This window comes from Medicago truncatula, chromosome 4 (assembly GCF_003473485.1).
Source record: "Medicago truncatula cultivar Jemalong A17 chromosome 4, MtrunA17r5.0-ANR, whole genome shotgun sequence".
In the NCBI taxonomy this organism is placed as follows: Eukaryota; Viridiplantae; Streptophyta; class Magnoliopsida; order Fabales; family Fabaceae; genus Medicago; species Medicago truncatula.
In genome coordinates, this window is record NC_053045.1 from 827,705 (window position 1) to 899,793 (window position 72,089).

Consider the following 72,089-nt stretch of genomic DNA (forward strand, 5'->3'; position numbering starts at 1 on the left):
GATAACTGATTAAGTGGGAAGTTGCTTCCGTTCCACATCAACGCTACCATGAGTTTAGTTCAGTCAAGGTAAGGGGGAAGATGTCACTCAAAGGGAGCTTGTGCACGTTGAGAACCTATCTCAATTGTTGCACGAAAATTAGGGGTTCTTTACTCTAATTCTAGTGTGTCTTAACTCACGTCTGAACCTAGAAATTTAGATTTAATGTTATTTTTTGGATGCTGGACTTCTGCATTTGTTTCTGGTGTTAAATTTTTCTTTGAACCATAAAGAAATGAACAAGCTATACGGATCTGAGCATTGAAAACATGAGAATGCAGAAAACAATTTATCAATAAGCAAAAGACTACAAAAATGATTTCTTGTTGCTACTTCTATTTCTATCTGTTGCACAACCATATCTATATGTATCCAACAAACCAACCAAGAACTATAAAAACTTAACAGAAAGAAAAAATATATATAACATAAAAGCTTAAAGTGATTTCAAGAGATAGGTTGGGAAAATTTGCTGGTGTTTGAAGACAAGTATGTAGTGTGATAGAAGACTAGAGCATTATTAGTTTAAGTTAAGTTAGAAGACTAGTGCATTTTAAAAACCAATGTGTTTATTATAGTATGTTTTGTTTAAAAATTATGCCAAAACCAATGTGTTGTGTAAATGGTTTTTGCAAGTTTTACTCTGAAACCATTTTGCTGTTGAAATGGTTTCAGAGTGTTGATTTGCTTTGAAACTGTTTTTAACAATCTCTTTAACATCCTCTAACATAAATTACTCACAAGAGAGCCACCTTATGCCATAAGCATGCCACTCTTAATACCACACAATAAAGGATTTCCTTCTGTCGGCTGCAATTCAAAGATATTCATTCATATCGTGTGTATTTTAGATACGTGTAGTATAAATTAGTAATACTCATAAAATTTAATTGTGTTTATTGTTGAAATGGAACCGGTAGTACATATGAAGTCTGAAAATGATCCTGTAAAGAGCAATGCTAAGTTGCGCACAATTAACCACACACTCTCTTGCACACTTTTAATAGGTAAAAATTGTCATGAATCTCTTTACTTTAGCAAATGTGTCCCACCAAATACAGAATGAAACCTAGGTGATTTAGTTGTATCCACATGATTTTTTTTAACCAATACCAAGTGTGTTATATAAGGAGAATATTTTCTCCTTATATAGGAAGGTAAAGATGCATTGTTAATGATGTATGGTCGATGAACATGTGGTTTCTTTAACAACAGCGTCATAGTTTAATACATAAATTGGTACCCGGTTCTGTTAGAGACATTGCAGAACCATATTCTTTTAATTGATTTCAAAACTACACTCAAGTTTTAATGGTTTTCTTTGCTCATGCAGGTGAAAAAAACTAAAGAGCTAGAGCCATCATTCAGTATTGGACTAACACAAATGGAAGAGGAGGAAAAGAATGTCACTGATGGTGATAAAAATAAGAAGCAAAAAACAAAAAAGGCCAAGGGCAAAGAAAAAAAAAACAGCACATAAAGATGAGTAAAAGAAAGAAACAAGAGAATGAAGAACAATTGGATGAGGAGTGGAAAGAAGAGGCTAAAAGCAAAGAAAAGAATGATTTTGATAGTGTTCTATGTAAAACCATACTTATGGTGTAATGGTTTTAGATGAATTTATTATCGGTACATGGTTCTAACAGTTATTTTAGGCTCAAGAATGTTGAATTTAATTAAAATTTGATCAAAATTAGGGGTATGGAATACTGAAACCATAAGTATGGTTTAATGGTTTTGATAGTATTATATGTAAAACCATACTTATGGTGTAATGGTTTTAGATGAAATTATTATCAGTACATGGTTCTAATGGTTTTGTAAATAAAAATAAATGTGATAAACAATTATTTTAGGCCCAAGAATGTTGAATTTAATTAAAATTTGATCAAAATTAGGGGTATGGAATACTAAAACCATAAGTATGGTTTAATGGTTTTGATAGTGTTCTATGTAAAACCATACTTATGGTGTAATGGTTTTAGATGAATTTATTATCGGTACATGGTTCTAACAGTTATTTTAGGCCCAAGAATGTTGAATTTAATTAAAATTTGATCAAAATTAGGGGTATGGAATACTGAAACCATAAGTATGGTTTAATGGTTTTGATAGTATTATATGTAAAACCATACTTATGGTGTAATGGTTTTAGATGAAATTATTATCGGTACAAGGTTCTAATGGTTTTGTAAATAAAAACAAATGGTTCTAACAGTTATTTTAGGCCCAAGAATGTTGAATTTAATTAAAATTTGATCAAAATTAGGGGTATGGAATACTGAAACCATAAGTATGGTTTAATGATTTTGATAGAATTATATGTAAAACCATACTTATGGTGTAATGGTTTTAGATGAAATTATTATCGGTACAAGGTTCTAACAGTTATTTTAGGCCCAAGAATCTTGAATTTAATTAAAATTTGATCAAAATTAGGGGTATGGAATACTGAAACCATAAGTATGGTTTAATGGTTTTGATAGTGTTATATGTAAAACCATACTTATGATGTAATGGTTTTAGATGAATTTATTATCGGTACATGGTTCTAACAGTTATTTTAGGCCCAAGAATGTTGAATTTAATTAAAATTTGATCAAAATTAGGGGTATGGAATACTGAAACCATAAGTATGGTTTAATGGTTTTGATAGTGTTATATGTAAAACCATACTTATGGTGTAATGGTTTTAGATGAAATTATTATCGGTACAAGGTTCTAATGGTTTTGTAAATAAAAACAAATGGTTCTAACAGTTATTTTAGGCCCAAGAATGTTGAATTTAATTAAAATTTGATCAAAATTAGGGGTATGGAATACTAAAACCATAAGTATGGTTTAATGATTTTGATAGTGTTCTATGTAAAACCATACTTATGGTGTAATGGTTTTAGATGAATTTATTATCGGTACATGGTTCTAACAGTTATTTTAGGCCCAAGAATGTTGAATTTAATTAAAATTTGATCAAAATTAGGGGTATGGAATACTGAAACCATAAGTATGGTTTAATGGTTTTGATAGTGTTATATGTAAAACCATACTTATGGTGTAATGGTTTTAGATGAAATTATTATCGGTACAAGGTTCTAATGGTTTTGTAAATAAAAACAAATGTGATAAACAGTTATTTTAGGCCCAAGAATGTTGAATTTAATTAAAATTTAATCAAAATTAGGGGTGTGGAATACCAAAACCATAAGTATGGTTTAATGGTTTTGATAGTGTCCTATGTGAAACCAAACTAATTGTCTAATGGTTTTGTAATAAAACAAATGTGATAAACATTTAAATCATTATTAAGGTTTTGATAGACTTGTATGCGAAAGAAAAATAATTGTCAAATGATAAAATAAAATAAAATAAAATCATTTAAATCATTAATATCTATCAAGGCAAAGGTGGAAGTGAAGACTCTTTAAGCCTGTGTATGCAAGAGCTCACAACCACATATAACTCCCAAGTCCCAACCATCCATATTATTCGGACGCAGATTATATCAGATTTCAAACTTACATTTTTCGAATAGGTAAAGAGAAAAACAAACAGCTCTAAGTAATCAAAATCAATTTTCGCCATCGTTGAACCACACACACGTAGTAATCAACTATAACTTCATTTCCACTATGCACAATGTCAATATTGAGTGTTAACATTTAACATGGAAAAAAAACTAAAATTTATTGTCAAAGTTATCTCTGAAAAATACTTGATAAGCCTATATGATTTATCATCCACCTAATAAAAGACTTGGCTAACATCTTAAGGAAAACCTCATAGTAGACAAATTTTCAACATAAAGATGCAGAGAGCATGTAGAAGAGGATACACAAACACATCATCAAATGTTCCATTGATCCAAAACATTATAATTCACAATAATTCAAATTTAGATTGGTGATCTTAAGAGATGGTCAAGGAATTTGAAGTGAAGTGCTGAAATATTCCAAACAGACTAATAGAGCATAGTTCTATAAACAAAAACCATAAAAGAATGCAAAATTGTCTTGCATACCAGTGCCTCCCCCTGTTTGACCTTGTTCCCTGCACAAAGCGTATCATTTTAGATAGTAAACAAAATAAAATCAAAAAGAGCATCAAAATTCAAACTTCACTACTTATTTAGTCACAAGGCAAATGCAAATCAAATACTCAAAAAGTTTAGGATGATAGAAGGATTACCCCAATGCAAATCACATACTCAAAAAGGATTTATAGCAGGATTTGAATGAAGGAACCCTAGGTTCAAATACAACTCATGCAAATGTCATCAGAAAAAAGGTCATTATGGTGAGCCATGCCCATATAGGCTGTGCTTGCACATTTAAGTAGGTGCTTATAGTGTAATAATAAATGTAGACTCAGACCCAAATTGTACATTTTTTCTTAGACAGATAATAAAACACACACTTATAAGGATTTTATTGCACAAAAACCAAAAAATTGTTTTTTATGCATAGCATCTGACAATCATGATCAGCAAAAGGAAACAAGCTACAACAACAAATATTTCCAAAAAAGGCTACACCCAGATCAACCTATATGATTTATCATCCACCTAATAAAAGACTTAGCTAAGATCTTAGGGAAAACCTCATAGTAGACAAATTTCAACATAAAGATGCAGAGAGCATGTAGAAGAGGATACACAAACACATCATTAAATGTTCCATTGATCCAAAATATTATAATTCACAATAATTCAAATTTAGATTGGTCAAGGAATTTGAAGTGAAGTGCTGAAATATTCCAAACATACTAACAGAGCATAGTTCTATAAACAGAAACCATAAAAGATTGCTGAAATTTGAATCAAAACCTAAATACAATTTACTGATTACCTGAAAATGCAAGGGTGAAATTCGTGGAAGCTAACCGGAGCAGCGAGAAAGGGTAAATGCCGGTGAAATCAGGCCGCGGCGAGAAAGGGTAAATGCCGGTGAAATCAGGCCGTGACCTAATTGAGTCGGAGCAATTGAGTCGGAGAAGTTGAGTCACGCCATCACCTAGCCGGAAAACCACGTCGAAGCAAGTTCGAACGCGAGCAAGAGAGCAACGCCGGAGGAATTGAGTCGGAGCAGTTGTGGTAAGAATCAAAAGCTACAAATTTTCATATAAATTTTGAGTGAGTCAGTTGAACTATAAATTTGTGCATAAAAATCAAAAGCTAGAAATTTGTGGTAAGAATCAATTCTGTAAGCAACCAAAACATCTAAGAATTAATTGAAAACCACCAGAATCAAGTTCATAATAGAAGATGAACGAAATAAATATATAATTGAAAGCTAACCGGAGTAGCGAGCAAGGGTGAATGCCAGTGAAATCAGGCCGTGACCTAGCCGGAAAACCACGTCGGAGCTAGCGTAAGCGCGAGCAAGAGAGAAATGTCGGAGCAATTGAGTCGGAGGAACGTCGGAGCAGTTGAGTAACGCCGTGATCTAGCCGGAAAACCACGTCGGAGCAAGTTCCAGCGCGAGCAAGAGAGCAACGTCGGAGGAATCAAGTCGGAGCAGTTGAGTCGCCGTGACCTTGCCGGAAAACGACATCGGAGCAAGGGTCAGGGCAAGCAAAGTCACGTCGGAGCAGTTGATTGCGAAAACGCGTGCGAGCAAGAATGATTTTCTGCAATCAAAGTGTGGGTGTGAGATGTGAGCTGTGAAACGTTAGATTAAGCATGATCTGATGGTTGACAAGTACTTATGCATGGTGCATAAGTTATGGATTATGCACCATAACTTTTGCCGTTAAAACGCCATCAAGTCCTTTTATGAGGCGACCAAAATAATATCAGATCTTGCACTTTCAAGTTTCAACCATATATATGCTTGGACCCCGATTTCTTGCCACTATTGGAGCTCGCAATCAAGCAATCTTAGCCATTAGATTGACATCGGATGACTCACATTCCAACCTCACCCAGTCTACTTTTAAATACATCTCAAAATATTAGGTCATCTGATCTGATAAGACAAAAACTTTAACCACGTAAATGCGTGGAATTCATTTTCATTATATGCTTTCTTAATCATATTACAATGAATGTAAACCTAACTCAAGGATATCCAATGTACATATCGGAAAGGAAAAAAAAAAGGACAACCAATGTAATTTGATCCATGTAGCAGACCCCGCTTAGTGGAATAAGGCTTGGTTGTTGTTGTAATGTAACTCCTACTACAATGTCCAACTTTTGAAGTTCTTGGTTGGAGAATTGATTCCAAGACTGGAGTTCCATTCTGTCCTGAAGCTTAGAAGAACTTGATTTTGATCATGATATTCAATTTCAAATGCTAGGGATGAAGTTAAATCATGTAACCAAGTCAGAAAAGTACTGGACTGCACAACTAATGAACAGACAAGCATGGGGCGCAAACCATCGTACTTTGACCTGGAAGTGCCAATTTTATTAGCACGGTACGAGAGTTTCTCCACAGCCTCCCAAAATTTTGTGAGTTTCCTGAAATCAAGCATAAGTATTGACCAATCATCAGTAAAATGATTTTGCTTAGTAATCGTTGTTGCACGTGATGTTATTGTTATCAAATCAAACCATTACACAAGGTGATTGAAATTTGTTTCCCGCCTTCTGAGCTGCCATGAGACCTCTTTTATCTTCTGCAAATTTAACAGAAAATACCCCAAAGACAATGCAAGAATGTTATACATCACAAGCTCAAAAATATACAAATCTCGTAAATACCATCAACTCGAATAAAACAAAAAATTGACCACCTTAAGCATTATGAGCAGTTCAGTAATTCATTAGTCGAGAGGAAAGCTATGTCAATGCTCCTCTTATTAATTTTTTGTTTCAATTCCACAAAGACAGTGATCCCTGACTCAAGTACAGATTCCTATGGATCCAGATTCTCTAACTTTGAGGCGCCAAAGTTACCCTAACTTTCAACTCATATAAACCATCAGGTCTATCTTATGCTTCACACGATACCATAAGTCATTTTTTTCCCTCAAAAAAATTGAGACAACAAAAACAAGACATGTTGCTTTTCCGACTCCTCTGCTATGCCACCGCCAAAGTTTGCACCAGACCACTATCACTAACTCTGAGCCCCATCGTCTTCCTCCACTACTGCCGACGTCTTGAATCGACTACCGCCACTGTCTTGACTCGACCACTTCAAATTTTAATTCACTGTGGCTGTAACTCTGACCACTAAAATACGGAATGCAACCAACCATTTAACATCATGTGCTTGGTGGTTACATCACAACAAAGTCGCACAAGTTTTAAAGTTTTAGATTTCTCGCTGAAAAATATTTTCTTGTACTATACAAGACAAAGGCACAAGTCAAAGTATATTGCATAATTCCCATAAAATACATGTGCAGTAAAGTCAGAAGCTTATATTTATCCTAGCCTATACAATACATACTTGAAGCTCAATAATTAATGAACTATCATTCTGGGAAACCAATGATGATAATATAGGAAAATTGTCTATTCAATATAAAATAAAGGACAAAATCATTTTACTATAAGATATCAGTAAAAGGATATAAAAGCTTCCCCATTTCAGAAGTTGATTACCAGTTTCAACACAAGGAATAGACATATAGGAACATTGTCTATTCACTATAAAATAAAGGACAAAAAAAAGTAAGACTCCATTATTATGTATACATGGTTGATTTGAAGCAGAGCAAAATGTTGAAGCAGGAATGCAAACAATAACAAAGGAAACTACCTCGAATTGATGACAAGAGTGGCCTCTTTGTTGTAAACAACCTCTTCTCTGTGGCATTCTGCTCTGAGAATGGAACAATTGAAGGCAGTTATGATGGGTAAAGCTGAGAAACTACCTGTGGGTTCCACAAATCTCGCGATCAATTTTTCAACATATAAGTAAAAGCTGGGATAAGGCATTTAAGGTTTGATTCGTTAGAACCAGTTGGATAAAAAATTGCATTCTCAACACGCAGCCAAACATCTTTGCAACCCATTCCAGTCTTTGTTTGACCATTGCAAACTTGTGTTGAATGCTACTCTAACTCAGTGTGGAACCAAACACACACATAGTTAGTTGTCAATCCACTTGTTCTTGTGAATGGAACATAATCAAAATTAAATTCAGTTTGAAAAGGAGACACTACTACAAATCTGAAATCACTGGTGCTTTAGCATGAAAAGAAAGAACACTGCTTTCAATTTCAGCCCCCTCATCAAAATGGAGGAATTTTACATTGCGCCACCTTAGTAACCTTAGCTTTCTTTTCCTCGTCTTTAACGGAAACATGAAGGCTTTCTATCCTGCAGCTTTCTCGAGTTCAAGGAGAGAAGCCTCAAGACTTGTGAGTTTCCTGCTCAGCAATTTTTCTTTTGATTTTATTACCTATTTGCATGCTTCAGCAAACAATGTTTCTCACTTCACTAACATTCTTAAGAACAAACAATATTCAGACACAAATTGGGTAAATTGACATGTCTCCTTTCCTTTCTTCAGATAACAAATAGATTAGATATGCTTTTTATCTTCATAATAAACCAAATTTCAATTTTAGCCTAGTTAATTGTGTGGTAATGTTTTATCATTACTTCAAAATGAGCAGTTCAATTTTCTATGGTTCAATTGTTTTAAGTAATGATCTAATAGAGAAGGCTGAATCATTATTGTCAACTGATGCTAAAATCGAAATTCCATCACCTTCATTATGGCATGGATATTGCAAGAATCAAAATAGAAGGGGAGCCGGAAGGTAGAGTTACTAGAGTTCCTGCAATCCCTTCATAGTTCATAGCAAAAAATAGTGGTCTAATGTTGACGAAAAACAAAAATCCTGCAAAATTACCCAAAAAAGAAGAAAATATGATACCCCTTCTCATTCACACTTACCGTCTGCTTAGAACCACACTGTGTTATCAGTCAAATTCGTAGTCATGACAAAGCAACCATATTCAAACATGATGAAAAAACACACTTAATGAAATATCTCTTACTAACAGGGTTGCTCCAGGTTAGAATCTATCATCTTAACCTGCTTCAACCCTTCCATGGAATGACAATCTCAGAACCTGTGTACCATTTTGTCAAGTGCTTCATGTCAAATCAAAACCAAATTCTAGTGTGTTCAGAAACCAGTTAGAGAAATCTTAAAGGCACAACGGCTACTGATAGTTTTCAAACATACACTTCATTGCCTTAAAAAATGTAAAGACAGGGTATTCATAACTACAAAGCTAAGCAAGGCAAACAGCAAAAGTAACAACAAAAGGGTATTCATAAGTTATGACACTTAAAATGTCAAAAGATTTTACATAGAAGTTGGCATTTCACCAGATATACAACAGCTCAAATTGATTGAGTTCTACCGACTTTTTTTTCTTTCTTTTTTGCGATTTTATTTTCTAATTTCTTTTTTTTTTTTCTCTCAACTTAATGAGTACTCTGTCCATTCTCAACACCTAACCCATACAAGACCCCTGCATATTTCTCCAAAGATCCACTAAAGAAATTCTCTTTCAATTTCCTGAATGCAGAAGATGTGAGTAAACTATCCGAACCCGCTTGATGACAAATCCCAACCCTCTTAACCTCCAACAACTCTGCAAGCTTATTCAACCCACCATGAAGACTATTACAAAACTTCATCAAATGTTTGATATCATACAGCATAGGGAAATACATGTTAATCAAATTAAAGAACCCAACTTGTGTATCCGGCAAATTTTGACAAGTCAACAACTTCAACAAATAACCAAAATCATATCCACTATGAAAAGTTATCCAATGAACATTATCATTCAAAACAATCCCAGATGACATCAAAAGCTCACCGAAACGCCTAGCATCGATACCATCTTCATTATTCTTCTTGAAATCAATTCCACTTTGTCTCAAAAGCTCAATTGAATCATTTGCAAAAACATCCTCGTTAACATTAAATTCTCTAAAATTGAATTGCCAGATACAAAACCTATCATCTTCGCCGCAAGTTGGAAGATTTCCATGCTCATCAGAAAAAGTAAGACCCAATTGAATAAGCTTTAACATATCAACATTATCTTTTAGGGTTTGGTAATGATAATCATAATTGCTCTTGAAATTCCCAACAGGTCGAAGAACAATACCAGGGAATTCCGTATCCATAGCAATGAAAGGATAATCATCAACAATTTCTCGAATCACAGCGAATTCTTCTTCAAGGTTATCGCTCCAAACTTCACGGATCTGAATCGAATCGTCGTTTTGAGGTAAAATTAGCGGCATCACAGAAATTTTACCATAAAAATAACGGAAAATTCACCGGATCTGAAACATACCCATTTCAATTAACATCAAAAACAAGCAAATGCACATAAAAAAATCGAAAATTGATGAAAAATATATGAAGATTGAATTAACTAAATTGTGAAAATTGGGAATTGGAATTTTACCTTGGAAAATGGGAATTGAAAATTGGGAATGGGAATTGAAGATTTGTTGAGAGAGAATGGGGAGAGAGATAGAAGGAAGAGATTTTTGGGGAATGAAATCTCTCCCGTTCTAGGGTTTTCTTTTTTGATAGTATCAATTTTTTTTTATTGGTTATAAAATGAAGAAATGTGCAAAAGAAGAGGATGAGGAAGATATTTTTATTGAAATTTGCGGTGAAATTTGTTTTTATGTTCTTGCTTAAATGCTTTTCATGTGTTAATTCACCCAAAAAAAAAATGCTTCATGTGCTACTACCTAATTTCATTTTATTATTTTCTTATTCATATTATTTTATTTTAATTTTTGTGTGTTTCATGTGAAGAACGTGTTGGGTGGGTATCCATTAAATGGAGTAAATTATTCATTAAACACGTTTTTTTTATAATACTGTAATTAAATTAAACACTTTTTTTTTTTTTTAGTTTTTAGCATTTATTTTAGAGTTTAATTGTAGTTCACTGACAGTGTAAAGATAGATTACACAGTCATCCAATAACAATCTGCCACATCATCTTCTCATTTAAAATTGGTTAATTTAATTAAACAAAAAATAGGAATCGTGCAACAACATCCTTCTCAGTTCTCACGTTGACAGTAACCTACAAGTCTACAACACCTTGCGCCACCGTAGTACCCCCCATCACCAACCGGTCGTTGTTTGTTATTCTTCTCTATTGATCTAATTACCTTTTTTAATAACATAGAATTAAGGAAACCAAGTGATCGAAGGTGAGGAAGACTGGAAGAGAGAAAACAGAAGAACCATCAGATGTATTGTGAGATTGACCTTCAAAATGAAGAAAAAAAACATTCTCTTCTAACACCTAGATATTAACATAAGCCATCACCTCTTGGTGGATTTCTACCAGAAAAAGAAACCTCTCGGCCGATGCGAGACTCCAATTCCAATACATGGGGTAATGTGAGATGAAATATAAAAGATGCTGAAGCCACGACGATGACGATGGAAGAGAAAGAAAATAGTTGAAATTCAGAATTAATTTTAGATTATACTTTAATTAAATTAACCAATTTTAAATGAGAAGATGATGTGGCAAATTGTTATTGGATGACTGTGTAAACTATCTTTACACTGTCAATGCACTACAATTAAACTCTTTATTTTAACCGTATCCTGGATTAGTTTTATAAATATTGATTTGATAGTGAATGATGTAATTTATGGATAAGCTTGATTTTTAATAAATAATTTATTCATCAATTTGAATGTGTAAATATTTGCAATGACTTTCATTTAAAAAAAAAATCAAAATTTAGATTAAATTTGTCTTTGTACATGTGAAAGTTGACTTAGCACTTGATGACTAAATTTGACATGTGCATCGGGCTCTGCCCTCTTCTTGTACAAAAAAAATGGCAAATGCCTCAAATTGTTTTCAAATGATAAAGTAAAAAGTAAGATCGTCTTCACGTGAATTGTCGTTTCAACTATAACTTACTAAACTTATTAAAACAGTAAATTCAAAGCAAATAAAATGGGGGAGTTTGCAAGTTTGATTTGATTGTACAAAACAGTTGAGTTTACTACAAAAAATTAAAAGGTTTTGATTGCAATTTTAGCGGTGGTTAGGATTTTTCGAATCTCCTCTCTTTCTCCTTGTTGGATTAAAAACAAATAATTATCAATTACGAGATAATGGTTCTATTTAAGTGATGAGTTCATGGGATTTTAACGTACCTCCAAATATCAAGTTGCTTTTGTTGATCACCCTAAGGTTATACACGCAATATATGGTTTAGGGTCATCAATCTTACATGGTCTCATATGTAACAGCCCGATTTTTGCTAGATTTATTTTTAATTACTTTTATTATATGTTTGTATGTGATCATTCATCATTGGATGCATTCTCATGGTTTCTGTGTTAAAAGGGTATTTTAGTCATTTTGAACTTAGGGGTATTTTGGTCATTTTGCGAGGACGGGTAAATTATAAGTTTTGGTGAGAATTACTTTTAGTGATTAGTGAGAACCGTTGTTTTACTAAGTTACTAGAGTAATAATTATGGTTTTACCGTTTAGTGACCACTAGTGATATTTTACCGTTATTAATGAATTACCGGTTAGAGTGTAGAAACATTTGAGATGTGAATAGAAATGGGTTAAGTCCATTAAGTTGAGGGTCAGACCCATTAAGGAGACTTGATATAAAAACCTACATTTATGAGAAATTTCCTCACACTTTCATTTCACTAATATATTTTGGAAAGAATAGAGAGCGAAAGTGGGAGCAAGAGGAGAAAAGGGTAGAGAGAAGAGGACTTGAAGAATCAAGGGTTGGGAGAAGAGCTATGAGCAAAATTGAAGCCTAAGCTAGAGAGATTAACCTAACTAAGGTAAGGGGGTTAGAATTCATCATAATCACTTATTGCAATTTTTAATTATTTGTATGAAAAATGCTTAATTGGGTGAATTGATTAATTGTTCATAAGTGATGAAATTCGTGCTCTAATTATGGTGACATGTTTAGATGTATGAAGTTATGGATAATTGAATTGTTGTTGTTGGTTTGTGAAAATGTGTATGTGTTGAAAATATGCTCAATTGGTGAATTATGCATTGTTGTTGATGAATTGTGATAAGTTTCATGATCAATTGTTGTTGTTGTTAAGTCATGTTGTTGATGATAATTCATGGCTTGGGTTGCATGATTCATGATTTTGTTATGGAGAAATGAGATGTTGGTGTTTTGATGAAAATGGTGAATTGGTCCAATTGTCAATTGTTTTCAAGTTTGATTGAGTATTTGTGAGTCTTTCTAGTCATATTGACCTATAAACAAACTTTGGAAACATATTTGGGCATTAAGGGATCAAAATTGGGGTTTTGGGCGAAAAAGGGGAGGAACCCGAGAGTTTTTGTGCAGAGCTGATGACTGGACCCTTAAGCGTGCAGATGGACGCTTACAGATGGACGCTTAAGCGTACAAGCCCAGTTTCAGCACCTTTTAATTTTTGTTCCGGGTCTTAGGGGGCCAATTCGAGCTTTGTAAAATGATTATTTCAACTTGTTTAACTACTGTTTGAACCCCTAATCATACTGTAACATGTTTTGCTCATTCAAATTTGAAATTCTTCATTTTGGGATGAAACTTGAAATTTTGGAAAATGTCGGATTTTGTTGAAATGAACTTTTGTGAACTAACTAAGGTTACAAGTTGAGCCTACAGTTCCTATAGACTTAGGCAAGGCCTATAATGTTAGTTAAATGTCTTAATCATGTTAAACTTGATTTTCGGGTGGGATTGTGGAAAATGTGGACTTGGGTTTTCTTATACGAACTTAAGCTATCCTTTGAACTAATTTCTAATAGTTTGTAAGTGACTTAAGTCCTTGATTACATGATTAACTTGCATGAACTTGAATTTCTTCATTTGAGTCTTAACTTTGGAATTTTGGAACTTAGACTTTTGTCGGAAACAAACTTTTGCAAACATTGGGGCTTATAAGTTAAACATACAGCTCATATAGACTTAGGTAAAACTTGTAAGAGTGGTCAAACATCTTAATCATGTAAAAAGTGATATTTCGGATGGGAATGCGAAAGGTTATGAAATTGGATTTTTCATACGAACTTAAGTTATTCTTGGATTAATGTTTAATAGTCCGGAGACGACTCAAGTTCATGAATACATGATTGATTAAGGTGGTTTGAGAACTTTCAACTTGTCTATGTCGTTTTGTCTTGAGATTTATCAATGTTCGCCAGTTGCCACTTGATACGGTTTGGTCGGAAATGTTTTCTTGAGTCAATTACCTTATGAATGGTTGTGATTATTCTTATATGACCAAGTGAAGTTGTATGAATGAATGATTGTATTGGATATGATGTTTATCATGAAATGTGTATGCTATCTTACTTAGAATGTAAGGAATACTTGAATGGTGAAACTATATGTGATAGTTGATGTTGAATGACATTGTTGATTATTGATAATCATGTTAATGTGTGATGGTGAATACTATGAGTTATTTGCGTATGAGCATGTTTTCTTGATAATGCAAATGTTGTGAAGATAATCAATATAATTGGATGTTGTCGTATATATTGAGGTGAAAATTGTGGAGGTGAAAATTATGAATTGTTGTCGCATTATCGAGTCCTTGTACGAGTCCTTTATTATCTTTTTTTGGTAATTCAATAGCCTTATTATTTTGTTCAGAATCACAAATATTCCATGTATTAGAGTTCCATATGTGACCTTATTCAACCTAAAATCCCTTTTTGTTAAAGTTTTGCTAAATTCTAGACTTTCTTCAATATCTCGTTTGATATATTAGTTAGAAACACAAACTAATAAGGTTAGAAAATTTGTTTTAGTATATTCAAGCTAAAACTCCTTTTTGCTAAAAATTCAAATTATTATTCCCAAAGAAAATGGTATCGCGGCATAAAATCCAAGCGATGCTCGAAAATAATGAAGTCACCACAAAATTTTATAAAAATAGCTTTTGCGATGACCAAGCCAGAATATGTTTTACCATAATGACCGACTTTTGTCGGTGTGATCAAACCCAAAGAGGAATTGTGTGTATTTATTCAATTTCTTGAAATATGGTGATGACCACATGAAAAATGGATCTAGAGTGGTCATTACTAACATTTATATAAGATGATCAAATTACAAAAGGATTTAAAACAATCATTAATTTTAAGTTTTAGAGATTTGAAAAAAGTTTTAGTGGCGACCAAACCAAATTGAATTTGGCGAGGATCACAACCTAATTATTTTTGTTTGCTTTGAATGAACAAGTCACAAATGGTAATCAAATAGAAAGCATATCCAAAATGATTACGATGAAAATAGTTTAGAGCACCCACAAAAAGATATCCATTTTTAGGTTTTTAAATGGGTTCCACATGTACACATCATTTATTTATAGTTTTTTAATAGTAGTATCTAATAAGTACTCAATCCCTCCAACCCAGATCTCACACAAAGTTCTTAAATGAGACACATTAATCAACTATCAATAACATTATATCACTACATTTCAATTTTTTAATATTAAAAGTTGTGCGGGTTCCGCTTAAAGTTGGGGGTCTTATAAGACCTTGAAAAAAATTCACCCCAATGGGATACCTAATAAGTACCGGGTCTTAAATATTTAAGACCCTTTCATTAGAGATGATCTAATCGAAGATTTTAGAAATTAAAGAGTGCTTGCAATAGTTGAATAAGACATGGATCTCAAGTAACTAAGATTTCATACTACTTTATTTCAGAAGTGTTTGCAATACTCAAATAAAAGTTGATTTTATTTTGTTAAAAGAAAGGAATCAGAGACCTATTGAGGGTGTGTTATCCTACATGAACAAAAAAGAAATACAAATCAGAAATACAAAATAAAGTAATAGACTCACTAAATTCCCATATGAGAAGAAAAACACACTTCTCTTATTTTCTATTTCTCTCATTTTTCAAGCATCCTCTGATCCAATTTTCCCCTATTAGTACTAAAAAAATTAAGTTATAGTGTGAGAATGACGACAAAAATGCAAGGCTGGAGATGGTACCAAGGCTGAAGATGAGTAATTGAAATAATGACAATTTTTTAGGTACAAGAGTTTTTTTTAGATTTTGTAAGGAAATTAAGAATGATGGGAACCATAATTTGAAATATTTTGAATTTTCCAGGAAAGAAATAAGCCACTTTCCGCAAGTGATTATTAGCATGATTAATTTAATTACTATGTATTACAACATGTAGTATGATTTCCCCTCTAAAAAAACATGTAGAATGATTTTTAGTATGATTAATTTCCTAAATTGTTTTAGTGTGTGCGAATCAAACCTATAGTTTAGTGTGTTCAAATATCTCCCAAATATAAATGACATTCTTAATTCATAATAAAATTTGGACATTGCTATATTTTACGAATTATAGGCCAAGGAAATGCAAGAATAAAGACACTCACAAACTTTCATTTGGAATTTGACACAACAAATGGGTGGCATAGTGGGTGAAAGAAACACCAATAACTGTTCTTCTTCTCTTTCGTATGGAGGATTGTTTGCAAAAAATCAACAATTCTCATAAAATTTATGTTAACTAGAGAAATTATCACCATTGAATCCGACTATGTCGAGACTCGAGACCAAGTGATAACCCTTATCCCACGCCAAACGAAGTGCCGAGAGAATACCCCAAAATTATGTCGTAAGGACCAAACAAGAACCTAAATTAGGACCAAAGCCGCCAAACCAAACCCCTATACTATCTAGAAATACCCCTCCACACGCAGCACGGTGATTCGAGGTATTAAAAGCTCTATCTATGTTACACTTAATCCAAGCTCCATCGGGAGTCTTCCACCTAAATTAGCGACTTTATTGAATTCAGACTACATATTGTTTACTTGGTTACACACAACCCTTGCTTCAAAGTCTTCGTTAATAAACACCAAATAATTTCTACTATGCAAAATACACCAAAGAGTGATGCCAAAGATAATATGATTCTTGTAATAACCTGCCACAATCATCTTTTAAAATCCATACATACCATAATTATGAGAGAAATCAAATTGCAAGTTTCACCAAATACTTACAAGTTGCACATAATCACTCAATATATGCAAAGTGTTTCGACATTTTCCAAGTACAAAGGACATTAATCATTTGAATCCATGTCACACCTAGTTCTTCTCTCATTCGTTTTCAAATCATCATCATTCAATAATATCCAATGATCTGATTCAAGTAAACGTTCGGTATAAAGCTATGAAGCACGGACAGTCCTCGGATTAGACGTGTCCTAATATCATATATGTGTCGTGTTAGACATACGACACGACACCAACACATTTTATTTTCTCAAATTATTAACAGTGTCGACGTGTCATGTCCGATGTCCGTGCTTCATAGGTATAAAGTGTCAAACTAAATCCAACCTTCAATTACCATTACATATGTGACTTGAGAAATTGGGATAGCTTTAGTTGCAACATCCTTCAAGATATCCAACCAAAATCGAATTCTATTTCCATTACCATTATTCCATTGCAGACCTGAAAAAAATCCTCCTAAACAACGATAATTCCACAACATGTAGCTAAACGTACAATTGATCTTTGGAATGTTCTTCACCCAAAATGCATATGGGTTCTTTAACAAAAACCAAAGTTAGTTTCCATGACTCCCATTAAATAGTACTCCTACCTACATATATATCACATAAATAATGAAACCAACATCCTTTAGCGTTTCAATAATAAACAAACTTCTTGGGCAACAATAATGTTATGCTATTCGCCTTAAATGAAACTGCATTGGTATGGTGGGAACTAATTAGGAGCAACATCACATGCTTACATTATTACCCGATCAAAATCAAAATTCAAATTTTCTAGAAAATAAAAGGGGATATTATTAGGAATATAGGTGGGTTGGATAGTAATTTCATTTTATTGTAATAATCAAGGCCCAATCCTTTTGAAGAGGCCCTTATAACAATAACAAAACCCTAAAACACAACCGATTCATCCATCCTTTTCGCATCACAAACTAACTCGTTGGACAGTCTCACTGAGCTCAACGCCGGCATCCACAAACAGTAAGAATCTCCATCTTTTTCTTCCTTTCAGCTTTTCAATACTTTTTCTGCTCCAAATTTTGATTTTTTTTTTTTTTTTTTTTTTTTTTTTTGTTTCTGTATGCAGGAAAAAAAGCTTGTTTTTTCAAATCTACAAGGAAAATGTCAGGGTAAGATATTTTTGTTGGATTTGAATTCTTTATATTGAAAATGTGAATTTTAATAAGATATTGTTTGTGTAATTATTGTTGTTATTTGTGTTATTAGATGTATGGTTAACATATTTTTGTTTAGTTAAACTTGATTGGTTAGAGAATCATAATTGGATTGTAGAAACCTACTGCAGAATATAGTCAATTTGATTGGAGTATTAGAGGTCTGTTTGGATTGACTTATTTGAGCTTATATACCTACATAATCATTTGTGAAACTGTTTGGGACAAGTCATGAAAAACTACTTATGACATGCTCATTAACTGTTTTCAGCTTATTTTCATAAGTTCTCCAAAATAGCTTATGAAAACGTTATACTAAACTATTTAAATTTATTTTAATAAAGATAAAAAATAACACGTAAGCGCTTATCAGGAGAAGCACTTATGCTATAAGCTACTAAATAAGCTGTTTAGGGCCTGTTTGGATTGGCTTCTTTTTGAGCTTATGCAAATAAATAAGCTTTTCTATATTATTCATAAGCCTGTCTAGTTAGTTTATGAAAAAACAGCTCATGAAGATACATTTTTTGTTAGTGAAAGCTTATGAATTAACATAAAATCTTATTTATTTGCATAAGCTAAAAAATTAGCCAATCCAAACGGGCCCTTATGTAGTTTAAACTGTTTTATTATTATGTTGCAATTTTCGACACTGTCGAAGAATTTGTGGATACACACACGGGGTTCATTCTGAAGTTGTGGAGACCCAAAAAACCTTGACATAATTGTTGCGATTGCGGTTGACCATAATTTTTTTTAGAATATTGATAATATATGAAAGTGATTCTTATCTGTGCATCTTGTGTGGTTTGTTTATTTGGTCTGTGCTTGTGTAGTTTGTTTGTCTGGTCTGTTAGACTCGAGTATCTGTGTCTTAGATCAATTCTTGCATGGATTTCTCTGTTCAGGACATTTTTGTTGAAGAAGGATATTAGTTGCATTTTAATTGTGCCATTTTTATATTGCGATTCTTGATATCGCCGGACAATGTGGATAAATGGGGTTGATGTGGTTGTTGCATGTTGTGGAGACCCCAAAACTTTGATATTATGGTTGAGGTTGTGGGATATAATTTAAAATCATGACGTGGCTGTGGGATATAATTTAAAATCACGACGTTTCTTATTTTTGTCAATGCATGACAGTGATTCTTTAGTAGTCTCTTTTGATAAACGTTTCTCATTCTTTTGTTTGTGTAATTTGTATGCTGTGTCTTGTGTCGTTCCGCATGTCTGTTGGTCTGGTAGACATAAGTATCTTTTGTCTAAGTAACAATTCTTCTATGGTTCGTCTTTTCATGACGTGGCTGTGGGATATAATTTAAAATCACGACTTTTCTTATTTTTGTCAATGCATGACAATGATTCTTTAGTAGTCTCTTTGGATAAACGTTTCTCATTCTTTTGTTTGTGTAATTTGTATGCTGTGTCTTGTGCCGTTCTGCATGTTTGTTGGTCTGGTAGACATAAGTATCTTTTGTCTAAGTAACAATTCTTCTATGGTTCGTCTTTTCATGATATTTTTGCTATGCAGTGAGGACGCTGTTGTTGCAGTTGAGCCTGTTGCCGCCGCCGCTGCTGGAATTCCAGGCGAGCCAATGGACATCATGACTGCCTTGCAACTTGTGCTTAGGAAGTCATTGGCATATGGTGGTCTTGCACGTGGCCTCCATGAAGGTGCAAAAGTAATTGAGAAGAACACAGGACAGCTTTGTGTTCTTGCAGAAGATTGTGACCAGCCTGACTATGTTAAACTTGTCAAGGCTCTTTGTGCTGAGCACAATGTTAGTCTTCTGACAGTTCCTAGTGCGAAGACACTTGGAGAATGGGCTGGTGTAAGTGTTATTGCCATTTTCTTTCTGAAATTTAATGGATATCACATTTATTTGTCAAATGTTGCGTATTGATTATTACTTGTTTATGCATCGTGATACTTATTAGGGTAGTTCTTTGTTTTTTTTTTTTTTTTTGAATGAAACTATTGAAAGCACAAGATGTGCCAATAATAAAAACACATTACAAAAGAGGAATGGGCAGGGAAAAAATTAACAAGCAAAATCAAAGAACAATGGTACAAGTGCCAACAAGAACCACCACTACACCACAAAATTAATTATCATATCTGTATTGTCGTTGATTGCGTAGTTCTGTTTCATTGTTTTGTTGTATTAATTATTGTTGGCCTTCTCCTTGCAGTTGTGTAAGATTGACTCCGAGGGAAAAGCTAGGAAGGTAACCGGCTGCTCCTGTGTGGTGGTCAAGGTATAAACTTTATCAAATTAATGTTTTTCTTTTCTTTTTTCGATTGGTGTTTTGCCTGGTTTTAACTGTTGGATGTGGTCGTGGCCAGGACTTTGGGGAGGAACATGAAGCCTACAATGTTGTTCTGCAGCACGTGAAAGCTCAATGAGTTGCAAGATCCATACATTGTGTTTTTCTTTCATTTTCATTCTGTGTTGTTTCCATGAGAATGAATTTTGCTTCTAGTTGGTGTTATCTTCCCAAGGATTTGAATTATTCAATATGATTTTGCTACTCGGCTGTTTTTGTTTCACTAATTTAGCTACTCACTTTTGTTTTGCTATTATATTGCAAAGAGTTTTTGTTTTCGGTTTTTGAAATATACAAGTCCTCTTCTCACAATAGTTATCTTTTTACATGTTTTAGTTTTAGTCTCCAAAACTAAAAAATTCAAAACAGTTTCCAAAACTGTAATTTTAAAAAATAGTTTAGCAAAAAAGTTTTTAATTTTCAAGTTTTTAAAAACTGAAAAGTGTTTGAGAAGTGTTTCAAACAGGCTCTATATCGTTGTTACTGTGCAAAGTTCCGTTGTATGTATTCACGTAAGTAAGGTGTGTTGGTTTTTATGCATGTTTTTGAGCATTTTTTTGAAGATGGTGAAAATACATGCATATTAATTATTGTTGTCAACATGTTTGGCTTTTTTAGCAACCCTTTTAGTATTCTTCACTTTCTCTTCATTTGGCCACTATCTGTTTTGGATACAACGCCTGGAATCTGTATACTATCCTTCTATCTTAAAGCAGTGCCTTGAATGATTAATGAAGTTGCTAGCTTTTAGCATTGAATTACACTTGACACTATTTTTTTTTTTTTGACGCAAGTTCTCTCTTTAATTTGTTGCTTTGGTTGTTCTTATCATATTTCTTAATTTCCCACTCTTTAATGGCTCCCTCGCTTATAAAAAAAATGGCTTTATTTGTGCTTTAATCTCACTGCCAGCAACGAACTACCATCAACCATGTTTGCTGTGAAGTCGTTGTATACCATAGTCGTTGGTTAATATTTGAATACGAAAGTTTAGCATCACGCATCATGGTGCAGAACTCGCCTAGTTTGGCATACAACGATCTTCTAAATATGTTTATATCATCATGTTTTTATTTTTTGAATGACAAATGTTAACAATTATCTTTGACCCAATGAAGAGATTGGGGAGTCCGTCCATGATTGATCCGATGAAGGGGGATTGGGGATCCTCTCATGATTCCTCCTGATAATGAGCACTTTCACTTCCACAACTACTATAGACTTTCGAGAAGGAGTCTCGTCTCAGTCAGACGACCTCTTTCTTTTTGGTGATTCACTTTGCCCAGACAAGTTTTGAGGTTAGCATTTATATTTCTTTCTGTCCTCGCGGGAGTTTTAATTTTTGGCGAACCTTCTTAGTTTTCCCTTTTTGATGAGCTCCTCAAGGGTGTCTTTTAGGTGGAAGAAATATGGGTTTAACAAGTCTTTGATTCGGATCATTATTGACATTTTTTAATGAATCAAACTACCAATTTTGACATTTTTGTATAAATTAGACAGGATGACCTTTTATAATAGGATGATATTTTCTAAATAAATAAAAAACAATGTATGGATCTTGCAACTCAGTAGAGCAAGGCAAAACCTTGAAAAACACATAGCCTTCCTAGCTTGCCCTCTGAATCAATCTAGCACAACAACTTTGATACAACTCCATACATCACAAATGAAATTAAGAAAAGGAGACAATGGTACTCCTAGTTAAGGTATTAACAAATCACCAACTACGGAAGTTACTCAAACAATCTATTATTATAAACTGATAACATGTAACATAAATTCAAACAAGTCATATGTGAAAGAGAAACTCACTTTCATAGAATCGAAACCAAACTTTCAAGTAATCCTTAGCTTCCGACCAGAATATATTATCATTAATTCCAATTTTCTCTACTCTATTGTATCTGCAGTTATAAATAAATGCTTCGTCAACTTTATTACTATTTGCCAATATCATATCACAATTCTCAGAAAATATACAATGGCAACAAATTCAAACCTCATTTGCTGAAAAGAAATTATGATAACTAATTTTAAATAATTGAACCCAAGACTCTTGAACACCAAAATCCTTCATTTGGCATAATGACAAAAGCAAATACAGTCCATCAAACCCACAAGTGATGGCCGATAGAACAACTCCTTAACAAAAACCTGAGGCAGCCACAATTTAGTGTATGTCTCAGTGGAAAGATCAAGTGAAAGAATCGCATATTGCTTTGAACCAAAGTGATCGCAAAGGGCCAACCAGTTAATAGTACCGCTCAATCAAGTGAGCTATCCACCCCGGTACAGGCATAAGAGATAATATTTAGGTTTGATTCTATTGTGCCTAAATACTATAAAGGCACAGCCAAAGGAGGCGACAACAAACACCGAGATGGAGACAAGAAGGAAAAAAAAAAAAAAAAAAAAAATCACGGAGTACACTCCCATAAACACAACTAAGGAGAGGATCCACCAAGAATGTGCTAAAGCCGAATTTTGAGAGGCAGGTATCACAAATCCACCTCCTATCAAAGAAGGGGTATGGACGAACATGTCAAAATCTTGCAGGCTTTATAATAGATTCTAACTTATACTTTTCTATCCTTTTTTTCCCTGCTCTGCACATTATGAATCACTTGGCACTGTAAGGCTATAGGCTTCTTAAATCAGATATGCATTAACAGGCATAGAACTCTACCAAAGACATCGCAATGTAACTATCATAAATATAAAAGGCCTGTAACTGCTATGAAATACGATATAGAGGGATGTACAATTACATTTTGTAAAAAAAATTCCGAAAACCTAATTGTTATAAATGAGGGATGTTTTCTAATCTAGCCTCTTATATATAGGAGATTTCAGATTATATAATCCGAAAACCTCAAAAATAGAGTTAAGAAAGAGATTAAGGTAGGAAAAGAACACAACCGACTCTTTATTATCAAATTTTTGTTTCAAGGCTTCAAAAAAATTAATCATTCTTTTCTGCTTCGATACATTTTGTTAGGATTGAAATGTTTTATCGTGGCCATCACAATTATATATTATTTTAAATGGTTAATTAAGTAAATGATCCTTCAGAATTTCATTTTTAGTCCCTATAAATAAATTACTTTTTAGTCCATGTAAAAAGTTTCCGTCAACATTTTTGATCCCTAAAATGTTAAAGAAAAATGTTACAGGGATTAAAAATGTTGTTGGGAAAAATTTAGAAGGACTAAAAAAACTTTGACATAATTTTTTTACTAGGTTTATGGAAAATTATGGATATTTATAGGTACCGTTAACTTAATTAATTTTAATGTAAATTAAGAAAAACCAAGCCCCATAGTGCTTATTTTATCGTAAATGATATCTGTTATAATTCCAAAAAATGCATAAACTATTTTTCGTAAATGACCCCATTATAATAGTGTTTTCGAATAAAAATACATACTATAAATGTTTATGGAAAATACATAAACATTGGGTGAAAAAGGGCAATAAAAAGTTATTATAATAGTTGATGTGGTCCCCTATGTTTCAAAAAATTGCGACTGTGGCCCCCCTAACTAAATAAACTACAAAACGCCTCTTAAGTATTGACTTTTTTGTAGTTTTGATCCTTCAAGTCAATTTTGACCAAGTTAAAGCTGATGTGGACGCCACATGTGTATTTATTTATTTTTTAATTTAATTAAAAATAAATAAATAAATATTTATTTTAATTAAAAAATATATATTAAAAAGAAAAAAATACACACGTGGTGTCCACGTGTGCATTGACTTGGTCAAAATTGGTGTGGGGTCAAAGCCGCAAAAAAGTCAATACTTAGAGGACGATTTTGTAGTTTATTTTATTAGGGGCCAAAACTGCTATTAAACCTAAATAGTATCTTTATATTTGGCATAACGGCTAGGGTTCAATAGAGACTGCTCGATGGATGTTATCACCGAAATATTGTCGGCACTGTCGGTGAAATCTCTTCTGCCATTCAGTTGCGTTAACAAATCTTTTGATGCTCTCATCTCTGATCCTTACTTCGTTCAAAAGCATCTCAAGAAATCGAAACGAATCCCACGTGTCGCGGCAGTTGTATGGATTGATAATGAGAGTAGCGGCGTGGTCTCGCCAAAAATATCTGATTTACTTGATAGTTCATATCGTAATATTGTACGTGATCGTTTACTGGCGGAACACCTTGATTGGTCGCTTGTTGGTTCATGCAATGGGTTGCTTTGCTTGAATGATAGCGATGATAACTATCTCTATATTTGGAACCCAGCCACAACATCTGAATATCGTTTATCCCATCCGTGGTTGAGTTACAATCAGTTCTCTTTTGGTTATGATACTTCAACCGAAACTTATAAGGCGGTATCCTTCGGTGTAAATTATAAGCAAGGTGAAAGTTTTCAACCTTTCCCTGTGATTCCAGCTTACAAATCTAATGGTGTGCATTTGAATGGTATTATTAACTGGTTGGCTCTTCGTGATTACTCTAATTCAGGATATTTTGATTTGGATCATAGGTTTATTACTGACGAGGACTATGTGATTATTTCACTTGATCTCTCCACAGACACATACATACACTCAGCTGTTACAAGCCAATTGAACTTGTGGTTTTGAGGGAAAGTCTTTGTTTTTGTCATGATTTTGAGAAAACCCATCTTATGATATGGCAAATGAAGGAGTCTTGGATTCAATTATTTAAAATTGGATTTGGTGCCATTGTATCTTTCTGCTAGTTGTCTATAACTGCACAGGCGATAGAGTAGTGAGAATTGGAGGAAGTAAGGGTATGATGTGGTCCGAGGCCCAGTATTACGTTGAAAGTTTGGTGCAGCTTTATTAAAAGTGAGTGAGTTTCTCTTCCACATTTTTCTTGTTTGAATCTATGTATGTTAATTACTTCGTTTTTGTTGTTATAATAATAGATTGTGTGATTGCTTTGCTGCTTAATTAGCTTGTCGGTATTAATTGTTGAGTTATTATTTATTGACCATTTTCTTGTTATTTATGCTTATTGTAACTTAGATGATGATATTTTCTATATGTAAATTCCTTGGCTGGGACAGCTTCCATCAGAAATGTTGTGGTTTGTAAAATGTAAAACATCAATATTTTCATGTGTTTTAGGTTTTGCAACTTAAGTTTTATTAACTTTGCTCATATCCTTTTAGGATTTTAAGAAATGTTGTCAATATTGCATTTTTAATACCAAATTCAAGGCAATTGTGATTTTTCCTTTTCAAGCTCACTAGTCTCATACATGTTATATGTTCTTTTTAATATGTGAACCAGTCTTTATTCTTTTGGTTTTAGGGTTTCTACCAGAGTTCTGCACATAATGAACTATTGATAGAGTAAGGTTATGTGCCTGTTAAATCAGATAAATATTAATAGGAAACAAATAGACCCATATAACTTGTCAAACCTGGTATAGGATTAATTTGATTGCTTGTACTTGTGGTTTATAACTTTCCACTTTTGTTTACTTCTGATCATTTCTAGAAATTGTAATATCAAATTATTCTTATGTTCCATTTTCAATTGTCTCCTGTTTTTTTTTTTTTTTTTTTTTTTTTGTCAAATTAAATGATGACATAATTAAATGGATAATTAATTTTAATTTTATTGTCTTGTTTGAGAGCTTTTGCAGATATTATTTATTGACTAATACCTCAAAATAGTCCTTGAATTTTGAAAAATCGGCCAATTTCGTCCCTGAATTATTCGAAATATCAAAATAGTCCCTGAATTTACAAAATGTCAATCAAATTAGTCCCTCCGTTAAATTGGTCTGTTAACGGAGGTGACGTGTCACGTTAACCTCTGACAAAGCGTACCACGTCAGATGCCACGCAAGCAGGGACCAAATTGATGAATTTACACAAAATTTCGAAGGACTAAATTGATGGATTTACACAAAATTTCCAAGGACCAAATTGATGGATTTTCAGAAAATTCGCAACGGCTCTTTTCCTTCTTTGTGAGTAACGGCTTTTTCTCCACTTCCTCATTTAAGGCTATTTCTTCCCCAAATATATAAATTTGGAACTCTACTGTTATAATTCCTTACATAGAGTTCAAAATCCCCAAAATTTCTTCCCCAATTCAAAAAACTTAGAACCCTAATTTTTTTGATTAAATTCGAAATTCATAAATCAAGTGCTCTGCCTTGTAGATTCAGTGTTTAGAATTGATGGGTGGTGCGCGAATGGGCAAAAACAACTACAACAACCGGTATTCATCTTCAAGCTCTATGTACAATGATGATGTGAGAGAGCTTCAATGTTGGTGTCCTAGAATTTGTGTTGTAAGAAGAGCAAACACTGTCAATAACCCAGGAAGGCTTTTCTATGCTTGCCCTCTGCATAAGGTTTGTTTAACAATGGTTATTTGATGTATGAATGTTTTGTTTAAATTATACTGATTTTGTCTTTTGATGATTGTATAGGATGATTGTGAAAACTGTAATTTTTTTGTGTGGGTTGATGAAGCTGAAGAATTAGGCTATTTTAAAAACAATGATGATGGTCATGGAATTAAGTTATTGATAGGAGTATTTTGTTTGATTGAGTTGTTTAAAATGCTATTGTATTGTGCCAAGTCCATGTAATGTTGTAATGAAAAAAGGTTGTCAATGAATGAATCAAACCTTTCTGTCAAAAATATTCAATCACATTGGTCCTTGAATTATATTCATATCCATCATTTCGATCCTTAAATTAGTAAAAAAAACATCAAATTGGTCCTTGAATTATCATAACAGAAATCAATTTGATCCTTTGGACATACATTTGCTGAACAAAGAAAAAATAAAAGACAAACACTTTGAATATAAAAAGACAAACATTTTCATTATATCATAAGTCAATATTCGAGTTAATAAGTCATTACATAGCCAAAAAAACAACAGTACATAGCCAAAAAAACATTAATTAAACTAGTCCAAAAGCATAATTAAAACATGCATCATTGTTTTCGAAATCCTGGAGTTGGGATAAACTCCATGTACTGCGGTTGAGTAGAAGCGGATGGCCCGTAAATTGGATTTGGCATTATTTTTCAACTTTTAACTTCATATCATGTTTGGTTTCTGTTTGTTTGTGATTGTTGTGTGTTTGATTGCGTTTTTTAGATTCGTAATTTTAGGGTTTTTGAACTCTATGTAAGGAATTATAACATTAGGGTTCCAAATTTATATATTTGGGGGAAGAAATAGCCTTAAATGAGGAAGTGGAGAAAGAGCCGTTACTCACAAAGAAGGGAAAGAGCCGTTGCGAATTTTCTGAAAATCCATCAATTTGGTCCTTGGAAATTTTGTGTAAATCCATCAATTTAGTCCTTCGAAATTTTGTGTAAATCCATCAATTTGGTCCCTGCTTGCGTGGCATCTGACGTGGTACGCTTTGTCAGAGGTTAACGTGACACGTCACCTCCGTTAACAGACCAATTTAACGGAGGGACTAATTTGATTGACGTTTTGTAAATTCAGGGACTATTTTGATATTTCGAATAATTCAGGGACAAAATTGGTCGATTTTTCAAAATTCAAGGACTATTTTGAGGTATTAGTCATTATTTATTCTACGGAAAGAGAAGAAGGGCAGCTGCAATTGAAGTTTGGAGCAACAAGAGTGTGATTTTTCAATCAGCCATTTTATTAGAATGTGCTATTTTAATAAAAGTTACTGAAGAACAACTGTATTTGTTACATTAATATTTACAATATTTAAATGATGCAGAATATTTTAACTCTTTGAGCTGTGGGTTTTGATTTTTTATAACCTTTTGTCCCTTCAATTGTTACAATTTTTTATTTTTCGTAATTATTTGTCCCTTCAATTTGTTAAATTTAGAGTATTTGCTGAATAAAAAAAGTAAATGAAGAACAAAATGTATTTGTTACATTTAGAGTATTTTTGCAATTCCTTTCAGTTTAAGAGACAATTACCACAACAACTTAAGCCCCTTCATTTGCTTCCCAAACCTAGAGCAACAAGGCCCTTCTTTACCACCGCCGTCAAAGAAGAAGCTATTACCATTGTCATGGGTGGTCATCTCCACCCAAAACCCGACTCTTCACCCGTCTTTATTTTCAAACTCATGTTGTCTTCTTAGTGTCGTTATCTTCTTTACTGCGTTTAGGTCGTGCCGTCCACGATTTCACTATTGATTTATGCTTTATATACACTATTGTTCCGTTAATTTACTATATATATATATATATATATGTTTTCAATCGAATCACTTGTGATAAAAGCCAATAGAGCTTAATTTCTTGAAAAAAATTGTATTTTTCCCAACTTTTTTCAATATTTGAATCGATCATTCGATCCAAATCAATATCTGTAACTTCTTTTTTTTTAGAGCAATATCGATAACTTCTTGTTGGTTATGTTTGAGGTTGACCATATACTTTATTAGATTTCTATATCTACTGAATTCATAGACTAATCCTTGGAGAGTTTTTTTTTTTTTTTTTTTTTTTTTTTTTTTTTTTATTTTTTACAAAATCCTTGGAGAGAATGTTGAATATCAAAACTTATTTTCTTTGATAGATAAATATTCATTACAAGGTGAACTCTATATGTATAGATGAGTCCATGATCGGCCCATTGCCGGTTACCATTAGGCAATGATTGGTTGGTGTGTCGATTACTATTTTTTGGTGGTGGTCGGAGTTTGAACCTCGGACCTTGCATATATTTTGCATTGTCCCTACCAACTGAGCTAAGCTTACAATGACATGTGTCAGTTACTATTAATGCAAGGTTGATTGTTTTAATATTCCATTTAGGTGTAGTGTTTTTTATTTTCTTTTTATTTTCAACCTTGATGTCGTGTTCATTGTGTTTAGGTTGAGAGATTAGTTTTGATCTGCTCAAGATTAAATCAGTGACTTTGACATCATCAATGTAACAAATCTAAAGGCTCGGATATTCCAGACAATTGAATATAGTTTTATATTTGTACGTTTATGTATTTCACAATTTAATGATATCGATATCATCATCGACAATGTGAGCGTGTGTTATATCAATGTACTTTACCAATTTGAATAAACAAATATTGTTTATTAGATTTTTTTTAATAAAGTTGCTATATTAGCCCCTAACAAGGAATTGCTTAATGAACAGAGTAGAGGTGTTCATGGTGATCAGTTATAAGGACAAAAATATCATTAAATCCAAAAATTTAAATACTCTCGCAGATTTGGATTATCATTAAAAAAATTGATCCAGTCTACTTTTATGCGGTTTAATTTGAATCGATTTTTCGATATCCAATTTACAATTTTGTGAAAAAATCTATTAAAATTACTACTATAAAGTCACGATAAAATCAAGTTGAAATATTATCTCTAATGCCTATACAGAGGATGAGTAGCTCACTTGGTTTAGTTGATTAAAGAAATTAAGGACTTAAATGTCTAGCCTAGTAAGATAGGAAATACTAACGTAAAAATTAACGTACTAATTTTACGAGCTTCAGGTTATCCATCGCAGACTTCTATTGGTTAAAGAGATGAATCTTCAAGATGTTATTTGCTATTTGAACTCTCTCCACTTTATATTCTCAAGGGGCAAATTTCTTGATGCCACGAATATGTTAGTCTAATTTAAGACATCAATGATCTTCTCAACTTTGATCGGACCATATCAATTGTTCACACTCTTTGTGTATGCAATAGTTGTGCTGACTCTTAGCAAAGTTTAGAGCTTCTTCATCCTCAGATCTCATGATCTGCTTCTCCACCGCCAAACAGACCTTCTAGCATCTGATTATGCGGGAACATCCTTCCGTAGAATGTAATTTTCCTTTTTGGGTTCCAATAATAAATTGACCACGAGAAAAATATCATTTAAGCCCCCCTAACAAAGTCGTACTATATACGGTCACATAGAAAACCTATAAATAGCGTGCTAGGGTTTTTAGCTTTTCCTATTTATATTTCATGTTTTCTTAACGTCCGAGGGTTCTATCTAAACAACAGAGACTGCTCCATGGATGTTATCGTCCAAATACTCTCTTTGCTCCCTGTTAAATCTCTCCTGAGGTTCAGGTGCGTTGACAAATCTTTCGATACTCTCATCTCTCCGCTGAGACATACACTCAACTGTTGCTGCCTCGGGTTTTTGTTAAGGAGCGGTTCTATCAGCCATCACTTGTGCATTTAATGGGCTGCATTTGCTTTTGTCATTATTCCGAAAAAAAACCCATTTTGTTATATGGCAAATGAAGAATTTTGGTGTTCAAGAGTCTTGGATTCAATTATTTAAAATTAGCTATCATAATTTATATTCAGAAACAAGGTGTAAAGGTTTTAATTTGTTGCCACTGTATATATCTTTCTGAGAATGGTGATACATCGACGAGATATTTATCTATAACTGCAGAGACAATAGAGTAGAGGAAATTGGATCTAATGATAATAAATTATGGTCGAAGGCTAAGGATTACTTTGAAAGTTTGGTTTCAATTCATTGAAAATGAGTTTCTCATCCACATATATATTATTACTTGTTTGAATTTATGTTACATGTATGTTCCTAAAATCCTTATCAGTTTATAATAATATATATTGTTCAAAATATTGTGTGATGGCTTATCCGCTTAATTAAGGTACTTAGTTACATAATAGAGTTGCACTTAATATACCAAAAGGTGAAGAGACCCTACTAAAAATAAAGGCAGTCAAAAGCACAACTGAACTCATTATTTTAGTTTGTTTGTTGCTGAATTAATCTCTTCTGCGTTTCATTATATTAATTAATACGAAGTGACTTTATGCAATTGAGTTACAGAATTTTGTGTGTAACCGTGGTGCCGTTTCATATGAAAATTGATGGGTTTTGTGGGGATTGACGTTTGTTTGTTGTGAGAACCTTGGATAAGTTGTGTTTTTGTTTGACTTGACACTAACCACAAATAGGACTTGTTTGGTTGTTTCCATTCAAACAAATGCAGTGATTAGGAAATTAGGACACTAATTTTGATTGTTTTTACTTTATTTTACCATAGTAATGGTGTTTTTAAACATCGTGTTCTTGGATAAATTTAATTAAAATTAGTTATCGGAGTTTCTCTTCATGCTACGAACATTGGGTCTTTCTAAGGATGGTAATATCCTAATATTGGCAAATGTTGATGACCTAAAGGCATTTATCTATAACTGCAGATACAATATAGTGGAAAGTATGGTTTTGGCTTATTAAAAGTGAGTTTCTCTTCCACATATTATTTGGAAATTATGTAGTGTATGAATGATTGATTTTTTATTATCTGTTATCTATAATATTTTACAATGCCATCTCCACACTTCTTTTTGTTACTGCATCTCACAATGAGCCTAGCCAACACAATTATCAAATGTTATGTAATAAAAACATTGTACATAAAAGTGTTTATTTGATAGCTATGTTTCATCGATTTAATACAATTTAGTACTTGGATTACTAAATTTTCTTCAATCAAATCGTAAACTATTTTTTTTACCGATATCCAACCATAAATTATATGAATATGTCAAGTAGTTTTAAATTATATAAAATCCGTCAATTTAATCGTTAAGGTGTATAGAAAATCTCTCAATTTAATATCAAACATCTTAATACACTTACTAAATTGATTGATTTCTTATACTTTTGGAGCTATTTAGTATTTTTGTATAGTTTAATAACTAAATTGGAGAGATAGTAATATTTTTGAGATTATATTGATAATTTATATTTGAAAATCTAATAAATTTGTGCGGTTTATATATGCATTTCTAAAGTGATGAAGGGTTTTGTATAACAAGGGATATAACTCTTAAGAGTAATAATATTTGTAAACTATTTTCTGACAATCATCTTTTCTCTCTTTTTATTGGTCAAAAACAATAAAGAGAGAAAAAGAAAAAATAGTGTGAATACAACGTGAGTATGAGATATGATTGTCAAACGTTATCACAAAATGACTCTGCAAATATCATTTCTCAACTTCTAAGTAATTGTGTCTGAGTTGTGCTAACAACACCCTACTTTCAACAATCACTCTAACGCTCATTCTTTTATTTGATGAAACGTATATGATATCTAAACGTTAAAAATTGATTCTTCATTAAATGATGACAGCCAAGTTTCATCCAATAAAAAAAATGTTAAAATAAATATTAAAAAAGAGCCTTACTACATTTGTTTGTGTCCTTCAATTTAATGATACAAAATCATTTTAAAGAGTGATTGTAAGAAATCAAATGACAAATTTGACATAGCCCAGCCTATTCAAATTAGTGAATTAAATTAATAAACATCACAGTTCACCAAACTATATATATATATATATATTTTTTTTTTTTTTTATAAAAATTAAACATGTTGGCATTTGTTGGTGAATCAACATTTAGCTTATTTCTCTTTGATAGGAGTGGTGTGGCATCATAGGCTGATAGGTACTTAGAAGAACTATTCTTATTAGTCATGTTATATAGTGTTGTAGCTTTGGATCACTTATAATATGATTCACTTCAATGTGATATGAAATAAGACCACCATTTTAGATCAGACTTGAACAAATTAAGTTAATGTTATAGAGATTGATATTGAATTTTAAAATTCCAAGAACTGATGTAAAATTAATGAGCATAGAAAGATATTGGCTTCTCGCATTGTGAACCAAAGTATTTTGCAATATTTGTTTTTTTTTGCAATTCTCACATTTTTTTTTTCCTTAAGAGTTAATTAATTAATCTAGCAATGAGGTGATTGATCAAATACAGACTCTTACATATTTCTTCTGTTCTGAACTAAACATCTAGAGATCCAAATGACCCGATAGCATGAAAATAGATGATCCAGCTGATTTTAAATAAACTCTAATAATATCTTAAAATTTGATTTGAGTCAAACTCAACTCTAATGAAACCAAATGATAATATGCAACTGTCCCATTTATAAACAATTTGTCATATACATTTCATTGAGTTGCCACGGTGAGGATATGATAGAAACTCACATCTCAATCTCATGTTATCAATTGAATAAACTGCCAGACATGCATCATTGACCAAACAAACCTGTTTTGTGACCAACTAACTATTAGAGATAACCTAAATTCTCACAAAAATGAAATGACTAGGGGTACAATGGTAAATTCAGCACAACAAGTGATGACCAATACTGCACTCAATGCTTAAAAACAAGCATTAAAGCACCGGTGAAAAATGAATAAAAGACACACATGACACATCTCAATTTAAGAGGGTCACAATTGAAAAATGAGGCTTGGAATTTCAACAAACTATACACTCAGCTTCCTTCTTTTTACCAAGACTGTATTCGTAGCATTACCATTGATAGTGACGTTGATGATAAACTCATTTGGAGTGGCTCCCCCAATGGTATATAATCGGCCAATCAAGGTTATAAATGGTTGGATCAAAATTTAAATCAACAAGTGGTGCCCAATACTACCTGGAGTTAGATTTGGTGGCTACAAATTACTGAAAATCTGCGGCATTTTTGTTGGTTAGTGATGCATGATAGTCTTCCTACCAATTCATTCAGAGTCTCACGTCACCTCACCTCCAATACTTTTTGTCATAGATGTGGTGCTGCTGTCGAGAATGATTTGCATACTCTACGGGATTGCCCTAAAGCAATGTCGATTTGGAAGGATGTTTATCCTACCTGTCCTAACAATTTTTACATGCAGGATTGTCAGCTTTGGTTTAAACATCATGCTACAATAGAGGCGGGTACCAAGTTCATAGTAACTTGTTTTGAAATTTGGAGAAATAGAAATGAACATATTTTCCAAAATGTGCAGAAAGATACTTGAAATTCTGTCAACAACATAATCTCCTATCATGCCTCTATGGTTTACGCTCTTGGTACCACTAGTAGGCATCCTGAAGGCTATATTAAGATCAATGTAGACAACTCTTCTTTTTGAAATCCCGGTGATGCAGGTTTTGGAGGTCTCTTGAGAAACGATATGAGAATTTGGATTCAAGGATTTTCTGGTTCTTGTGGTAGAGCGTCTAATTTACTAGCTGAACTTTCAGCTATTTGGAAAGATTTGGAAAGGACTTCAACTCGCATGGGACCTTGGGTATCGATTTATCATCATGGAATCTGACTCTCGGACAGCTTTGGATCTTATTGCAGATACTGATCAGAATGAGTTTCATCCTCACACAAACTTACTTTCTCTCATTAGGAAGCTCTCTTCTCTTCATTGGTCGGTCTCCTTTAATCATACTTTGAGAGAAGGCAATGAATGTGCTGACTGGTTGGCCAAGTTTGGTGCTAAAATTGTTGATTCCTTGAAGATATGAATGTCTCCTCCACCTCAGCTAAATATCTCTCTGCTTGCGGATGCCTTTGGGATATTTAGACAGCGTTTAGCTTAGTTTTTTTATTTATTTATTTTCCTCTTGATAAAAAAAAAAGATATTTTTATCAAATATCTTTATACGTATAGAGATTAATCTTTTAAATTGAATTTGATAGAATCATAATAAATTATAAAATTTAGGAGTGTGTTTGATACAAAAAACATCAAGTATTAGATAGAGCAACACAACACAGAACATCGCAACAAAGAGCGGAACAACACATCACAAGTTTTTATGATGTTGAATAATTTTTTGTCAGTTTTTGCCCAATCCATTGCATCTAGTTTGTCATGTCCCTGAAGTTATAAATCAAACACCCTAAATTTAACAGAGATGCATTTTATGATTGAATTTGAATTCACCGTTATTCATGCTACCAAAAAAAGTTTATATTTAGTATCATGATGGTATGTCAATATCACGGCCAATCAACTGTAATTTCCTAAAAGTTAAACTTTATACCTTCTACAAAATTAAGGTGGATTATCGTGAATACCCACATGTGTTAACAAACATTGGTAGAGAGAATTTCTTTTGAAGAAAACGATTTAAAAAGTGTGAAATATATTTCCTACAAAGTCAAAATAATAAATTTTGCTAAAAAAACAGTCAAAATAATTATAAAAAAAATAAAAAAAAATGTGATTTTCTGCTTGCATGTCAAACACTTAGCCATAAACCCATAAATAGAGTTTTGCTGAGTTGTAAATTAGTACATTTGGGGCTATAAAGTGCATAATTTTAGTGTGGTAACTTTCGGAGAAATAAAAAAAAAATGGCTTCTTCTGATGACAGAGATACAGTAGTGAAGAGTCTTAGACATTTGGGGAGAAAACTATCCAAAAATCTAGCTTCTTCTGTTGATATTCTTCTTGAATTACTTGATGTAATGTATCTTTTATCCTTTCTTCCTTTTTTTAATGTATCTATTGATTAATTTGATATATCTATTGATTTTTGTGTCCTAAATTACATTGTAATTGAACTTCTGGTTTTTGTTATGTTTTTTCTGTATATCTTTGCTGAATTGAGTGTCATTGATTCAATTGTATCTTCTGATCAGGAGGAGTTTAGGGTTTGTGCTATGGTTTTTTAGTAAATTGAATTTCAATGTTGTTGATTAGATGCAAACCTTATGTTTGAGTGAGGTGGAAATGTTATGTGGCACCAACAGCTCTGATCAAAGGTGTTTCCGGTGTCCGACACGACACTCTCACATGTGATTACGTTCAAATAATTCATTTTCTCAAATTATTACCAGTGTCTGTGGTGTTAGCTTGGGACCTCAATTTCGGTGGGCTAGTTTGGTTTCTTCAAAAAAGAAAAAATTATCGGTGTCAATGTCGTGTCCGGTGTACGTGTCTTTGTTGGTGCTTCATAGCTCATGTGTGTCAATTTTTCTTTCATGGGGATTAGTATTTAGTTTACCTTTTACAGTTGTTTACTGCAATGTTTGACATTTGATGTTTGAAATCAGGCACAACAATGTAATTAGGAGTTTTCGCTGACTTTTTGTCTTTCATTTGATGATTTTCACTTTAAGAAAATGGAGCTGTTATTGTTAAACTTGGATCAAAATCCACCTGAGCCAATTCAAGAATCACTTGTACTTCCAATGAAGACACTGATTTCTGATGAGCTTTTGAAACACACAGACGAAGATGTTAAGATTTCAGTCACAGCTTGCCTCACTGAGATTGCAAGAATCACAGCACCAAATGATCCTTATGATGATGAAAATATGAAGGTGGCCGTTTTAATTTGATGTAATTGTCATTTTTCAATTAAATATTCAAGTATAGTACTATATAAGTATATATTATAGATGATGAGTATAAAATTTTGTAACCATAATGTTATTGTTCAAATCATACATAATTAACATCTCTTTTCACTGCGAACAGGAATTTTTTAAGCTTACAGTAGCAGCTTTTGAAAATTTGTCCCATGTATCTGGCCGCAGATATGAAAAAGCACTTACCATACTTGAAAAAATTTCAAAGATCAAAATATTCTTGATCATGCTGGACCTTGAGTGCGATGACCTGGTTATTGAGATGTTTCAACAGTTCTTGAGAATCATAAGGTTAGTGCCCTTACATAATGACAGTCACAAATACTGGACAAAAGACATCGACCATCATTCTCAAAATATTTTTTATTTACTTCCGGTTTATGTAGCACAGACACGACACTGGCATTGGCACATCAACACCTGTAATAATTATAGAAAATTGAATGATAGAATGTAAACACATGTGTCGGTGTTGCATCAGTGTCAGACAGCGGACACCTCTTCAATCTAAAGTGTTGTGCTACATAGTTCTGGCTCCAAACTTGCTTAGATGAAACTTGATACCTTCATTTGTTTTTTCATTCTCTTTATTACTTATTTAATAAACAACTCTACCTATGCTGTGCTTTGTTGCAAATGTTTATATGGCCGGTTCTAAGCCTGTAGAAAAGAGAAAGGCTATTATGTAATCGATAATCGAAGGAAAAATTTGTCGAAACATTAAGGCATGGATCATCTACGTGATAATGGTTCTGGTAAGTCATTGCTCATAAGAAACACGTCATGGAAAAAGGCTATGACATCGTTTGATCCATGCAGCCAACCTCACCTAGTGTGAAAAGGCTCTGATTTCTGCAATGTCTTTGTTAGATGAAATACAATTTATGAGCCTTCACCTGATAGCTTAAGCCTTAAGCTACTGTTAGATAAATACCCATGAATGATTTTTCATCAAACAAGTCTTTATTTTCTTTCATGTTTTGATGAGTTTTTTACATCAGCTCTTGTACAAATTACCCCTTGCTTATATCACTAAAAAGATGATTGGTTTTTATTTCCTTTTCAACTTTTAAGTTTTCATTCACTTCTGGTATTGTTTGCTCAATTTATAGGTCAAACCATCCAAGTAGTGTAATTGAATCAATGGAGATAGTAATGACCGGGATACTCGACGAAAGTGAAGACATTTCCTCGGATCTACTTAGGCCTTTATTAGATAGTGTAAGAAAGGAGAACCAGGTAACATGCTTTGCATTATTAATTTTGTTATTTCATCTCCTTTTGTTTTACTTTGTCAATCTTATTTGATTTGATTTTCCCCAGACGATTTCACCTATTTCTTGGACTTTGGGGGAGAAAGTAATCACCAATTGTGCTGTCAAACTTAAACCTTATCTCATGAAAGCAGTTGAATCATCAGGCAGAGCTCTCAATGAGTATGCGGAAACAATAACTTCCATTTGCCACAATAAATCTGAATCCCCAGAACGTAATCATTCGATGGCGGTACTTAACCTTAACTGCTGTTGTTGTTATTCTTTCATTATCAGAACAACTGAGAATTTGAAATTAATTTAAGGATTGATTGTGTTGCAATGCTTCAGGTTCAGGATGTTGAGAACAATCTTGATATACCTAAAGATGCTCCTGAAGAACCCTGTGACGTAAATTATCTTTGTCCTTTCTCATTAAGCTTTTGGATTATTAAATTTTTCAGTCATAATTATGATGCTGGCTTCATCAAACCATTGGTCATTATTTTTGTAATACATTTATCTTTATTATTCTTAAAATCAGGTGACTACAGGGGTTGAAATGGATAATACTTGTGTGAGAGATGTCCAAATTACGGATGAGACAAAGTCGGATATAAGAAGTACCAATGCAGCTACAGTCGACGATGAAGTTACAAAAAGTTCTGATTCAAAAAGGAAACTACATTCTTGTCCAACTACAAACTCCGAAAGACGGAATGCAAAAACTAGTTCTGAAACTGGCAATTTAGAGTCAGATCAGGAACTGAACTCCAAAACTCAGCTGGATACTGTGCCAAGGAAGAGGGCACGTAAGCCTAACTCCTTAATGAATCCCGAGGAAGGCTATAATCACTCTTTTGTTCATAAGCAGTCAAGTACTAGAAAATCATCTCAATCCAACAAAAAGGCTCATGATGACAGCTATGCTCTTTCACCATCTGATAACCCTTCTTCCAGAAAGGATAAGACGCAGTCAAAGCCTGAAACTGTCGGTGAAGCTCCAGTTTCTGATCTTAAAAATGTGAAGATTGCAAAATCGGCTAAATCCAAAAAAACTTGTGATATGAGTGGTAATGGTCCATCTATTGAAAGTCTTGATTCTACCAAGAGTATTAGACCATCAAATCCTGAAGGTATGACCAAAACTCCTGAAGCTCTAGTTTCTGATCTTAAAAATGGGAAGATTGCAAAACCTGCTAAATCCAAAAAAGACTGTGATAAAAGTAGTGATGTTCCGTGCATTGAAAGTCCTGATTCTACCAAGGGTATTAGAACGTCAAATCCTGAAGGTATGAGCAAAACACCAGAAGCTTTAGTTTCGGAATCTAAACAAGGAGAGAATAGAAAAGATGTTCCCTTTACAAAGGATATCATTCATGAAGGAAGCTCTACCAAACAACGCCGGAGAAGGAAAATTAGTAGCATTGGGGATCAAAATGATCACCCTAATTCTGCGTCAATATTGAAGGATGATAATTTGAATCCTTCACATAAGAAGACTTCTGTTGAATCCCATGGTGTTCGGAAGAAAAATAAATCTAAAGTACGGAAGGATTCTGAAGAGAAACATTTGAAGGATGATAATTTGAATCCTTCACATAAGAAGACTTCTGTTGAATCTCATGGTGTTGGGAAGAAAAATAAATCTAAAGTAAGGAAGGATTCTGAAGAGAAACATGAGGCACCCGTTGGAAAAATCAAATTATGTATAAAGTTTGATGGAAAAGTTGTCGTGCCTCCTCAATCAATAGTTGCTAAGGTGGAATCTGAGGTTCTTTGTGAAGATGAGAAGAAACACAAGTCGAGTACAAATACTAAGGTAGAAAATAGAGCAGAGGGAGGATCCTCAGCTCAAATAGAAGTCGACAAAAGGAAAAGAAAAACTTCTACTTCTGATAAAGGTGTCAACAAATCATCTGCTAAGAAGGTATAACAAGTTTGAATCAGAATTTGATGTGTAATTGTTTGTTTATTGAACTTTCCATCATCATTATTCTTCGTTATAATTAAGACTCTTTAGAAAAAATCTTTACTTTTTTTTAGGCACAAGAATCTGAAGACCTTGGTAACTCATTGGTTGGTAAAAGGATCAAGGTCTGGTGGCCATTAGACAAGACGTAAGAATCTTAATATCACTATTTTTAACGATATGTTTCTATGTATGTATTTTTCTGCTACCAGTTTCAAAGCAAGACTACTTTGGTCGTAGCTACACTAGGACAATGCTTGAATTTATTTTCAGTATTTGTCTGTGTGTGTATAAGTTGCCTGCTTTGTTTTATGCAGTAACTTTTGTGTTTTGTGTGTGTAATTATTTTCTGCAGATATTATGAAGGTGCTGTCAGTGCTTATGATCATGTCAACGGAAAGCACAAGGTGTTGTATGACGATGGCGTTGAGGAACAGATAAATCTCAAGAAACATCGCTGGGAACTAGCTGATGTTAATGTTTCACCAGATAAGGTGAGTACAAAACTTATCATTTTTATTAAATTATTGCTTTACACACAAATTTATATATCACACATACTGATACTTCCAGGGGCATCTAATATGAAAGTATATAACCTTGCACTATCATGTATCTCATTATGTGCAGGGCAGAAAAAAACGTAGAAAAAGCCAAGTTGAAGTCTCTTAAAGGTGAAAAGATCCCTATCCAGGTGAGTTTGCATTTGAGACAAGACATTTGGGTTTAACAAACTTTAAAGCACCGGCATAACGGACAGTAATAATCTGAGAAAATGTACGTGATCAATGTAACCACATATGTCAGTGCACACAACGGACACACCTTCAATATGAAGTGTCGGTGCTGCATAGTTAGTAAATTTTTAATTTAGATCCTTATTGAAAACTTTTGATGGATCGGTAAGGGTACAGTGATAGGACACCTGGGCCGAGTCCAATAGTAGAAGTGGCTCTCAGAAAGCCCATAATATGCCAGGTTTATTTTTCATTTTCTGCTGTAAGAGAATCTTGTTCAATTTCCATCCAATAAACATACTGTTCCACTCACTGAAGCACGGATACGGACATGGACCCCGGACACGACACAGACACTGACACGCCGATGCCGCTAATAATTTGAGAAAATTACATAATTCACTATAATTACAAGTGTCGGTGTCTTGTTGGTGTCGGACACGAAACGTGTCGAACACCGGGACACACCTAATCCAAGGAGTGTCCGTGTTTCATATCCACTCCATTATTATATAATTTGTGGGTTCTATATACAACTTCTGCAAGCATTTTCAAATTTTAATCTGTGAATATTTATGTTGTTGCAGATCTGATTTGGTTGATGATTTCATGGATGATCCACCTATATCACCAAAAGAATGAAGAGTGATTCACACACCAAAAAGTAGATAGGTCTATAGGAAATGTATCAAACTTTATGGTACTTTCTGTTAGAATGGAGAAATATATACATAATGTGCATATATATTGGAACATGTGAATGTTAACGTAGGATCCTGTTTGAAGACTTATTAGAGAAATTTTGATGCAGTCAGAGATTGTCTATTTAATGATGAAATGAAAATCAACTTCTATAATTCTATCCTCCCAATCATAAAAGCACAATTTTTAAATTTATAGTTCATACATAAATTTTATATAATTTTAGTCTTAATGTTAAAATCTTTTTACAAAAATTGGTGATTGCAGTCCATTTAAAAACAAAATATAACTCATCTTGTTAAGTGTAACTCATATTGCAGAAGACCATTATTTCCTAAATTTCACTAAGTGTGTGTAAATTTTGTCACTGGGCTCTTTAAAACAAAAACAAAAAAGTATATAACTTAAATTGAATAAACTTGAGAGGTTACAACTTTATAAAAACTAAAATCATATTTAACTCGATAAAAAATCATGTTTAATTGATTACACTTGTAACTTTTTTTTATAATATCCTATATATAAAACATAAGAAATAAAAATATGAAAATTATTTTGTCAAAAAATAAAAATATGAAAATTATATCTCAATCCCTAACTTATGTTGGACAGACAGTACTGTTCTGAAACAACACTTAAAAAAACGAAGGATGTACTATTTATTTTATATAAGTATATTAATGTGTTGCAAATATGATATTTTTTTTATCATTTAACCTTTAATATTTTAAAAATGGGATTTGTTAGAAGACACTCATTAATTTTTATTAAAGGTATTTTAGCAACTCACATTTTAAGCCGTGTTTGCCTATTTTTTAGTTAACTTGCTAAAAGACACGTTCTTAAAAACTACTAGGTGTCTTCCCTTCAAAAAAAAAAAAAAAACTACTAGGTGTCTTTTAGCAAATGTATATAGGATTTGTCAGAAGACACCTGCTAGTTTTTACGAAGGAGTCTTTTAGCAACCTACACTTCAAGATGTAATTACTCACTTTTTAGTTATAACTTGCTAAAAGACACCTTCCTAAAAACTAGTGAGTGTCTTCTAGTAAACCCCTTTAAAAATATATTCAATATAATTTAAATAATATTTTTTCTCTTTAAAAAAAACATAATGTAAAACAAAATAATACATCATATTTTTTGTATGTTTGAAGTTTGGTCGAAAGTAAACAAATATTATACATAAAAAAGATTGAATAAAATATTCCTTAAAAAAAAAAGGTATGAGTAAAATGTTTTTTTTAGAATTGTTGACGTAATGTCTCTAAATTTTTCATTTATTCTAGAAACAAAGTGTCCTCGCTGCTGACCGCCGCCGCCTCTCCACTACTTGGTTCAGATTTCAGAGCAAAGGGAATCGGCGGCATGTTAGTTCCTGATACTGGTGAGGATGAAGCTCCTGAAAATGATACGCCTGATCCTACACCTGATCATACACCTGATAATCCTGCTGATATTGTGTCGGGTTCACCGTCTGGGATGGACCCGTCTGCGACGTTGACCCCCCTGCAGCATCAACTCTAGCAAGTCTCGTTCCCCCACCTCTCCCTCGACCGGCCATAGGAGGGTGTAATGCTTGTTTCTCCCTCCGTGCACTAGTAGTAGGGGCAGACCTCCCTGCCCTAAGTCTGTCACTCCTATCCTGAGGCGGCTCAGGCGGTCTCTGAGACGTATTCCTCCGAGGCATATCTGCACAACATTTAACAAAACACAAATTCAATAATACATTTTCACACGCACATTGTGTCATTTCCAACAATTCAACAACAACACTAAAATTCCAACAATGTCATTTCAATCCATAAACTACCACATTGCAGTCAAATATATTATAATCAAAATTAACAAACCATATGCTAACTAATTTGATAATTCACAATTCAAAAAAACAAAATAATTAACATAGAGACATTTTACCAAATACATAGTGTGCAATTTTCAAACAACTAGGTAATCTAACGATTTGTAAACCCTAAACTACCGCATTGTACTCTAAACAACTTCTAAACAACAATTCCTAAGTTAATTCATTACTAACAATCATCAAAACTAACATGCAAGTAAAATTTATAAAAACCTAAAAATGTTATATTTCTTCAAAAAAACTAAAATTTCTACAAGTTAATGCAATTAAGTAGGGTAATCATCACTTACTTGATATTGTGGGAGAAATTGGCTTTGAATGGCGCAAGAATGGTGAAAATCGCACTTGGAGGGGAAAATTGTGTTTGAATAAGTTGGAAAAATGAGGAACTTTGTCTCTGTTTTGCTGATAAATGACTTAAGTAACTGTTGTGTGAGGTAACTCACACTGTGCTACTTAAGTGACGCACAAAATACAACGTGCGCAAGTTAAGACACGCAGCATGACTTAACTTGCGCACGGGTAATTTAGACAACACTATGTTGGGTGAAGAGCATAATTCAAATGCTCATTGGCTCAACTCCTATCTCAGCCTAACCCAATCTATGACATAAAGTTTCACACAACCTCGTTACCACAAAAACCTTAAACCTTACAAAAAAAAAAACATGGAAAACTACTCTGTTTCTTCTCTCTCCCAACATTTCCCTCCAAACCATAAACCCAACAAAATCTTCAATTTCAAACCTTCTTCATCATTCAAAACAACCCATCAAAGAAAAAAACCCAAATTCACAATCCCCAACAAGAACAACAACAAAAACAACAACGTTAAAAAACCATTTTCAGAAGAAGATGCATTCCCATGTTCCTTACCACTTCACAACAAAAACCCAATTTCCATTTACAAAGACATCAAAAACTTCGCACGTCAAAACAAACTCAATGAAGCTCTCGCCATTTTGGATTACGTTGACCAAAATGGTATTCCAGTCAACGCCACAACTTTCTCTTCACTCATTGCTGCTTGTATCCGGACAAATTCACTTTCAATAGGAAAACAAATTCATACCCATATCCGAATCAACGGCCTCGAGAAAAATACGTTTTTGCTTACAAAATTAGTTCAAATGTATACTTCTTGTGGTTCATTAGAAGATGCATTGAAGCTGTTTGATGAATTGCCGGACGAGAGTAGTGTGTATCCGTGGAATGCTTTGTTGAGAGGGACTGTGGTTTTTGGTGGTAGGAAAAAGCAGTATATTGATGTGGTTAAGACTTATTCGAAAATGAGGGAATTAGGGGTTGAGTTGAATGTTTATAGTTTTTCGAGTGTTATTAAGAGTTTTGCGGCCGCACCCGCGTTTTATCAAGGGTTGAAGACTCATGCACTTTTGATTAAGAATGGTTTGGTTGATAGTGATATTCTTAGAACTTGTTTGATTGATTTGTATTTTAAGTGTGGGAAGGTTAAGCTTGCACGTCGTGTGTTTGAGGAGATTCCGGAGAGGGAGAGGGATGTTGTTGTTTGGGGAACTATGTTGTCTGGTTTTTCGCATAATAGGTTGCAGAGGGAAGTGTTGGAGTATGTGAAGTGGATGGTGGAGGAAGGGATATATCCGAATTCGGTTATAATGACGATTGTTCTTCCTGTCATTGGTGAAGTTTGTAAAAGGAGGTTAGGTCAGGAGGTTCATGCTTTTGTATTGAAAACGAAATCATATGCGGAGAAAGTGCCAGTTCAATCTGCTTTGATTGATATGTATTGCAAGTGCGGGGATTTAAGTTCGGCGAGGGCTGTTTTTTATAGCTCGCCGGAGAGAAATGTAGTTTGTTGGACAGCTCTTATGTCAGGCTATGCTTCGGTTGGCAGACTAGAGCAGGCGCTGAGGGCCGTAATTTGGATGCAGCAAGAAGGGTTTAGGCCTGATGTTGTGACAGTTGCAACTGTTCTTCCAATCTGTGCTCAGTTGAGGGCTTTGGAACAAGGGAAACAGATTCATGCTTATGCATTAAAACATTGGTTTCTGCCTAACGTGTCTCTGTCTTCTTCGTTGGTGGTAATGTATTCAAAATGCGGCGTGGTTGAATATTCTACAAGGTTGTTCGGCGATATGGAGCAAAGGAACGTGATTTCATGGACAGCCATGATCGATTCGTACATAGAAAATGGACATCTGTATGAAGCACTTGGTGTGATAAGGTCAATGCAGTTGTCAAAACATCGACCGGACTCAGTTGCCATGTCAAGGATGTTGAGTGTTTGTGGTGAGCTAAAGCTTTTAAAACACGGGAAGGAGATTCATGGTCAGATCTTGAAAAGGGATTTTACATCAGTCCATTTTGTTTCTGCAGAACTTATCAATATGTATGGGGCATTGGGGGATGTTGACAAGGCAAATTTGGTGTTTAGTGCAGTACCTGTGAAAGGTTCAATGACATGGACTGCTCTTATAAGGGCCTACGAATATAATGAACTTTATCAGGGTGCAATTGACCTGTTTGATCAGATGAGATCAGATAGATTTTCTCCAAACCCTTTCACATTTGAAGTCATTTTATCTGTATGCGAAAGAGCTGGATTTGTCAATGATGCAAGTAAAATCTTCAACCTAATGCCTAAATATAAAATTGAAGCATCTAAGGAACATTTTGCTATAATGGTCCGACTTCTTACTCGATATGGTCAACTAGAGAAAGCTCAGAGATTTGCACAAATGAGTTCTTTTTTGTAGTAAAGACAAGACCGGCATTTTCCTTTTGAATGGTTTATAGATTGTCAAACGTTCCTGAACTCGCATGTAACTTTTGGTTTACAAAATTTTAGTAATTTATTTGTAATTTGTAATCATTCTTTTGGTAAAATAATCCATAAATCAGATTTTCCATGAGTGGTTGCTGAATTTCATGTGCGTCGAACATCTCAGCTCAAATACCGTTGGAAAAATATGCAGAAATACTTGTTAGTTTGTGTATATTTGGGGCAAGTTCTTGCTCTATATGTTATTAACTGAGTGTGTGCATTTTTTCTTTCTTAAGTTGCTTATGATTCCATAATATTTTTATTAGGCTTTCAATGCTAGACTTATTATATACTCTACTTAACAATAACTGTTTTCATTTCTTTGCTGGTTAATTTTATTTTCCGGATCTGCTTGATAGTCCATTATCATATACTTGTCATGATGACTATGAAGAATATATAATGGTGGGAAGTAATCACATAGCATTGCAGAAATATAACATATATCGAGTCCTATTGTCTGCTAGATGCAACTCATATACTGAAAAACACCTTGATTTAATATCTTGCTGACTATGCAGCACCGACACTTCAGATTGACTGTGTGTTCAATGTCCAACATCGACATATGTCGTTACATTCGAAAATTCCATTTTCTCAAATTATTACGGGGCCAATATGTCAATATTGTGTGTCTGGTGTCCGTGTTTGTGCGTCATAGCTTGCCGATCATTTACCTTCCTACCTGTTGGTACTGTTTTTGAAAATAGCAGTATACAACTCTGTCAACAACATTACAAGCCATCCTGATGAACATCTTCAACCTAATTCTTAAATATTAATAATGCATTCTTTCACGGTGACTTAAATGAAGAGGTCTACATGGTTCTTCCCCCTGTATTACTCACAGTGACTCATCTAAAATCTTGAGATACCACAAAACAATAGCATTCCCAAGATACTTTTACTGCTCGAACGACAGCTTCAGGTTACAATCATATCAGTTTATGGTGAAGATGTGTTGGCTGACAACATGGATGTGATCACATGTCAAGATACTTGAATGACAACCCTGAGAGTAGTTCAATCTGTAGTTCATGCTTGTCATGGTGTACTCCACACAGCCTATCCTGTCACCGACAACCCTGTGAGTAATTCTCTGTTTTCTATTTGTAAATTTTATCGGTTTGAACAATCTATTTGGACCCAAATACAAGTAGGGTTGTTGTGGTTATGATTCATATTGGAGTGATTTAGAATATTGCAAGAACACCAAGGTTTGATTAGTTAAGTTACTTTATTGATCAATGCACTACAATGTTGCTCAACATAAATTCATGACTTAAATGCTAGGCTAGAATAAACTCTTAATCGAATACACACACTAATAATTGTAAAAAAAAAAAAAAAAAAAAATCACATATGCTTACAAAAAGGCTTACTAATTTAGCATTTTGTTTTAGGCTTTACTAATCCTATAGGTGGCCTTTTAAGAGCATTTTTCTAAGAACATTATTTCCAAAAATTATTCTCAGGCATAAAATATTTTGACAAAAATAAAAGTGTCCCTTTCCTGCAATTTTACTCCAGAGGAAGTGGATGAGTGGATTTTTTTTCCATAAGAGTTAGAATAAATTTATAATATCTACTCTTACAAACAATTTCTTAGAACAAGGTCCCATAAGTATTTCCTGCAAAAAGGATTTAGTTACTGGCATATACAATGTAAAAGATACTTATAGAATTATCCAATTATATATCACTATTCAGATATTTAAGAAAAAATATAATACAGCACAATGGTGTCTGTGTGCAGTGTTTTTTCTATTTTGATCAATACATTTTTGGGTTGTTGCTTATGATTGTTAGAGCCTGAAGTACAACATAATTGGGATATCTTGATCTATTGTGATGTAGGCTCCCCAATTGATACAATATGATGTGTTTGCCGAATCGGAAGAAAAAGACTATATGTTAGATGGAGCCAGCCCTAAGAGAGAAGACACCTTTAGGAGAAAAGAGCTATCAACAAGATGGAGCTGTCTCTTGCTTCTCTCAATGTGATTCTTTTTTTTTAATATATTAAATTTTCTATATTTTCTTTAAAGTTGGTATTAGAGCTTGGTTGTAGGTCCTGGTAGCTGCACTGCTTTAACAAACTTTCAAGGTTTACTTACTCTTACTGTGTTTACTCTTTTTTTGCATAAGTTGTCCCTGGTTGAGTAGTGATTGAAGATATATAATGCATTTTCAAAGTAATTTGACTTTACTGTATAGTTTGTTTCACCATAGTCAAGATAGGATTTGTCTTTCACCTAAAACATATTTTTTTTTTATGAGTTTCACCTAAAGCTTTTGAAAAAAGAGCTCTGCTGCCAATGCAATTTTGTCCGAATCGAATCGAGAGATCAGTATCTTTGTACAGAGATCTCTTGTTCACACTAAAACAAAACAACCTTGCAAACTAGTTGGTTTGTGGCATGATTTGATAAATTCTGGCTTCTAACCGTCAGAATGATATCACATTTGTACTTGAGTTATTTTCAAAATAATTTTTACATCAAGAGAAGATTGTATGGTTGCATTGTATTTACTATCCTATAAATGAAAATTACACATGAGTGGAAACAACAAGTTACGTCGCTAAGTCTTTTTGGATAATAATCCACTAGATATGTAGCAATCCTTAGTGATAAATAGTATACTTGAGTGAAGAATGATCATTAGTGCAGGTATTTCATAAAAAATTGTTAAGTGATGAGTGAAGATAGGAATTGTTTAACCTTAGTGGAGTGTAATACTGATATCTAATAAGAGTTCCCTGTTTTGTTAAGCTAGCTTATTCTTGGAAACTATCATAAAATTGATTGATGTGATGCACTTACAAAAGAGTAGGGTGATATGGCAAAATAAAATGTTATTGTTGCTTATCAATATAGAGTTTAGGTATGCTCCAAGTCTAAGATCAGTTCAAATGTACGCATCTTGAAAACTCATCACATTTGTGTGGTTTGGATAAATACTTCTAGATTATTTATTCAAAAGTTAAATATGTTTTTGTCCTTATAAATAGACTAAATTTTTGTTTTAGTTCTTTTAAATTTTTTCTTCAACTTTTAGTCCCTATAAAATTTTCAATCGCTACTTTTAGTCCCTATTTTTAAGTAAATTTTTGTATTTTTTAAGACATTCTGCATAAATGTGTAGAATATTGTAAAAATCACTCCCAACAAAAACTAGAATTTTTTATTACGTATAAGTTTAAAGGAGAGCTACTTTTACCTACCCTCACGCCTAGTATGGGTCTTAGTCCAATTCCTACATCTTCTTACATCGCAATCAGCGGCGAAGCTAGCAATTTTTTTATGGAGGGGCCAACTATAAAAGAAAAATTTAAAACCGACATATTAAATTAGAAGATAAAGTATGTTTTTAGTCTCAGATTATAATTTTTAAGGTTTAGTCCTTACAGACATTTGATGCAATTTTTGTCTCGATTTTTTTAAATTTCACAACAAAAATGTTTTTAGTTGCATTTAATTTCTATAACAAAAAAAATAAGGTCTAAAATTAAACAAAAATCAATACATTAATCCCCGCGCTGGAAGTAAGGTCTTATTTGGTTTGTACGTGGATCTGCTCCGTGTTGACAGTTGATCCATTCACCGCGGTCTAGACATCTACTTAAGAGGCTGTTTTAATCTATTTGTATTGTTTTTAATTTTGATATTACCTGTTTGGGTAGACCTCCATTTTATGGATAAACTGGTCAGGTTTATGTCCCCCAGATTTTATTATGTATTTTTTTTCCCTTTTTCAATAATATATTTATGAGCATTTGGCAGAAGATTAGAGTTGGGTACCAACTTAGTTGCGAGCCACTCTTTTTTTTTTTATGTCATTTGCTCCTACCTTATAAAAAAAATAATTGAAAGTATCAAACCAATATAAATAAATCTACCAATCATGTAGTAATATTTTTACTTTCTTATTTATCATAATTTTCGACAACTGAACTTGTTTGGGTTAGCTCAATTGATTGAAGAATATTATTTTTTTGGCTACCCCTTCTATGTGAAAGGAACTGCCCCTCATCGCAATCCTTAACTCGACTCTGATACCATGTTTAATAAGTTTGGTTATCATCCCAAAAGCAAGCTCAAATGAGGAGGGGACCCAAGCATATTTATACAATCAATTATCCGAGAACTTGAGCAATGTAGGACATACAACAAACTTCAACAGCTTATTCTGAAAATACACCTTTTCGAATTTACCAATCCTGATATGGTACATCCGGATAGATAAATTCAGCCTGAAATGATAGTGCACTATATGCTAAAATTCAGTTTGCTAAGAATGTGTTTGGATGAGGGAATGTAATGTTTTGAGGGAATTCAACTACTTTAAGGTGAATTCTATTGTTTGAATTCAACTCAAAGTAGTTGAATTCCCTCAAAACATTACATTCCCTCAAAACATTTCCCCATCCAAACACACTCTAAGAGAACTTTTGGCATGAATCTCACAAGTCGAATTCAAGCTTGAGTAGGCACCATACGGCAGTAGTTGAGCACCTAAGTGAGTGGAATATAATGTGATAGATTTTTTGTGTTGGTTGTTTTGTTGACATTTGTTTAAATCATGATATATGGAAAAATGTAAAGTCAAAAAGAAAGTTGGAAAAACGTTACTCACCATACCTTCTAAAACAAACTAACTAGTATCAATCAATAATAAAAAACAACAATAACCTCAAAATAATTTAGGTTAGAACTAAATTCACCATGATTTTAAAATAGTATAAGCTTCTCCAACGAATAAAATAAATTCACCACAAAAATATAATTAAAAAAAGATTTTATTTTTAAAATGATCCAACGGTTAATCAAACTGTCTATCCTGATATTTTCTCATTTTTAAAGGATTAAACGAGATCGACAAACTTAAGTGATTGAGTTCAAATCATCAATTCCATCTAAAATAATATGTTGAATGGATCGATCCAGTAGACTCAACTCGTTTTTCCACTGCAAGTATGCTCCTAGTCCTCTTCTTCCACTTATATGTGTATGTAAAATTAATGCTATTCAAAATTGCTGCTTAGTAAACTATTTATAAATTTAAACGTGTCTGTTGGACTTTGGAAAGAATCAAAGAAAGCTGTCCCCTTGTTTTGGTTTAAGAATCTAGTACTTTTGTACTAGATTTATTGTGTCTTCACTTACCAACCGACCCACTTGTGTGACTAGAAAAAGGAACAAATATATACCACAATTCCATTCCCACTTCTCATTTCACACTTTCCATTTCCTCTTCTGATCAATAAGTAGGGTTAGTTACATAGAAATGGTCAAACTTATATTGAATGAAATTATTGACATATTCAGCTTGACCAATAGTGTCAACAAAATAGAGAAAATAAGAAAGTCTTACTATATAATTTGCAAGTTGAGAAGGGTATATGTATGGTACACTCATAATTGAGCAATGATACATTTATTTAAATATTTTAATTTTAAATTAAATAAAAAATGAACATATTGTACATCATGTTGGTTAATACAAAATTCTACTTTTAGAACAACCAAAGTCAAGATAATTGTGCATGACTTCTAAATTTGTTTTATTTTTAAACAAAGAGAGTAATTTTTTTAAGCAAAAATTTAATGTGTATATTTATAGAAGTACAATTATTATTCCAACTTAATATTAAACCTCAAAGAGGGTTGACATAAACACAACACCTAGCAAACAACAAGGAAGCAAATAAACAATAAGCATACTATGTTGTAGTCCAAAAAAAAGTAGATGAGGATTCTATTAATAGTTCTTAATTGTGATTCTCTTTTGTTTTAAATGATTACGTCAAGAAAATAACTTTAATTTGATCCTCAAATGAGCGTTCATTAACCACTTCAAAGAGTAATAAGTGAGGGGATAAATTATGAAGAACTAAAATATTTTGATAAACAAATAAAAAACAAATAGAAACAAATAAAATATGATTAAATGCGAGCGAAAATATGCTTTGATCGATGTTATGCCCTAAAACATTATTTATAATGGTTATTTATAGATACAAACGTTAAAGCCAAAGTTATGATTTTTTTTTTTTGTAAAAAGAAAAAAACCATAACTTTGAATAGAGATAAGGGTAAAACAACCATAACTTTGAATAGAGATAAGGGTTGAAGTACCTTATAAAAAAAAAAAACTATAACTTTGAATAGAGATAAGGGTTGAAGTACCTTATAGAAATTAACGTAGTACAGTGACAAGGTAGACAAATTACCCTTCTCACAACCACTCCCTACCTTAATTTGATCCATTTTTCCAAGATGACAAAAGTCCTACGATAGGAGCAGAAATTCTTTCTTGGTCACAAACACAAGAAAAAAATGTTTAGGCACACACATAATTGAATAAAATTAAAGAAAATAATTGAATTATATGACTAAATTCTTTTTCATTTATTTTTCTCTACTTGTGTGAGATGTCCAAACCTTTTTTATTTGTATTTGTGTTTATGCAAGTCTTCCTCCATTGAAAGATAGCTCAGTTATGCACAATTCACATTGTAATTACCACAACACCAAGTGATATATTATTAATAAGACTACAATGTCCGAACATGTGCTTTATTATTTGGTGAACATTTTCATAATTTGAAGTTTTGTTAAGTACATACATATCGTCTAATTATTTAATATCATACCACTTTTTATTTATTTTAGAATAAATTTTAAATTTAAAAATATAAATATCTTCATAATTTATTTCTTTCAAAAATAAATTTTAAATTAAAATTAATTTTGTCTACATGTTACTTATACCCAACCGACAAAAAATTGTGTACTAAAGAATTTTCTTTGTTATTTTCCTCAACCAAATGACCTCTTCAATGTTGACTTTCCTCTCTCTTCAAGTTAGAGGGAGCTAGGTCTCGTTGCTTTTTTTTTTCCTTTGGTTACAAGGGAAAAGAACAAAATAGGAAAAGAAAACACAAAAAAGCCTAAACGGCAAACAAAAACTAACCCGTAGGGAAGAAGGTTCCCCAAACATCATTTCTAAGAAGATCATTTATCTCAACAAGAGAGTAGACAATTGGATAGACAATTCAGGATCAAATGAAGCTCCCATTTTAGCCAAAAAATCAGCGCATTGGTTTCGCTCCTGCAAGGTGTGAACGATAGTAACATTGCTGAGGCATATCATGTCCTTTATGTCTTGGATGAGAGCAGCATAAATGTGATAATTCTTGACTGGACCGATAACGAGACCGATGCAGAGAAGAGAGTTTGTATAGCATATTAATTCCGCAATATGCATATCAGAGCCAAAGTTAACCCATGATAGATTGCAGAGAGCCCCGCTAGCAAAATGTCCTCCGAATTGGAAATAAAACCAGAAAAACCGGAAAGATAGTGATCGGCAAAATTTCTACTGAGACCTTTGAAACCAACATGTTGCAGTGTTCCAAGGCAACTTCCATCCATGTTGAGAATGATGCACAGAAGTTTAAGCAATTGCACTTGATTAAGGAAAGATGAATCATTATTTACTAATAGAGTAGTACTTATCAAAAAATAAATTTAACTCTCGTTAATGATGCACCACAAGACAATGTACCGCAACATGCACCAAACATTATTGCCCTAAAAAAGAATAATGTGCCAAACATTATTCTTTTTGTTTTTATCAATAAAAACTTGCTTAAAGAAAGTCAAAATAAAACATGTATATAGATAGTATATTTTTTTTTATAGTGGATATAGATCTTTATACACATGAACAAAGCATATTTGGTTTAAAAGAAAAATGAACAAAATACATTTCTTTTCATTTTTTTTTTTGTTGCTAATTTGTTGGACAGTGAAATATAATATTGGTTTCGCAAAAACACGTACACATGCATGTATGGGATGGGAGTCCTCTCTAAAATGCATGTATGAGAGAGTCATACAGAGAAAATTGAGATAATAAAATAAGATAAAATACAACGGGAGTTATTATACTATATATTGTCAAACATTATATATACAGCTAAGAAAAGAATATTTCAATTTGACTTAATTTAGGTAATGCATGCATTAGATATTTGGATAAATTACCAACAATTCTTGCGTTTGATCATTTTTATTTTATAAGCTTTCGATCGATATGATAATGTATAAATGTAATTTTGGGGGGTTTATTCCCATTTTGATGAGACGTATTCGCAATCTTTTGAGTTTGGATTGGCAGATTCAAGTTCTTCATACTTTGCGCGAAGGAAATCGAAGTACCGACCGACTTGCTAATTACAGTTTGTCTTTGGATTCTTATAGTTATTATGTGGTGGAGTCTCCTCCTAATGACCTCCGAAGCTTACTTTTTGATGATATTTCCGGGGCTTGCATGTCTAGAAGTGTTCGGCTAACTTCTTAGTTTTGTTTTTGCTTTAGGCTTAGGCCCTCTTTTGTAAAAAAAAAAATAGTAATAATTTTAATATATATAAATTATCAGTATTTGTATAGGAAAAAATTATTAACATTACATGTGTAAATAAATAATCAAAGCAATTGTAGAACTTTAATGAGTTTGACACATGTATATAAATAGAATTATATAATTTTTTTTAGTAAGAATAATATACCTTAGCACAAAAGATAATGATAAGTGCATAAAACTAAAGGATATGTTTGTTATAAAATAAAGTTTGTTTGGTAAGAAAAAGAGTGTGTTAGGCTCAAAAAGATGAGGATAAGTGTGTTCACTTTAAAAAAAGAAGAGTTAGCGGGAACCTAATAGACCACTACTGCAAAATTTGCATGTTAATCTAGCTATAAGCTTAAAATGTGAGCTTATTAAAATAAGCAACTAGTTAATGAAATTGTGATAAGCTCTTTTAATTGATCTACCCAAATACTTTTACAAAAATTTATGTTGATAGAATGTTCACATAATCCTTAAAAAAAAAAAAAAGAATGTTCACATAAACTTTCTTTATAAATAAGCCAATCCGAACATGCTATAAGTACCTCCGTCATTTTTATTTCAGCACTGCTATAGACAACGAGAAGTATTATCCCGAATCAATCAAGAATGAAAACAAGCCAATAAAAAGCAGCTGTGAGCGGAAATCATGGGAGGTGGGGAGAAAAAGATGGAAATCATAAACTAGTGGATGAGTGACATACATGCCACATGTGCCGTGAAATACTCGGGATAGTGCTATTTCGCTTGAAATAGCATTTTCCTTTTTATTTTAGCCATATACCTCGTCCTTAATGTAATTTTTCTTTATCCATTTATATAAAACTCATTTCAGTTTTTCAATTGCATTAATTGTTTTTCATCAAAATAAATTTCATTATTTATTTATTTATTTATCAACATATTGTCTTTCACCATGGACAAATCAATAAAGTTGTACCATAAGCGAATCGATAAAGTTGCATCCGAATAAAGTTAATCTTATTAGCCCCCCCCCCCATCAATCAGGTGGGCTATCATCTCTCAATCGAATTTTCTCAAATAATCCGAGATTGAACTCATATCCACTTATTTCGTCTAAATCAGATCCAGATTCTATGCATACACTAGAAATTTAACACGGTTTGACGTTGTAATTTTGATCGTTGATTTTAAGATTGGACGACTCACAATTCTTACATCATCATGATGTACCACCTTGTACATCTATTGTTGTACAATTAAATATAGGACTAAGCATCACAAAAATTTAAAATAGGACGATGCTATTCACTATGCAGAAAAAGGAAGATGTTTACATATACGCGTTTGAAATTATTTCATATTTTTCACATGCGTACAAAAATGCTTCCTATAAAGAATTATATTCAAAGTTATCTAAGGAACCTTCTGCACTATGTGTTTTTTTGCTACAAGATAGAAAAAAAATGATTACTTCTTCAATGACCACAAAACGAGTAAAAACAATTATATAAAAAACAAAAGACTTGGTGGACATTAGGTGAATACGTTTTCTCAATCTATAAAAGGAATCCTTTGCCATATTGCTCAATGTGTCACTTCCAACAAGAAGCATCTATCTTCCATATTTGAGTTATTACATTATTCTTTGCTATCTCCATTGGTCTTTCTTTTCTAGTGTTAATTTCTCAACCAACATTTTTTTCTTCCTTCTTAAACACAAAAACATGCCTGCCTATGATAACACTTCATCAGTCTCCGGTGGCGACCAAACCGTGTGTGTCACCGGTGCTGGCGGGTTTATAGCTTCTTGGCTTGTCAAACTTCTCTTGGAAAGAGGTTACACTGTTAGAGGAACCGTCCGAAACCCAGGTACGCAATTGTTATTTTTATTCTAAGAGTAGCATTACTCTAAAATCAAGTATAAGAAAATAAAATTATTGCTATGTTTATGTGGTTTCATAACATAACAACATAACATAACATGACATAATATCTATTTCTTGCATGTTAAGTTAAATAAATAAATTGCTAGTTTTATTAATTTCATGTTTAAGTTGAAATTTATGTTATTTCTGACTTGAGTATTGATGTGTGAATTTTTGTTTTATTTTTATATAATTAGAGGATCCAAAGAATGGTCACTTAAAAGAATTGGAAGGAGCAAGAGAGAGGTTAACTTTGCATAAGGTTGATCTTCTTGATCTTCAATCTATCCAATCTGTTGTTCATGGTTGCCATGGTGTGTTCCACACAGCCTCTCCTGTCACTGACAACCCTGTAAGGAATTTTCTTTGTTTTCCATTTGTAAATTTAATTTCACATAGAAAATGTAACAGTTATAAGGTGAATTAATCATTTTATGGAACATATAATAGGATGAGATGTTAGAGCCAGCAGTGAATGGAACTAAGAATGTGATTATAGCGTCCGCGGAAGCTAAAGTGCGACGTGTTGTTTTCACTTCATCGATTGGAACGGTCTATATGGACCCAAATACTAGTAGAGATGTTGTCGTTGATGAATCATATTGGAGTGATTTAGAGCATTGCAAGAACACCAAGGTTTGATTAATTCACTCTGTTCGTCTTGTGCAGAGATCTGGTTATTAATTAATTAGGTGATGAATAATTTAACTTTTTTTTTGTGTGTGCAGAACTGGTATTGTTATGGGAAGACAGTGGCTGAACAATCAGCATGGGATATAGCAAAAGAAAATCAAGTTGATTTGGTTGTGGTGAACCCAGTTGTAGTTCTTGGACCATTGTTACAACCAACAATTAATGCTAGTACAATTCACATACTCAAGTACCTTAATGGTGCTGCAAAAACTTATGTGAATGCAACACAATCTTATGTTCATGTTAAGGATGTGGCATTAGCACATCTTCTTGTTTATGAGACAAATTCTGCTTCTGGTAGATACATATGTTGTGAAACTGCTTTGCATCGTGGTGAGGTTGTTGAAATTTTGGCCAAGTATTTTCCTGAGTACCCACTTCCTACCAAGTAAGTGTTTGATATAGTCAAATTGTCTATTTTTATTTTTGGTTAATTATGTTATTGTTGGGAAATATATGCTTACAACTTATCTGGATTAGTTATCAATCGGCAAAACTCGTAGATACTCTGCTAAGGTACCTGTCAGGCTGAGTCTTCCCTCTCAACTAAGTTTTCTTTCATCGACAAAATTTGAACTCGAGATTTTGTTTACAGGATTAGAGTGTAGTTTCACTCGGATTATTATTATATATAGTTAAATTGACAAAATTTTACCCAAAATTTTGAGATCAAAAGTCTTAAACTCTTTGGCCCTTATTCAATGTGTACATCTAACTTAATCTTGTGGTGGGGTGGGAAACATAGTTCCCTGTTTAGAATGAACAAGTCAAGTATTTTCAATGTGTTCCCTAATAAAAAAGGTATTTTCAATGTGAAACACCAATTGATGCTGAAAGGTGGGCCTCTAGGTATACCAACTTTGACTTCTTAATGTAATATTTCCTACTCCTTAGAATTTATAATTAAGTCAATTTGAATTCAAGCCTCTCAACTTAAGTCAATGATTTTACAGGTAAAAACGAGTGGAGAGTACAAGATGTATAAGTCATTACCAGCCACTATTTTTAGGAGAAGTCATTACCAACCATTGTATTGTCACACACACTTTACCTAAACATTTAGTTAATTAATATAAAGGAGTGCTTAACCATGCAATTAAAAGTTCTAATATACTATTATTAAGAAAATTTTATTGATTGGGTAAAGTAAAGTGGCTTGCTTTGAAAACTTGTTTACAAGAACATATCATATATTGGGAAACCTAGTAGCCAAGAGCATATCATAAATAATTTGATGGTGCCTTAAGTGCATGTTTCTTTAATTAAAATATTGTTACAACAACAATCAGTAACAAAAAATTAAATAAGAGAACGAAAGTAAAAGAAAATGAAAACACGATATTTGTTAACGTGGTTCGATCAATTGTGTTTATCTCTACGACTATAGAGTAGCTATAATTCCGTTTCTATTGTTGTGATAAATTAGAGTTTCAATATTACGAACAATATATATAGTAGGCTTAAATATGATAATCATCCCTGTAATTTGGGTCAGTTTTGATTTTCGTCCCTGTAAAAAAAAAACTTTGAAATACATCCTTGTAAAAAAAAATTGTTTGAAAAAGATCCCTGACCCCACTTCATGTCTGACTTGGCATGTTATTCGCCATGTGGCAGTTGCTGATTGTACAACTTTTGACACGTGGCAGTCCACGTAATTAAAAAAATTAAAAATAAATTCTGATTTTTTTTTTAATTTAAAAAATCTGAAAATAAATTTAAAAATCATAAAATATTTCCGAAAACAATCTGAAAATACTTTTCGGAAAAAAAACTTTGAAAATTAAAATTTTCGAAAACTTAATTTTTTGACATAAAAACTATTAAAATTAAAAAATTTGAAAAAAAATGTGAAAATTAAATTTTCGAAAAATAGATATTTTTAATTTGAAAATTATATATTAATTTTTTTTTCGAATAGAATGACAATTATATTTTCAAAAGTTATAAATTTAAAATTTTTGAAAAAAAATTCTAATTTCTTGTTCATTTACGAAAAATTTTAATTTTAATTTTTTTTTTTGCAGAAATTTCTGAATATATATTATTTTGCAAAAAAAATAATTTTATTTTGAAAATTATACAAAAAAATAAATCAGAAAATTATTTTAATTGTTTTTAAATTTTAAAAACAATTTTCAGAATTTTAATTTTTTTTTAAAAATTTAATATTATGTGGCACGCCACGTGGCAAAAGTTGCAAAGTCAGCAACTGCCACGTGGCCAAAACCATTCCAAATCAGCTGAATAGTAGTGGGGCCAGGGACCTTTTTCAAACAAAAAAAAAATTACAGGGATGTATTTCATTTTTTTTTTTACAAGGACGAAAATCAAAACTAGACTAAATTACAGGGACGATTATCATATTTAATCCTATATAGCACTAGTAAGATTTTGTGTCTTGCATATATGAGCCATACTTTAACAAATACTTTGGGTTTGAAAAAAGAAAATGCCTTTCACTTTCAAAATTTTAGCTAAACATTATATTATTTCTTTTGCAGATGTTCAGATGAAAAGAATCCAAGAGTGAAACCTTATAAATTTTCAAATCAAAAGCTGAAAGACTTGGGATTGGAATTCACACCTGTGAAGCAATGTTTATATGACACTGTTAGGAGTCTACAAGAGAAAGGACACCTTCCTATTCCTCCCATGCAAGAAGACTCTGCTTAAGTTACAACAAAATGCTATAATAGTACTCTTATAGAGGGGTTTTAAGAAGAAAAAATGAATTAGAGTTTAAAATTAACATGAAGTTTATAATTTATATATTATTAGCTTTTTGTTCCTTTTATCATATTTTAATTTTTTATATATATAATTATCATATTTTAAATTTGAGTCTCCTAATTGTATTTTTTGGTTATCTATTTGTATTAATATAAAACTAGTTTTAAAGATTGTACCAAACACTATTAAATTAAATTTGAAGTCGAAAGATTATTACAAGTCAGCACATGTAATGTCAGTGCATGCACTTATATTGTTTATCCAAACACTACAACTAGCATCGTAGAGGATTTAAAATGAAATTTGTTGCGAATTCCATAGAATAAACACTATGACTTTCATTAAGATATATCGATTTAGTTCGGTCCAACAATGATCTACGAATGAAAGAGATAGATCTCTCTACTTTATTATCAACGAGAATGTTACAAAGAGATACACAAATGTTACAAAAAAATTAGCTTTAACAAGATTTCAAGAACAAACATAATTTCTATCCTTTTTACGAATCTCTACTCATATGATCAAGAAACTGAATCATTTTATTCATCGAAGGTGTTTAGGATTGCTTCCCAACCCAAGAATCTCATCCAAAGACACTTAACTCTTAACCTCTAAGTTCCATAAAAGTTTGGCCAAATACCTCTCGCGGTCCTTTAAGATAAATGTTTATAACATATTAGTCTTTAAGTCTTTTTTGTTACCAATTGATCCTTTAAGTTATTTTTTGTTACGAATTGGTCTTTTAAGTCATAGAATATTTACACTATCATCCATCTTTTCAGTCAACTTCGTTAAAAAGTGTTTATAGACTATTTAACATTTAAGATGGTAGGTTCAAAAATACTTATGACATCAAACATGATTACTTATAAACATTTTCCTCTTCTTGTTTTTGAATTTCAAGCCTAATTTTACATAATATTTGATCAACAATATTATAAATCAAATAATCGGTCATTTTTGTTTTGAATCAAGACCGAATAACACTATTATGAGCTCTACTTTTGATATAAATGAATTTGGACAAACTAACTTAACAGTAAACATCCACGTAAACACTTTTTGATTAAGTTTGATGAAATTAGGACAATTAATGATGCAAATATTTTATGACTTAAAAGCACCTATTTGTAACAAAAAAAACTTAAAGGACTAACTTGTTAATTGTTATAATCATGTAACCTAAAGTACCAAAAATGATATTTCACCTAAGAGTTTCCTCATTTGGTTTCATGAGATTGCCAAAAAAATGATGAATGAAACACTTTTAAAATGTTCAGATCTCTCTCCAAAAAGCCGGCCCTAGTTTTCTCTCTCTAGGTTTTCTCTTCCAGTTTCTTCATTGAGGGGTGGTTTTAGGTCGATTCTTGACATGAAATCACCCCTCTTCATCTTTTTCTCTCTATTTCAAATTTCAATCTAAATAAGTTATTTTCACATAGATCTAGATTTTTCTTTGTGATTTCATCATCTAAGTGTGGTGGTTTGTTGTTCGTCGTCTTGTGCGGCGTTGTTTGATTTCCCGTCTTCTTGCGGTGTTCATTTGATTCATATTGAAAGATCAATTATTCAATCAAAGATTTGGATGTGAACGTTGTAGATCCGGAGGCCATGGATATTCCGGTCACTTTAATTTTATCATATATTTTTGGTAGGCATTATGCCGTTATATGCTATTAACTTGAATATTGTGATTTTGTTCACAGATTCAACCTTTATGTTTTTAGCGGTGTTAAATGATATAATCTCTCGATTTAAACGAATGAATATCATTTTATTTTTGCTAAAAAAATATTCACCCAAACGAAATTTTTTGGAATAAACCCTAATAGCCAATCTATATTGATTGGGTTTGGCTTTGTATCATGATATTGATATAAATATATATTGTGAATATATAATAACAAGACATTTCTTTATTGATTTTGTTTTGTTTCAAAATAATAAAGTCCCTAGAATAGTTAGTCCATTTAATGGAACATTAAGTATAACTTAATTGTGAGACCCCGTTAAACATAAGGAAACTATTCTCAAAGTATCCGTAGTCAAGCTTTGTTGAGAAGTGGGATATCATTAAAGCATAGAGACTATTATGTAGGTAGACTGATGATCACATCTCACAGATCATGGATAAAAAGTTATCAAGTCTTCACATAGATATAAATATTAGGAGTAATATTTATATTGGATTGATCCGCCATGAGAATACTACATAGTAAAAGTTATGAAAAGTGTCATAAGATATTCTCATAGTGATAATGGTGTATTCCACCCTTCGACCTGAAACCACTATGTACCCTAGATGTTGGAGTCGAGTGCTTTGTCACCATTCAAACGTTGTCCGTAACAGGATGACTATAAAGTTGGTTGATGGGTACTCCATGAATCATGCTGAGGGACATGAGTGACCTAGATGGAATTTGCTCCTCCTACATAACAGGAGAAATGTCTACGGGCCCAATATTGAACTAGACAAGGATGACACGGTCTATGCCTTGTGTTCAATATAGACATGAGGGCAAAAGAGTAATTATACACATGATCATTATCACAGAAAGGTTTCGTTAGATCGCATGACATTCTCGTCACTTGGGTAGCAGTGATGTGTTGCTAGATACCGCTCACTGTTTATAATATTAAATATGTGATTTAATATTATTGCCAACGTTACGGGAACCTATAGGGTCACACACAAAGGACAGATAGATGAGAGAAATAAATAAGTAAGAGTTATTTATAAAATAATAAGTGAGACTTATTTATAAAATAATAAGTGAGACTTATTATTAATTAAATAATTAAATCTGACTTTTTATTTAATTTACGAAAAATAGAGAAACGCGGTCCACCGTAAGGTACGGTGTATTTAAGTGTTGTCTTGTTGTCCACACAAGTGATTCTATAAATAGAACCCTTGTGTTGAAACATTACTAACCTTTTGTGAGTGCTTAACCTAATTCACAAAAGTTGTGAAACCCTAGCCGCCGCTCTCTAAACATAGTTCTCTCTGAATCTCCGTTGGAATTGGCTAGCACCGGTCATCGGAGAAGTTCTGTTCGTGTGGACTGAGTAGAGGCATCGCTGCTTTGCTTTGCTCGTGATCAGAAATATTTCTTCTACAAATGTTCTGCTCTTCAAGAGGTAAACACATGAATCTTAAAGTGTTTAAGTTTCTATTTGATTTGTGATTAATGATTTAATCAAGATCCGTTTCAATAGGATTTCTTCCGCAAAGAGAATTAAATTTTTGAAAAATCCCTCTTAAAATCCCTTCAAATTGCACCACAATTTTCCTAGATCAAGTCATGATTTGCGGTTCGTACACGTACACATTAGTGTACTAAAAACCTGATCCAAAATTGTGTCACAGTTTTCTTCCAACTCATAATGTCTCCTTTAATTTGTTTGGAACGAAAAAAAATGTATACAACAAACAAGTCCACCGTTTCTTTTGAAGGATACAGCAAGTGCACCATGCATATTCAATTTATTATGATTGAAATATCTACTTATCATGAGTTTATTATAGTAAACTACTGAAAACAATTTTCATAAGAATATGATTTTACTCAATTTAAATGTAAGAGTTGCCGGGAATTTTATTATTAAGGAATAGGGTCGATCCAACCACCACTATGTTTTAAAATGATATTCTTGACTGGGCTTTGGCCCTCTTGTATTAAAAAATTAATAAATTATTGACACATCATTACACTTTTTTGTTGATATGATTATTACAACAATTTCAAATCCGTTGCATTATTATGTTTATGAAGATTGATTTTTTCATTTAAAAAGGTTTAACGATATAATTTATTGTCCATTTATCTTCTATTCAAGTGTGTACTACCCAAGTGTTTACTATTCAAGATTGTTGATATAATTTATTTCAAGTAGATAATGATGTGAATTGCATTATTCTGTTCTCAAGAGCTTGATATTGGGTAGTTTTGTTTTTCTTTTTTACAATGAAGACGGTGAAATAGGAAATCATGTGTACTACCCAAGTCCCCAATTCTAAAAGTTATGTTACAAAAGATATTGACCATCTCTTTCATTTTTCACTTGGTCCAATTAAATATTCATAAATATTGGCAAAGAGTAAAGGTTGAGCCCAAAAATGTTAGAAAATTCATAAATGTTAAAAAGAAGAAGAAATTAGGATAGTTCAATTGGTTTGTAGTTGTATTAAAGATTAATGGAGCTGGAAGTTTTAAATTTGGGCAATAAAAAAAAATATCAATATATCAATATAACAATTAATTATTAATATTGATCATTTAAAAAAAAAAATCGTTGGAAAACGAGTATTGGTCGGTTACTTCTTCAAAGACAAATTGGGCAAAGCTCCCCCCAAAAATTTACCAAGTAACATAAAAAATTATCAGGATTGTTCAACTTTTAAAAAAAGTTCCAAACTTTATTGTGTTCCAAACGTGTTTTAATAAAAATCCAGAATTCTTAATTTCTACAAAAAATTAAACGCTTGTCCATTTTTTGGTCCTTCTATTGTCCTCCTGTTGGTCGTCATCAAAGGAATCTAGCCCTAACTTGAGGGTTAGGAGAGGCAGGAATATTTTTAGACACGGTTACACCATCGGTAAATGGTGGCACACCAAATGTCCCCATTTCTGGTTGTGTCATTGTATCGGTTATAGTCGAAGCGGTTGTGCAAGCGGTTACTCAGCAACAACATCATCTATCAACACCTCATTGACTCCAATATCATCAACTTTGGCTTGAATGAATAATGGTTTGAGATGACCTTTCATATTGCCATTAGGTTTAACAAACATGGCTTTCTGTTGATCACCACAACCATAATCTGTTACGTAACAACAAAGTGAAAAGACAAAACGATCTTTCTCAGTATGTTAAGTCGATAGTGAGGATTTCTTCTAACGATTGTAAAACAATGTTAAAAAAAATGAAGAGGTGCAATAAAAAGGGGAAATAAACAACAATTGTCCTTCTAATTTTGACGATAAATGTATGTCTTCCGGCAATTTTATCTCTTCTACTAATGATAACTAAAATTTTTGGGTGATCGACATTATAAACCTGAAGTGGTGATGGAGGTAATTCCATAAATCGAGTGTTAACTCGTCGAGTTTACCGAGTTTACGTTTTTAGGTACCAAATCGTGTCAACTCGGAGGTAAACTCGATTTCTGGTAAAATCGGAATGTTTGACGAGTTTGACTCGAGTTAACTCGGTCAAATTTGGTAAACTCGAGTAAAATTGGAATGTAAGTATTTTTTTTTTTGGATAGTTTTATTAACAAATTTAGGAACTTGTGAAATTTGCCTTTTTGGATGGTTAAGACTTTAGAAACTTATGATTTTGCAAGTTTATTTTGTATTTTGATGTTTAGTTGAACATAATGTTTTATTATGGTGGTTGAAAACCTTTATAATTTAGTCATATTTTGCACTATTGGACTATTTACAATATTATATTAGTTTACATATCTCATGTAAATAATAAAATTTTTTTAATTTTAATTTTAGGTAAACTCGTACGAGTTCTCGAGTCGAGTTTACGAGTCGAGTTTACCTAGACAAAACGAGTTGAGGTAAACTCTTGAGTTGTAAAATCAAGATTTATGGAGGGTAGGAAAAAGTGTTGGTAAAAATTTAAATTAAAAAAAAAATTATTTAGCATTTTATCTAACATTGAGGCTAGAGGTAGAGGTGGTAGTGGTGATAGGGAAATTGGATGGAGTGCAGGTGTAGAGATGAGAGATGGTGGTGGTTTTATTTTTTTTGAGGGTGGAGGAAGTCATGGAGGTGGGGCGGATAATGTTGGGCTATGTTATTATATGTGTTTGGTGTAGTTTGGTTTTTATGCAGATTTCATGATATAATGTTCAGAGGTTTAGGGGGTGTGCTTAAGAGAAAATAAGAGCTTAATTTAATATCGGATAGAAGAAATACCTATAATTATCCCTTTTTACAGGATTTTATTTTATCTTTTATTTTTAATTGTATTAATATTTTTTTTAGCAAAATACCAATAATTGTTTACCTTTTTGTAATCAATAATTAAGGATTAAATTTGTGATGAGAAAAATAAATTAAACTACCAAGATGAACTTAGAATGAGCGAACACTAAATTTACCAAAAAAACAAAGTAGAAAGTTAGAAACACCCTACATAACATAACTAGAGTAATAGTTTTTGTAAAAAAAAAAAAAAGAAGAAGAGGAAACTAGTGTAATAATAATCAATCATGAACCACTACCAAAAAAAAAAATCAATCATGAATGTTTCAACATTTCAAATTTCCGTACGCTCATCCAACATTCGAAACCCTAAATCCAAAGTTGCTTCAAAGTTGCTTCGTATTGTAATTGACTCAAAGTTGCTTCGTAAAAATCATGTTGTGGTTTAGTTAAATCGTGACATGATTTGGTTCAAATTTTGGAGGTTTTGTCTCGGCAAAAATCGTGACACAATTTAGTGAATAACGACAATTTTGTATTGTGTACGAACTACAAACCGTGGCACAATGAATGAAAATCGGGACATGATTTTTTCGAGACCTATGCTTTATTTAAGGATTCATTCTTTATGTTTTGAGTAAGCTCCAAGAGATAGAAACTTGGGAACCAAAGAAGGGAACTTTAGGGTTGAGTGTCTTTGGTGATAATTTTTTCTTGGGTTGGGGAACATTTGTAAACACCTTGAGTAGTGAGATCTCATTAGAGGGAGGATCAAAAAGCTTCATTTTGTGTTTTCTCTTAAGACTTAATGTGACTGTGGGTGACTCGAAATATGAGTAGAAATTAGGATTTGTTATTTGCGAGCTTTTAAGTTAATTTCTTGTAACCTATTGGTATCATTCTAATCATAGTGGATCGGAGAGTTGCTCTCTTTCTAATGTATGTAATTTAAAACCGAACTGAGTAAATAATATTGGTGTGTTGTTTCCTTATCTTGTTTCTTATCTTCGTTGTTTTGAATATGTTTGTGGTGTTGTTTCACACTTAGATTTAAGTCAGTTTGTTGTTGTTGTTTTTGTTTCTTAAGACCTCTTTGCTCATTGATTACAACTTCCATTACTCTATACATCTAAGTTTTATTGGTGTAATTATTTGTTTAAATTCACAACAAATCAGATTCAAGATAAGAAGGAAAAACAAAAATGAAGGAAATATGTGAATGTATTTATTTGGGAAAATAGAGAAATTGAAAATAAGAAAAAAAAAAAACAAGAAAAGAGAAAATGAGAATGAGAAAATGAGAATGTGAATGTATTATTGTCATCTCTCTTCTCGTGTTATCTTGAGTATAGACATTTTTTGTTTTGAATATGACAGGATATAGACATTGAAGACCCTGGAACTTGTTGAAGCTATATATGTGGCAATTTCTTCTTCTTCCATAAAATCCACCTTGCACTCTATGATATTAAGTTTTCATTTTCGGTCAGTGCTGTGCTGTCACCATCTTGTACTTGGACCGAATACAAAAATATCTACCACCTTTATTAATTTACATGAATATATAAATTATCAATATTTTTTAGAAAAACATTGATAAAAGTTATGAGGGAAGAACCGCAAGATAGAGAGAGAGAGAGAGATAGTCAGCCAGAGCAGCCGTGAGGGAAGGGAACTTCTCATTGACTTTATTTAAAGGTCGGTTTGTTTACTTAAAGAAAGCAAAAACACACACCATCCTCGTTTATTTAAAAAAAAAAATGAAAAAAAAAAGCTTGATTTTCGAAGATATTGTACAAGAGCACCTTCGTAAGTTCTCGTGAACTTAACTTAGTTGATATGGACAATGCATAATATATATAAGGTTCGTGGTTCGATCCCTATCCACCGCAAAAAATATTGTGTTGAGTCATTCATCAAATTTAGTACATTACATTAACACAAAAGTATGTTATACTTATGGATGGGTGGACATATCAAATATTACTCAAAGTTTCCCTTTTAGAGTATTACGGGTATAACATTGTCATTTATTCTTTACCTATTGTGGTTTGGAAAAATTCGATGGATAGATAAATTCTTTTGTTTTACATTATTTAAAGATGAGTTAAATATATTTTTGGTCATATAAATATGTCAACATTTCGTTTTAGTTTGTCTAAAATTTTTCTTCAACTTTTAATCCCTCAAACATTTTCCATCTTCACTTTTAGTCCCTCCTTTAAAGCAAACTCATATGTAGAATTCATATTTTTTAATAAAATTTTGCAAAAAAACTTATAATATTATAAAAATCTCTCCCAAAATAAATTATATTTGTTTAACAAAAGATGAATTTAATATGAATTTTAATAATTTTGACGGTTAAAAATTCATATTTAATTTGTGATTTGTTAAAAAAATTCTAATTTTTTACAATATTCTACACATTTCTACACAATTTCATTAAAAAATACAAATGTTAACTTAAAAATTGGGACCAAAAGTAGTGATTGAAAATTTTATAGGGACTAAAAGGTGAAGAAATTTTTTAGAGGGACTAAAACAAAAAATTGGTATATTTATAGAGACCAAAAACATATTTAACCCTTTAAGGATTGTCTTGAATTGCGCAACTCCTTATTCCTTTAGCACTTTTTTATGTTCTAGTCTTTTATTTTTGTCATAGGTATGACACAACCGTCATCTCCTTGTATTTTTTCTTTTTCATTAATAAAATTTTTAGTACGCTAAGAACATGTAATACACGCCCTTGACCACGAGCAACTTTTTCGCGCACAAAGTGTATATCCATTTTGATGTGTTTGGTACGTTGATGTTGAACTGGATTATCGGATAGGTACACGGCGTTGACGTTGTCATAATAGACTAAAGTTGCTTTTGTATCAGGCCAGTGTAGTTCTAAAAGTAGATTTCAAATCCAACATGATTCAGACACTACATTAGCCATTCCTGGGTATTCGTTCCCAAGAGATCAAATTGTCTCCAAGATATACACAATACCTAGAGGTAGATCTTCTTGTGTCTGGACATCCAGCCCAATCATCGTATGTGTAAGATACAAGCTTGTCAATAGAGGAAGAATATAGGTGGATGCCGAATTCAACATTACCATGAATGTAATAAATGATCCTTTTTTAAGGCAAACATGTGTTGTGTTTTTGGATCATGCATAAAGAGGTACACTTGCTGAACAACATTAGATATATTTGGTCTTGTACATGTCAAGTATTATAATGCACCTGCAAGACTACGATGTCCTGTCATATCACAATATGGATCACCTAAGAACCCGATGAGTTTAGATTTGCTATTCATCGGTGTTGGGGTGGCTTACATGAGGAAATTCATGCACGTTCAACAATCCCTTATGTATATTTCTTCTAAGAGAGAAAAGTAGCTCCCGAATGTGGAGTAGCAGAGATGCCTAGAAAATTACTCAAAGGTCCAAGATCCTTCATTACAAATTCAGAACATAATTTGGACATAATATACTCACGAAGAGAGTCTGATGAAGCAGTGAGGATAAGGTCATCTACATAGATAAAAATGTAGGTCATGTCATTGCCATTATGATAAAAGTTAATCAATGATCATAAATGTTGTGAGAGAATCTCATCGTAGTGACATAATCAGTGAACTGTTGATACCAGGTGCGAGGTGCTTGTTTAATTCCATAAAGAGACTTTTTGAGCAACCACACATGATCTGAGAATTGAGGATGACGAACGTCTGGAGGTTGGAGAATGTACGTTGTTTCATCGAGATTGTCGTGCAAGAAGACATTTTTGACTTCCAATTCATGAAGGCACCATGATTTTGAGAAGACAACACCGAGCACTCATCGAATGATAGCCGATTTGACTACGGAGCTGAATTTTCACCGCAATCAACACCTGTTTGTTGGTTCACTCCATTACCTACAAGACGAGCTTTGTACCACTCAGATCCATCTGAATTCTTTTTATGCTTGAAAATCCACAAACTTCAAATAACATTAGCATTAGTCGGAGGGAAACTAAGCACCGCATATTATTTACATTAAGAGTATCATATTCGACTTTCATGACCATTTTCCTATTAGGGTCATGTAATGCATCTTTAAGGTTTGTAGGTAAGGGATATATTGAGTTTTGAGATGAGGTATATAAGTTAAAAAGCTTGCGGGATATAACGATACCATGTTGGACGTAAGTTGAGGGAGAAGAAGATATAGGTGTGGAGGAAGAGATCGGTGGGGAGGTTGGTTGGAAGAGGGAGAAGATGATATTGGGGTTGAGGTTGATGTTGGTGTTTGTGAAATGGTGGATTTAGGGTTAGTTGGTGTGGAGTATTAGTCGACATAAGTTGCAACCTGCAAAAAAAAATATAGAATTTATTGGTGTGAACCGAATACGTAAAAGTTAAATGTTAAACAGGACGATCTGAACCACTTTAGTCTGATAAATCCGACTTCATAAATAGGTCAAATTTAATATAACTACATATAATTATTAAACCTAACAAAAGTATTATGGACTACGTGGACAATGGTTCATAGTAAGTAATGACAAAACTCTTTTCAAGTTTACATCGCATTTAGACTTAAAAGGAAAACAAAAATAAAACATAATTCACCACCTAACTAAGCATACATTTGACATTCACCTAACCATCTGAAACGAAATGAATATATTGAAATCATCGGTGTTTATTATTCTTCCTTTTACTATAAGAATTTTATTTATTTTTTTGAGGGGAAGAAATTTATTATTCTTTGTTGATAATCCTTCATGGATGAATTATATAATTTAGGTATATAGGTGGGGGCTCAAGCTGTGGGAATCATAATGTTTTATGTGTCCAATTAACATCTATATGCAACTTGACAAGTTGGTCTTGTGTTTAGTTCCATCAAACCATGTCATAAAATAAAAAGAACACTATTAGGGATCATAATTTGGAGTCACATTTAACACAACTGAGTATGATCCTAGTCAGCTTTTGGTGTGTTCTTAGAATCTTAGTTATAGAGGTCCTACTATGCAACAATCTCATCTCTATTTCTTTCTTATTATATATTTTTTTCTCTTTTTTCTTCCATGTCTTTTCCATACCTTCCATTGCCTCCACATAATACGGATAAAATGGACTGAAATCACATGTTTTCCTATCTTATTTTTTCCCCACAAATGCTCTCAAGATTCTCCTTAAAAATATAAATTTATTTAAATATACATTAATGTTTTATGTACTTGTATTTTATTGTTGGAAAAAATTGCATTTGAATTTTGTAACTTATTTTATAACAAACACAAAATATCTCTAAACACTCTTTAACATATTATTTATAATATTTATTTATATTAGAAGTTTAAAACATTTTTTTTTATAAATTAACTCTTTTTCCAAAATTTATATATTTTTTCAAAATATAGTAAAAAAAACATATTGATAGGAGTGGAGTGCTCAAATAGAAGAATATCAAAAATATTCATTGCGATATAGTTGACAAATATGATATAGATAAATTTTATTATAAAATATTCCTTGATAAAATTGACAGTATCCTTCCTTGAGTTTATATGAGATGTTCTTTTTTTTTTTTGGTTTTTTATATGAGATGTTCCTTCCCTAATCAAAAGTTCCATTTATAAATAAAATATCACAATGTTTCTCTTTTAAATTTATTCTTTTTGGTTAAAACGAGTAGAATGGGGCCACACATGCAAAAAGAGCACATCCAAAATATCCTATAATAATGAATAACAATGATGAGAAATGTGTCCGAAATATCACTCTTGGCTGTCTTGCAATTTACTCGTTCGTTAATTTATGATCTTTTGAGCTATTTGCCAAACCATACTATTTGCCAAAATAATATGTACGAAAGAAAGCACCAAAAAAAATATCAATCAAAGTACCATTTTGGGTGACATAAAGTATGAAATTGTTGAAAAAAAACAACCCAATCCAAGTCTTCCAATTGTTACTTAGGCTTCTTCACCCTCCAAAATATCAAGGACCTTAGTTGGCCATTATCTACGAATCATTATTCTTTTATTTTTATCAACAATAGAATAATTATAATTTTTTCATGTAAGCAGCATCAAATTTAACATGAAGACAATAGTATAATGGTTGATTACGGTTTTAAAAAGTTAAATTCAATAAATGTTGTGTTTGATTGTGTGTTTGTGGTGTGAAAACAAGAAGCTAATATTACTAGTTTCTGAAAGAAAAAAAACGCACGTTTAATTCATATTTGCCGCAGCAACAAATAGATGCAAAGTAAAATTCAAAATGAGATTACTTCGAAAGTTATTGAAAATTATCTGAAATTCTAACGGCAATTGACATTG

The 72,089-nt window shown here is 32.6% G+C and overlaps 6 protein-coding genes across 7 annotated transcripts; 5 read left to right on the forward strand and 1 right to left on the reverse strand.

Moving 5' to 3' along the window:
• Nucleotides 1-9,261: 9,261 nt before the first annotated feature.
• Nucleotides 9,262-10,655, reverse strand: LOC112421400 (probable CCR4-associated factor 1 homolog 7). The gene is made up of 2 exons (XM_024783056.2): nucleotides 10,436-10,655; nucleotides 9,262-10,310 (listed from the first exon to the last, which is right to left on the reverse strand). The coding sequence occupies exon 2, from the start codon at nucleotides 10,266-10,268 to the stop codon at nucleotides 9,435-9,437; it is 834 nt and encodes a 277-aa protein (XP_024638824.1). The 5' UTR covers nucleotides 10,269-10,310; nucleotides 10,436-10,655; the 3' UTR covers nucleotides 9,262-9,434.
• Nucleotides 10,656-17,916: 7,261 nt separating this feature from the next.
• On the forward strand, nucleotides 17,917-20,831 carry LOC11433925 (40S ribosomal protein S12). Its single transcript, XM_003604181.4, has 5 exons — nucleotides 17,917-18,051; nucleotides 18,158-18,200; nucleotides 19,779-20,079; nucleotides 20,441-20,506; nucleotides 20,595-20,831. Exons 2-5 carry the CDS (start codon nucleotides 18,193-18,195, stop codon nucleotides 20,652-20,654), a joined length of 435 nt encoding a protein of 144 aa, XP_003604229.1. The 5' UTR covers nucleotides 17,917-18,051; nucleotides 18,158-18,192; the 3' UTR covers nucleotides 20,655-20,831.
• Nucleotides 20,832-24,485: 3,654 nt separating this feature from the next.
• Nucleotides 24,486-27,035, forward strand: LOC11434391 (F-box/kelch-repeat protein At3g23880). Its single transcript, XM_003604182.2, has 2 exons — nucleotides 24,486-25,406; nucleotides 26,737-27,035. Exon 1 carries the CDS (start codon nucleotides 24,486-24,488, stop codon nucleotides 25,176-25,178), a length of 693 nt encoding a protein of 230 aa, XP_003604230.1. The 3' UTR covers nucleotides 25,179-25,406; nucleotides 26,737-27,035.
• An 8,596-nt stretch (nucleotides 27,036-35,631) lies between these two features.
• On the forward strand, nucleotides 35,632-41,552 carry LOC25491183 (uncharacterized). 2 transcript variants are annotated; one of them, XM_039833490.1, is made up of 12 exons: nucleotides 35,632-35,824; nucleotides 36,482-36,685; nucleotides 36,843-37,024; nucleotides 37,846-37,972; nucleotides 38,057-38,239; nucleotides 38,338-38,397; nucleotides 38,531-39,457; nucleotides 39,566-39,916; nucleotides 40,033-40,106; nucleotides 40,314-40,452; nucleotides 40,589-40,652; nucleotides 41,283-41,552. In XM_039833490.1, exons 1-11 carry the CDS (start codon nucleotides 35,714-35,716, stop codon nucleotides 40,628-40,630), a joined length of 2,400 nt encoding a protein of 799 aa, XP_039689424.1. In that variant the 5' UTR covers nucleotides 35,632-35,713; the 3' UTR covers nucleotides 40,631-40,652; nucleotides 41,283-41,552. The 2 variants fall into 2 exon arrangements, with proteins under 2 accessions (XP_039689424.1, XP_013454514.3); XM_013599060.3 differs by having other exon boundaries at nucleotides 35,633-35,824; nucleotides 38,531-39,916.
• A 2,304-nt stretch (nucleotides 41,553-43,856) lies between these two features.
• On the forward strand, nucleotides 43,857-46,167 carry LOC11420489 (pentatricopeptide repeat-containing protein At1g71460, chloroplastic). Its single transcript, XM_003604187.4, has one exon. The coding sequence runs from the start codon at nucleotides 43,933-43,935 to the stop codon at nucleotides 45,997-45,999; it is 2,067 nt and encodes a 688-aa protein (XP_003604235.1). The 5' UTR covers nucleotides 43,857-43,932; the 3' UTR covers nucleotides 46,000-46,167.
• A 9,871-nt stretch (nucleotides 46,168-56,038) lies between these two features.
• Nucleotides 56,039-60,023, forward strand: LOC11424763 (cinnamoyl-CoA reductase 1). The gene is made up of 5 exons (NM_001424898.1): nucleotides 56,039-56,318; nucleotides 56,572-56,726; nucleotides 56,825-57,010; nucleotides 57,103-57,455; nucleotides 59,572-60,023. The coding sequence occupies exons 1-5, from the start codon at nucleotides 56,174-56,176 to the stop codon at nucleotides 59,741-59,743; spliced, it is 1,011 nt and encodes a 336-aa protein (NP_001411827.1). The 5' UTR covers nucleotides 56,039-56,173; the 3' UTR covers nucleotides 59,744-60,023.
• Nucleotides 60,024-72,089: the final 12,066 nt, after the last annotated feature.

Excerpts from the sequence above, each read along its gene's own strand:
- LOC11434391 (XM_003604182.2), top strand. The coding sequence starts at position 24,486 with ATGGATGTTATCACCGAAATATTGTCGGCACTGTCGGTGAAATCTCTT.
- LOC112421400 (XM_024783056.2), bottom strand. The coding sequence starts at position 10,268 with ATGCCGCTAATTTTACCTCAAAACGACGATTCGATTCAGATCCGTGAA.
- LOC11420489 (XM_003604187.4), top strand. The coding sequence starts at position 43,933 with ATGGAAAACTACTCTGTTTCTTCTCTCTCCCAACATTTCCCTCCAAAC.
- LOC11433925 (XM_003604181.4), top strand. Across the intron at positions 20,080-20,440 it reads CACTTGGAGAATGGGCTGGT|TTGTGTAAGATTGACTCCGA; the intron begins GTAAGTGTTATT and ends TTCTCCTTGCAG. Across the intron at positions 20,507-20,594 it reads GCTCCTGTGTGGTGGTCAAG|GACTTTGGGGAGGAACATGA; the intron begins GTATAAACTTTA and ends GGTCGTGGCCAG.
- LOC11424763 (NM_001424898.1), top strand. The coding sequence starts at position 56,174 with ATGCCTGCCTATGATAACACTTCATCAGTCTCCGGTGGCGACCAAACC. Across the intron at positions 56,727-56,824 it reads CTCCTGTCACTGACAACCCT|GATGAGATGTTAGAGCCAGC; the intron begins GTAAGGAATTTT and ends AACATATAATAG. Across the intron at positions 57,456-59,571 it reads GAGTACCCACTTCCTACCAA|ATGTTCAGATGAAAAGAATC; the intron begins GTAAGTGTTTGA and ends TTTCTTTTGCAG.
- LOC25491183 (XM_013599060.3), top strand. The coding sequence starts at position 35,714 with ATGGCTTCTTCTGATGACAGAGATACAGTAGTGAAGAGTCTTAGACAT. Across the intron at positions 39,917-40,032 it reads ACAAATCATCTGCTAAGAAG|GCACAAGAATCTGAAGACCT; the intron begins GTATAACAAGTT and ends ACTTTTTTTTAG. Across the intron at positions 40,107-40,313 it reads TGGTGGCCATTAGACAAGAC|ATATTATGAAGGTGCTGTCA; the intron begins GTAAGAATCTTA and ends TATTTTCTGCAG.